Genomic DNA, 60948 nt, shown 5'->3' with positions numbered 1-60948 from the left:
ATCAATAGGTTTGCAGTAATTTTGTACAGCATCTGTTGGAAACAAATATACCTGTGGACTTTGCATTATCTATCCCAATTTATTACCTTTCACTCTTTGACTTTGTAGCTCCTCATATAGATGGGGTGGAATCATTCCCTACTCTGGACTCTGGGTTAGGCATAAGACTTGTTTTGTCCAGTAGGATGAGCTAGAAGTGACAGTGTGCCAGTTCTGAGGCTAGGCCTAAAGAAACTTTCTGTCATTTTTGTGTTTCTGTCATTGCCATGATGAAGGCCTGGGCTAGATGATTGATTTGAGGAGGGAGGAGTGACAATGGAGCAGAGTTATCCCAGTTCAAGTATTCCAGCAGACAAGCCCCAACCAAGCCACAACCAACTTAGCCTGACCTAGATCAGCTAGGACCCTAACTCACCCCTGAGTTGTAAAAATCAAATGATTGTTAGCTTAAGCCACTGAATGGTGTTAGGGCAATATGTTACATAGCAGTAGCTAAGTGAATCAATGCCTTATAAGCTAATAATGGCAACTTGGAAAGTAACATTCCAAATATTTTTTTACATGATCTCATTGTAATGCTTGCTTCTGTTGAGTGAATGGCCCAGGCCATAACATTTTAGGTATTTCACATCTGGTTTGTCCCAATCCTATAGTCTCATCATACACAGTGCAATAACCAGGAACAGAGCAATCAGAACCTTTTCCACTACCCTGCCTTCCCTTCCCAAAGAGCTCACATTGTAGCAGTCTGTAAATCTTTTTTATTAGTTTGTTTATTGAAACTTAACATATAAGTTATATATATATATAGAATTAGACAAAAAATTGACAAAACTTCATTGGCTACAGGCCACAGCTCTAACCTGGGTTATTTTCTAAGTGTTTTTAAGTATAACAAAACAATATTTGTCTCCATACACAAAGTCAGGGTGGAGTCCAGCTTTGGTCAGTAATAATCATTATGGCCTCATTGATTTGAATTGCATGTGTAGGCTAATGCTTATTAGAGTAAACCTTTTTTTTTGGATTTGTCTCCAAATTAGTAAATGACAAACAAATGTATTGACTCTCAACCTACCCTAACAATGGTAGGTTGAGAGTCAATAAAACACGATCTGATTCTGGCTGACCTCTGGCCCCAGAATTCAACAGCATGAACTGAGGGCACTCTCCTCGGACCCCCACCAGGGTGGGCAGAGAAACAGCCACCCCTGCTCCTTTACTGAAAATAAATGTTGTTCCAAGGAGGCTGCAAACTATTATCATAGAAATGAATGCTCCTCATGTGTGAAATCTTCACTCTAATTAAGGGGGAGACTTTTATCATCATTATCACAAGCAGGGGAAAGGGGCACCCAGGATTTCAGGGGGAATTAAAAAGTGTAATTAAGTTTTGTTGTGATGTATTTAGCTTGCAGGTTATATCAAATAGGTTCTGACAAACAGCTGTATATGATGATATTAAATATTCATTATGATTCTATCACAGTATGTTCTACATTCATTGCTGGGAAATTGCTTACTGGCTTTAAACTTGACTGACTTCCTCCCCCAAAGCATTTTCTCAGTCATGCAACTTGTAATAAAAAAACACATTGCTTTATAAGTGAGAGGCTGATTTTAATACAGTAATAACTGCAGTGAGACCTGTCATTAGGAAGCTCAGCAGTGAGTACCACACTAACCCCCAGTGTGATCATTACCCTGGCTCAAAAGTTCCGGCAATGGCAGGTATAGTAAGAAAGTCTGCCAAGAAGAAGGCCAGCTTATTAACTTCATTTCTGAATGTATGCCAAACAATTGCAGTTACTGTGAAAACTCAAAATCTGAGGGTTTTTTTAAATTTTTATTTTACATGATTACTCACACTGTATTCACTTCCATGGAACACCTCAAGGGGCTGGCATTTTCTATAGCTCCATTTTTTTTTTTTTGCTCATTGAACCTTACTTTTCCTGTGATTATAGAATAACAGACTAACCTATCGTTTGCAGATGACAAACTGAATCCTAGGGAGGGTAAAGAAAATGGCTCAAGTTGGCACAACTAGAACCGAGTCCCTGGACTCCTAGCCCAGGCTCGCCCTGCACAGGGGGCTCCACTTTCCCTGACTGACTTACAAGGCCAGATCCTAAAACTCTCACACCATGTGGCTCGTCTACAAGTCTCAAACACTCCAGAAATCTGAGTTATACATGGCTGAACTCTTAGGAAGTCATCATTTCCCTTTCTAAGCAGAGTTGACCACTCATTTCTCTTTGAAGCACAAGAGAATTACACAACTTAAATGCAGCCCCCAAAAGGTCAAATCTGACTGAGAATGAGAATTGGAAGGCAATTAATATATAATAAAAAAACAATTAGGTTCCCAGGCCTAGGACCCATGCAGTGAATGAAATTGACTACTTCACAGGTGTTCTTGATTGGATGAATGCATGCCTTGCATATCAGTGACATAAAACAGGCTACAGGGTGAGCTCTTCCAATAGTGACTAGAATGGCTGTAACAATATGATAACCTCAAGAACAGACAAATTTATCCCAATGAAGCACTTATACTGAACCTGAAACAATGCATGCAGTGGGGTGTCTGCATTTTGCAGTCATTTTTACCAAACTTTTGAGCTGTTCTCTGCATGAGGATGACCCTTTCATCACTTGAGTGGGATGCCATCTTCTGCTCTCAGGACTTTCATTGCTTATTCTTAGAATCCCCTCACTCAGATTGTTTGATATCTTCTAGCAAAGTGGTTTGTGGGCATGTCTTCTGTCTCTCACTGGGTTGTAAACTCCTTAAACAGAGACCAGATCCTTCACCTTTGTCATCCCCACGTGTTTGGCTCATTTGAGTGCCCCCAAATAGGCCTTGAATGAGTTAATGGCAAGAAGACTGGTTGGCTGAATAAATATTTTTTCAATCTGGTGAGGTGCAGATGGGTAGCTAGAAGTATCCTAGCTTTAATCTTTTATCTTTAGTTAGGTTGGGAAAGACATCTCATTTCTTCTCTTTCCTTGGAACAGCCTAAGGCAGGGGTTCCCAGCCACTCTAGGACACAGACTGGTACTGATCCAGGTCTGCTAGGAACTGGGCCGTACAACAGGAGGTGAGCTTGAATGTGATGAGCTTGAATCACCCCAAAACCATACCACCAACCCTGGTCCATGGAAGAATTGTCTTCCATGAAACCAGTCCCTGGTGCCAAAAATATTGGGGACTGCTGGCCTAAGGCATACCCTGGTGACATAGCACAAAAGGTCTTGATTCTTGGCAGTCTGTTGGCACTACCCACAGCTCCAGAGCCCTGATTAGATTCTTGGTATATGCCAAGAAGGACAGCCCACAGGCATGTACTTCAGGATGTAGTGGGTAGTTGGGAGACAGGTGGCATGACCCCAGCCCACTCCAGTATGTCTGCACACAAAGACTCCACAGCATCCAGCCGTTCAATTTGCACCAGTTTTGTGAGCAGCTCTGGGATGCTGTAGCCTGCTGTGCTGATACGATCAAAGAGCTGCAGGCCATCTGTCATGCCTCCAATCTCATCTCTTTTTAGTCCAAAGCTCTCCGCTAGGTGGCGCCATGTTTTCACAACAGCCTTCTCAGAGTTATAGGTGGAGCTGAGCATTCGGCTTGTCTTCTCAAGGCAATCAAAGGGCAGCTCCGTGGGGCTGAGACCTGTGGGCAAGAAGGACCAGTAAGATGTTGCAGATGGCAGTTAACAGAAGCCCAATACGATTAAAATTGTTTTCAAAACGTTTTTTTAAAAAATTGTAAAAACACAGATGCAGAAAACCACGCAAAATAAATATATAGTTTCAGATGAACAACACCCAGGACTTTGGCAGCCACATGAGAAGTCTCTCCATAAACCCAAATTCCACAACTGACTTTTCTCCTCCCAGGAAAATAACTACCATAACCATATTGACTTTTTTATTAATAGTAATCCACTAAAGACCATTTTCAGCAGTCACTGAAGCCTTCACTATAGGCTACCTTTAGTTGAGTAACTGCCTTACTTGGACCTGGGCAGGGGAGGGGGTCAAAGGCATAGAACCACTGTCCTTTTATGGGAATAGTAGTCTCTTTTATGAGAGGTGCTCTCAAAGACAGCCCAAACTTTGTGTTATCTGAGCCAAGTCACTGCCAACTCAGTAGTTCTCAGATTTTGCTATACATTAGACTCACCTAGAAGTACTTAAAAATTGATACATTTCTACTTTTGGAAGATAGACTAGGCATATTTTTCCAAGTAAGTAGAGCTAAAACCACTGGCACTATGGATAAAGCAAACACAAGAGGACACTGGAGTGTGGAGTAAAGATACTGCTCAGGACCTCAGGACTGGAGCAATGATGTAATGATGAGTTCCCTGGGTTTTCTTTTGCCTCATCATCCAAAACATGGAGCTGAAGAATTCAGGAATCCAAATTCCCACAATAGCAAAAATAGCTCCAACAAAAGCTTGTTCTCTCTAATTAAAGCACTATGAAAATAGAAACTTAGTAAGAAGAAAATGTTTAGACAATAATTCTTTATTAAAGCCAAACACCACAGAAAAATTGTGGTATTACCATCACCAAGGTCAACAAAGGCTGAATGAGAAGCCTGGGTATTTACCTTCAGTAGGCTGTAGCATTGCGCCAGGGTGGTGTCAGGCAAGTAGGAAGCCTGGACTTTCTTATTATCAGCTGAAAATAAGCCTCCCATAGTCAATGGAGACCACTTGGAGAAACAGATTCCCACCCTCCAACCAGCAATAAAAGGAAGCCAATGGTTGGATGTCAACGAAGGCTGAGTTGGAACTTGAACATCTACCTGCATCTGCCTATAATAAGGTGGCACCAACCACTTCCTCTGCCACAGAGGCATCACAGGAATCCTGTTACATAGAAGGCTTTAAAAAGATCCAGAGTTTCATAACATGACATAAAACTGTCCAGGTTTCAATAGAAACTCACTCTTTATACCCAGAACCAGGAATATCACAAAACAAATGAAAAAAAGACAATCAATAGATGCCAACACTAACATAAAATATGTTAAAATCATCTGACAAAGATTTTAAAGAAGCCATAATAAAAATGCTTCAGCAGTAATTTCAAATATGCTTGAAATAAATGAAGTTGAAAGCTTGCACTGGCCAGTGAGGCTCAGTTGGTTGGGCATCAGCCTTCAAAGTGAAAGGTCACCAGTTCAATTCCCAGTCAGAGCATGTGACTGGCTTGTGGGTTTGGTCCCTGGTCAGGGTGCATGCTAGAGGCAACCGATTAATGTTTCTCTCCCATGTCAATGTTTCTTTCCCTCTCCTTCTGCCTCCCTTTCCCTCTCTGTAAGAAAAGAAAACAAAAATGAAAGTCTTAGAAAATGATAGAGAATATGAAGAAGAACCAAATAGAAATGTTAGAACTGAAAAATATAATAACCAATATGAAAAACTCATTAGATGTGATCAATGGAACAATAAAGACAGAGGAAAGAATTAGTGAGCAGAACAATAGAACAGAAATCACTGAATCTGAACAATAGAAATAAAATAAACTGAAAAACACAGAGCCCCAGGGACCTGTTAGAGTACAACAAAAGATCTCACATTTGTTTCATGGAGTCCTAGAAGGAGAGGAAAAAGAAAGTGGGGCTGGAAAAAAAAATGGCTGAAAACTTCCCAAACTTGGAAGGAAACAAAAGTATGCAGATTCAAAAAGCTGAGAAAACTCCAAACAGGACGAACCCAAGGCAAATCATATCAAGACACATCATAAATGAAGCTCTGAAAACTAAAGACAAGAAAGTCTTAAATACAGCCAGAGAAAAACAATAGCTTATCTATAGGGAAAAAGCAATCGGAATGACAGTGGATTTCTGATCAGAAATCAGTCAGAGGAAATGGCATAGTGCTTTCCAGTGCTGAAAAAAAGAACTGTCAACCCAGTATCCCATACCCAGTGAAAATATATTTCAGAAATGAAGGGGAACTGAAGACATTCTCAAGAAAGAAAAACTAAGAGAATTTGTCACTAGCAAATCTACCCTAAAAGAGTGACTAAAGGAAGTCTCTAAACAAAAAGGAAATGATAAAAGAATAAATCTTGGAACATGAGAAAAGAACACAGTAAACAAAATTTTGGTAAATATAATAGGCTTTCTCTTCTTTTTAAATTTATGAATTATTATTGTCAGATGATGAAACTGATGTGGTTCTAAGTACATGTAGAGGAAATATATAAGACAACTATAAGCAGGAAGGACATAGGGAGGTAAAGTTTATGTACTTTATTCAAGCTAGTAAAATAATGACACCAGTACACTGAGATGTTATGTATATACGATACCTAGAGAAACTACTACAATAGATGTGGAAAAAGATTCACTCAAAACGCATCAAGTGCATCACTCAAAAAAAATCAAAATGGACTTATAAAGTATATTTAAGTGATCCAAAGAAGAGCAGGAAAAAGAAAGCATAGAAATAAAAAATAGATTAAACACACAGTAAACATAAAATAGCAGCCTTAAACAGTAGCATATCAATAGCTACATTAAGTGTAAAAAGTTTAAATTCCAATTAGAAGACAGGGTTTGGCAGAGTAAATTTTAAAAATGATGCAGTTACATGCTGTGTACAAGAAACTCATGTCAAATATAATGACATGATTGGTTGAAAGTAAAATAATGGGAAAAGATACATTATGTGAACATTAATAAGAGGAAAGCAGAATTGGCTATCACATCAGATAAAGCATACTTCAGAACAAAGAAATAACCAGAGATAGAGATGGATATTATATAATAATAAAAGGCTCTATTCACTAAGAAGGCATAGCAATTCTAAATGTGTATGCATCAAACAACAGAGCTCCAAAATATATGAAAAAAAAACCCTGACAGAACTGAAAGAATAAACATAAACCTGCAATTGTTGGTGGAGACTTCAAACTCTCTCCCTTGGTAGTTGATAGAGCAATTAGAATGAAATCAGCAAGAATATAGAATACAACAACACCATTAACCAAAAGAATGCAATCAACAATTATAGAACACTCCACCCAACAACAACATAATATACATTCTTTTCAAGTGCATGCCTTATACTTCAATGAAAGAATTTAAAAGAATTCAAATTGTATGCATAGGGCATTCTCCTATCACAATGGAATCAAACAACAAAATAACAGAAAGATACTACTATAATAGGAATATCTTCACATGCTTGTAAACTAAACAATACACTTTTTGGGGTTGGGGGGGCAGAGATCAAATTTGGTTCATTACATGTGTTTCCCCATGGAGTTAATACATTTAAAGACATGGTTTATTTTTCAAATAAAGAAATGGAGTTTTCAGAGACCATCATTGGGTTTCTGCCAGCTTCCTTGACTTTCCTTTCTAAGAAAATTGGCTTGTATGTGGGGATGGAAGGAGGAAAGTTGTGGGATCCTCATCTCTCTGGGAGGATCTGGGACCAAAGGCAATTGGTGCTCCCCATGTTAGGAAGAGTCACTGACAGTTGATTCCTGATTTGTATCCTGCCTTCCTTGGTGAGGAGAACCACTGGCACTGGGAGTAACTCCACAGAGGGGACCTCCCACTGCATTCTGGGAGCTATACTATTCTGCTGGCTTCTGTCTTGAATCACTGTTAATACATTAGGTGTGGTATGAGGACTAAATAACATGCTTTTAAATGATCCATGAATCAAAGAAGAAATCTCAAAGGATATCTTTTAAGTAATTGAAAATGAAAATACAACATATCAAAAGTTATAGGACATTACCTAAAGCAATATAAGAGCATATTTCTATCAAAAATACATATGTTACAAAAGAGGGAAATCTCAAATTAGTAATCTAAGTTCCTGTCTCAAACTCCTAGAAAAAGATTAGTAAAATGTACCCAAAGTAAACAAATGGAAAAATATAATAAAGATAAGAGCACTAAACAATGAAGTTGAGAAAAGAAAAACCAGAGGTAAACCTGAAAAGAGCCAGCCAGTTCTTTGAAAAGATCAACAATATGGACCAATCTCTAGTAAGACTGACAAAGAAAAAAAAATAAGACAAATTACCACTATCAAGCAATTAAGAAGGGAATATCACTACATACCCTGCAGACATTAAAAAGATAATAAGGGAATACTATAAGCAACAACTAACACAACTCACCCACTATGAAGTAGATCATTTGAATAGCCTTATCACTGTTAAAGAAATGGAGCCTATCTGTAGTTTTAAAAATCAACAACATCCCCCCACTCCAAGAAAAATCTATAAGCCCACATAGTTCCACTGGAGAATGCCACCAAAGTTCAAAGAATTAACACAAATTCCACATAAAATCTGGAAAATATTAAAGGAGTAAACATTCCCCAGCTTATCCTGCAGAGCTAGTATTAACTTGACACCAAAACCATGTAAACACAGTAAAAAAAAAACCACTACAGATCAATATACTTCATGAATGTAGCTGCAAAATTCTCAACAAAATATTAACCAATAGAATTCAACAACACATTAAAAAAATTATGCTGATAACAAATGGGCTTTATTCCGGGGAAGCAAGGCTGGTTCAGTATTTCAAAAATAATGTAGCCCTGTCTGGTGTGTCTCAGTGGATTGAGCACTGGCCTGCAAACCAAAGGGTCACTGGTTCTATTCCCAGTCAGGTATGTGCCTGGGTTTGCCAGCTAGGTCCCTGGTTAGGGGTGTACGAGAAGCAACTGAATCAATGCTTCTCTTGCTCATTGATGTTTCTCTCCCTCTCTTTCTCTCTCCCTTTCACCTCTCTGAAAATAAAGAAATAAAATCTTTAAAAAAATAATGTAATCTATTCATAAAAGTGATGTAAATCACCTACAAAAAAGCCCTAAGCTAACATTATATTTAATGGTGAAAACTGAATGCTTTCCCTTCAAGATCAGGAACAAGGCAAGGATGTCTGCTCTTATCACTCTTATTCAACATAGTGCTGTTATAACCAGTCCAGTGCGGTAAGATGGCAGCATAGGTAAACACAGCTCACCTCTTCACACAACTACAGGAAAATTACAACAAAAATATAGATCCCTCCAATCCCTCCATCATTCAGAATTGTCAGAAAATAAAGCTGTATGGAAGTCTGACAACTAAGGAATTAAAGTAAGCACCTTCACCCAGGTGGGTAGGAGGCATGGAGGGGTGGAGGCATGGAGATGCAGAACTGGCTGATCCCAAACCCACATGTGGAGGATGTAAAATGGAGGGATATCTCAGGAGTGATGGATCCCAGCCCCACTTCAGACTACCCAGCTCATGTTTCCAGTTCCAGAAATATAGTCTCCATAACTTCTGGCTATAAAAACCAGTGGGGGTTGGGTCAGCAGAAGAAACTACAGGATTCTCAGGCCTCTCCTCTAAAAGGGCCTGGCAGGCCACATGGACTTACTCAGACTCACTCCCTCTGGGCTCCAGCAACAGGGCAGGAGCTTGAAGGGCACCAGTGGCATATGCGGAGGAACTGAAGTATCTGCCATCAGGGCAAGAGCTGGGGGCAACTTCCTCCCAGACAGAACTGTAGACAGTGGCAATTGTACCTATGCTGAGCCCTCCCCCACACAGAGCCACAGAGTGGGGACACCATATCTGAATCTCCATTGACCAGGCTTACATGGTAAGCCCTGCCCTGATTACTACCTAAGGGTCCTCCCCATTCAACTTAGGGGCTCACACAAGCAACCCTCCCACCCTGGTAACAGTGGCCTTTCCATATGAAAGCCTGGGCTAGGCACAAACTTCATTCAGACCTTCCTAATCTGTTCAAACAAGAAATAGCTGAACCCAGCACCTGTACCACTTGCTGAATGGCCCCAAGCCTGGCACTGGCAGTAGCCATCTGCAGATCACTTTATAGCTTTTGCCAAGGAGCCCCAATAGAACACAGACTGAGGCTGAACTTGGGCTACACCACCCAGGAAACCCCAGAGCCTGAACACCCAGCAGCCAGCTATAGACCACATCAGAGCACCATCCAACCACCTCCACAAGCCACAGAGGGTGGTGGTTGCCGGCCAGGGGTCACAGCCAGTCCTACCAGTTGTATAGACAGGGTAAATCTCTCCCATTGACCTGCTGACAGCAATCAAGACTCATCTAGAAGAGGAGGGAGTACTCAACCTACATGGAAGGAGCACCTCAAGTACACAGCTTGGGAGATAGCGGAAGCTGTGCCATAGGACTCTACAGGACACCTACTACATTAGGCCACGCTACCAAGACACGGAGTCAGAGCAACTCTACTTACTACATAGAAACAAACACAGGGAGGCTGTCAAAATGAGAAGACAAAGAAATACGGGCCAAATGAAAGAACAGAAGAAAAGTCCAGAAAAAGAGCTAAACAAAATGGAAATAAGAAATCTATTAGATGCAGACTTCAAAACACTGGTTATGAGGATACTCAAGGAACTCAGTGGGTACTTCAACAGCATAAAAAAGACCCAGGCAGAAATGAAGGATATTCCATGTTTTTGCCGTATAAAATGTGCACCCACATTTTTTGGCCCAAACTTTCAGGATAAAAATCTTTCATTTTAATTTTGAATTCAATTATTTATTTATTTATGTTCAGATACTTGGTTTTTGCATTATAAAGGAATTTCAGCATTTATTTCTCAACATATCATATGAGGAATTTTATGTGACAAATAATTAAAAAACACAGGAAGAGATACAAGGTGTTTCAGGTTCTACCCATGTATAATAAGCATCTTTATTTTTCCCTCAAAAATCTGGGCAAAAAGTGCACATTATACATGGCAAAATATGGTATAGAATGAAATAAAAAACAATTTACAGGGAATCAACAGTGCAGTGGATGAAGCCAAGAATCAAATTAATTGTTGATAACATAAGAGAAAAAAAGACATCCCATCAGTACAATAAAAAGGAAACAGAATGCAAAATATTGGAGATAGTGTAAGGAGCCTTTGGGACAACATCAAATGTTCCAACATTTGCTTGACAGGGGTGCCAGAAGAAGAAAAAGAGCAAGAAATTGGAAACCTATTTGGAAAAAATAATAAAAGAAAACTTCCCTAATTTGGTGAAGGAAATACACATGCAAGTCCAGGAAGCTCAGACAGTCCCAAAGAAGATGGATGTAAAGAGGACCACACCCACACAAATAATAATTAAAATGCCAAAGGTTAAACATAAAGAGAGAATCTTAAAAGCAGCCAAAGAAAAGCAGATAAATTACCTACAAAGAAGTTACCATAAGACTGTTACTTGAGGACTTCCAGCCAAGATGGAGGCATAGGTAGACACACTGTGTCTCCTCGCACAATCAAGATAGAGACAACAACAATTTAGAAATAGAATAACAACCAGGACTGACAGAAAATTGATCTGAATGAAAGTTGTACAATCAAGAAGTTAAAATAGACCCATGTGTTCATCCAGACTGGTAGGAGGGGTGGTGTCGGGCAGCTGGGTGTGGAGAGCAGAGAGCATTGGGGCCAGGCATAAAAGGCATCCAGGGTGTGCAAGACCACAGCGGGTGGACCCTGAGTGCGCAAGAGGCAGCTGGCAGACCCTGGCCAAGGGTGGCAACTGGCAGACCCAGCGAGGCGGCGATTGTGAAGCAAAGCACTGCATGCAACCCAGGATCCCAGCGCTGGGAAACAGAGCCTTGGGGCACTGATTGAAAACACCTGTGGGGGTTGAGGTGCAGGGAGAGATTCCCAGACTCACAGGAGAGGTCCTTGGAGGGTCCCACAGTGTGTACAAGCCCACCCACATGGGGACTGGCACCAGAGGGGACCAGTTTGCTCGGGGGAAGCAGCAGAAGGGACTGAGGTCCCATGGAGAGCAGAGCAAGCACCATTGTTCCCTCTCAGACCCCACTCCCACATACAACGTCACAATCCAGCGACTGGGGTGCCCTGCCCTGGTGAATACCTAAGGCTCCGCCCCCTATACATAACAGATGTGACCAGACCAAGGCGGGGGGGGGGGGGGGGCGGGGAAGATGGCTCAAAAAGAATTGAAAGCTCTGCAACTAGTTTTTTTAAGTGACCAAGAGATAGCCAACCTATCAGATGCATAGTTCAAAACACTGGTGCTCAGGATGCTCACAGAATTGGTTGATTTTGGTAAAAAATTAGATGAAAAAATGAAGGCTATGCTAAGTGAAATAAAGGAAAATGTACAGAGAACTAATAGTTATGGGAAGGATTCAAATCAATGGAGTGGAACAGAAAGGAGAAAGAAACAACCAAACAGAAAAGAATGAAGAAATAAGAATTAAAAAAAATGAGGAGAGGCTTAGGAACCTCCAGGGTATCTTTAAATGACCCAACATCCGAATTATAGGGATACCAGAAGGAGAAGAGGAAGAACAAGAAATTGAAAACTGATTTGAACAAATAATGAAGGAGAACTTCCCCATTCTGGCAAAGGAAATAGACTTCCAGGTAGTCCAGGAAGCTCAGAGAGTCCCAAAGAAGTTGGACCCAAGGAGGAACACACCAAGGCACATCATAATTACATTAGCCAAGGTAAAAATGAAGGAGAGAATCCTAGAAGCAGCAAGAGACAAGGATACTGTAACATACAAAGGAGTTCCCATCAGAATATCAGCTGATTTCCCAAAAGAGACCTTGTAGGCAAGAAGGGGCTGGAAAGAAGTATTCCAAGTCATGACAGGCAAGGACCTACATCACAGATGGCTCTATCCAGCAAAGCTTTCATTTAGCATGGACGGTCAGATAAAGTGCTTTTCAGATAAGGTCAAGTTAAAGGAGTTCATCATCGCCAAGCCCTTATTTTATGAAATGTTAAAGGGACTTACCTAAGAAAAAGAAGATAAAAAAACATTATAGCAAAATAACAGCAAACTCACAATTATTAACAACCATACCTAAAACAAAAACAAAAAGAAACTAAGCAAACACCTAGAACAGGATCAGAACTACAGAAATGGAGATGACATGGAGCGGTATCAACAGGGGAGTGGGAGGAGGAGAGGGGGGAAAAGGTACAGAGAATAAGTAGCATAGATGGTAGGTAGAAAATAGACAGGGGGAGGGCAAGAATAGTATGGGAAATGTAGAAGCTAAAGAACTTATGACACATGGACATGAACTGAATGGGGGGGATGTGGGTGTGAGAGGGTGTGCAGGGTGGAGGGGAGGGAAGGGGGAATGGGACAACTGTAATAGCATAATCAATAAAATATATTTAAAAAATTTTAAAAAAAGACTGTTACCTGATTTCTCAAAAGAAACTTTGCAGGCAAGAGGGATTAGCAAGAAGTATTCAAAGTGATAGAAAACAACAACCTGCAACCTAGATTACCCTATCCACAAAGGTATCATGTATATTCGAAGGGCAGATAGTGTTTCCCAGCTAAGGTGAAGCTGAAGTTCACCATCACCAAACCATTATTATATGAAATGTTAATGGGACTAATTTAACAAAAAGATCAAAACTATGAACATTAAAATGGCACTAAATACATAACTATCAACAACTGAATCTAAGAACACACTAAGCAAATAAGCAAAACAGAAACTGAATCATAGATATGAGAACATTGGGATGGTGGCCAATTGGGAGGGAGGTCTGGGGGAATGAGGGGAAGATGAAGGGATGAAGAAGTACAAATTGGTAGTTACAGAATAGGCAGGGAGATGTTAAGAACAAGTATAGGAAATGGAGTTTTCAAAGAATTTATATGCATGACCCATGGACATGAACAAAGGAGGGAGGATTGCTGGAGGGAATGGGGGGTGCTAGGTGGAAGGGGGCAAAGGGGAAAAATGGGACAATTGTAATAGCATTATCAATTAAAAAAAGAAAATAAAAAAATTAATTCAACTTATCATGGACTTTAATGGAAAATACAAAACTACAAAACTTTCAGAAAAAAATCATGGAAAAATATCACTGGGATCTAGAGCTAGGCAAAGAGATCTTAGCTTTGATATTTAAAAAATCTATAAAAGGAAAATGATAAATATGACTTATCAAAATTAAAACTTTGCTCTGTGAAAGTCCCTATTAAAAGAATGAAAAGACAAGCAACAAAGTGGATAAAGTATTTGCAAATGACCCATCAAAGAACTAGTATCTAGAATACATTAAAAACTCCCAAAGCTCTACCGCAAAAACAAAACAAAACAAAACAAAACAAAAAAACAAAACACAATGCAATTGAAAAATGGGCAAAAGACATGAAGAAACATTTCACTGAAGGGATATACAGATGGCAAATAAGCCCATGAAAAGTTGTTCAAACATTAAGGAAATGCATATTAAAACCATGATGAGATAGCAAATATACACCCATGTGAATGACTGAAAAACAAAACAAATCAAAACAAAACAGTAACACCACCAAATGCCGGCCAAGACATGAAAAAACTGTGTGACTCATCCATCACTGGTGAGAATGCAAATGGTACAGCCATTTTGGAAAATTGTTTGGCAGTTTTTTTAAACACTAATTTTCCTTATGACCAAACAGTTGCCCTCCTGGGTATTTATCCCAGAGAAATGAATATTTATGTTCACATAAAGACCTCTACATGAATATTTACAGCAACTTTATTCATAAGGGCCCTAAACTGAAACAACCAAGATGTTCTTAAATGGATGAATGCATAATTAAACAAATTGTGGTACATCCTTAACACTGACTACTATTTAGGAATAAAACGAAACAAAATGTGATACATGTACCACCCTGGATGAATCTCCAATGAATTATGCTGAGTGAAAAAAAGCCATTTGTAAGAGGTTACAATAGTGCATGATTCCACTCATATAACATTTTTGAAATGACAAAATTCCAGAAATGAAGATCAAATTAGTGGTTGCCAGGTTAAGGAGGGGGTGGGGTGGGTAGGAAGTGGGTGTGGCTACACAGGGGCAACCAGAGGGATCCTGATGGTGATGGAGTGGGCTGTCTTCACTGTATCCATGTAAATGTCCAGGTTGTGCCTTATAGGGATGGTTTGGCAAGATGTTACCATTGGGAGAAACTGGGTCAAGAGTATTACAGGATTTCTCTGTATCACCTCTCAACACTACAATGATCTCAAAATAAAAAGTTTAATTAAAAACACAACAAAACATAAGACATTGATGATTGGGATCCATCCCAGACTAATTACATCAGGATCTTGGGGCAGATGCATAGAGGGAACTAGCGTTAAGACTCTCTGAGTAACTAATGTTCACCCAAGGCTAGGCACTGCTGGTCTAAGGTTCTCGGTGGCACCGTGGGGTTGCCCATGAGAGGGTGGCTGAGTACCCAGGGCTTCAGGCTCTTTACCCTCCCACTCTCACTGGAGGGGCTCCTCTTTCCTAAAATTAATTTGAAAAATCTGTCCCTCAGGTATGGGCTCTTAAAATAAAGACATCTTTGGAATAGGGAAGAGCTTTCTAGGGTGATAGAATACAAATCTCAGACCCTCCTCCACTGGGCAGCTGATGGCACCCAGACATGTAATCTTGATCAGAGTGACCCTAGGGAATGTCACATTTCAGCAGACAGCTGAGTAGAGTTGTTGGCCTCCTGAACTCACCCTTGGTAGTTATTTCTGACCAAGACATCATGCAAACCAGCAAGCCTGCTCTGAGTTGAGTGTGCTGGGCTTGGCTCAAGTGGAGAAATGAGTAGGCGCCAGGCTCTACTCCTGCTGCCTGGGGCAGATGAGACAGTCCATGGAGGCAGCCAGTGAGACAATACCAAGTGGCTGGAGGAAGCTGGGGAGAATTCCCTGACCTCAGTGATGAAGGTTTTATTTCCTGGGTAAATAAGAAGGTATCTCTATGAGGGGACACCTCCTGTCATACACGATGAGCTGCTAGAGGAGAGGGGAAGGGCAGCTATTACTGATAATGATAATTATCAAAGATTTCAAAGATGATAATGCCAATAGAGAGATATCATCTGGAGGGCATGAGGAGACAACAGGCCCCTTCTCTAGAGTACCTGGGTGTCCTGACTCCATGTGTCTTTCCAGAGAGGCCCTGGGGTGAATGTTAGCTCCTTATCTTGTGAGGGAAGGGTGATGGGAAATGCTGGAGAAATGTGTTAACACAGCTTGGACTCAAATTCCATGTCCTTCCACCCTGAAATCAGTTCATCCTGATGAGGAGCATGACAAGTTGGATGGGTGACTTTTTTCAGACCCCTTCCAGGAGCATCAGGACTCTGGCCAGAGCCTCCTTCTCATTGTCAGTGGTCAGAAGAAAGTCCTGGGGAAAAACCTGGGGTGAGTATCTTCCTAAACACTGCTCTTATTCTCACCTTCGACAACTCCACATACGTTGGCATACACATCCAATATCTTTTTCCTTCGACTTTGAATCTATGAAAAAAGTAAAGAGAATGTTAATTTTCAGAAAGGGGGAAATGGTAGCAGACAACAAACTAAGCCCTCCATCTCAGTGTTGGCAGATAACTGTTCTCCTCTGATTTCTAATCAGAAATGTGGAATCAAGTCCTCATATGAACATCTTATCCATAATTCAGAGAGAAAGCCTTTCTCTGGGATTATCCAAGTCAAGCACCTTCAATGCCCATTGGCGGGGCTGCTTAGGTTCCACTGAAGATTTAGACTCACAAGAGGACCAGAGGCCACATCTAACATTTGTCTGTTTGGAAGGATCAATGTTGAGGATCCCAGCTTGCCAGCAGGCAGCCAAGAAATGAATCCCATGATGGACAGGTGCAGAAGTGGCCCAGCTTGAAAGGTCCTAGGCTCTGGAACCAATATCACTCATAAGCACTCCATAGGTCTCCAGGCTTCTGCAAGTGACAAGCCCCACTGCAGAGATCACTGAACTGGGCAGCACAGAGCATGATGTCCCCATGAGAACCCAGGCCAGATCCAGCTTCTCAATCAGGGACACTTTTGCCAAGAATATCATTGCCTAGCAACTTAGTTGACCTGATGCTTGGATTCAGCTGCCAGTGAACCACATGCTAGACATTCAGACACCCTGAGGCAGGGCTTGGCTCACCTTTGCCCACACCCTTACCATGGTATGTTCCAAAGTGGGCTGCTTCAGGTGACAAATCTAGTGGAGCATTTTCACATGAAAAATGTGCATAATATGTCTATATATAGTTAGGTATACATATACTATATACATAAGTATGTAGTTATATTTAATTATTATATGTGTGTTTGGATATAGGCCAGTAAATTTACAAAGGTTTTTTTCTGTCCTATGGCATTGAAAATACTTTTAACTTTTTGTTTTATTTTTCATTGTCTTCTATGAAGCTATGTATGAGAAATAAGTTTTCCATTTTTTAAATATCATGTTTTAAACATGTCACTCCCTCTAGGTTTCCTGGATGGGGCTGTGGGAGGAATACCATACTGTCTGACGGCACAGTAAATCAGAAGGTGGATGGCCGGGCTGCCAGAATCTCACCCCAGCTGACTTTGTGGTGGTGGCAGACTTCTCCCTGGCTAGGTGGACCAGTGACAGCAAGCACAGCTCAGGGGAGCCCTGCTTGTCAGTGGCAGGCTCCTCATCACTGTCCATGCTTCGACTCAGCAGCTGCTCATTCTCAGACGAGGCATCATTCTCACTGTGGAAACAAGAAGGGGCCTCATTCATGGTGTCTGGGAAGTTGCAGCCTGGACACGTCCTTCCATTGAGGGGTACGGTTGGGATACAGAGACTTGTTTCTTAAGCTTTCACTAAGCAGACTGTGGGGCAGGAGGCATGGCACACAAAATCGGAGGGACACAGACTGCTCTCTATTCCTTTCCAGACATGGAAGTTGGATGCAGGGTGGCTCACAGGTGCTGTGCTCATTCTTCTGTCCCACCCAGTTCAAGAAAGTGTTCTTGAATGTGTTATAGCTTTATGTATGTAATTCAGAGAAGTGCAAAGTTCAACCTTGTGTTTTCATGTAGCAAACAAGTTTATATAGCTGGTCTGGATTTTGTGCCAACTCTCCAGAATAAATGAAAACAAAACTGACCAGAGCCTGAGCCTGGGGAACTCCTTTGACTAGGGAGTGGCCTAGCCGGGATGTGTGTGCCATGGGGTGAGGGTGCAGCCAGCACAGAGAGGGGCTTCGGGGAATCACACAGGAGGGCAGGTGGGCTCAGTCACACTGTTGCTCATGGCCCATGCCCATGGCCTGAGGCACATGCGGGTTGAAGCTCAAACTCTCAAAATATTCTCAAATATATGAAAACATTCTTTTTTTATAAGTATCCTTCTTGTTTCCTGTGGTTTGGCTAAAGAATTATCTTTGCTAGTAACTGGATTACAGTAATGAAGCCCACACTGAGCATAATTCTAGAGACAGAAGAATATAAAGAAAACAAAAATGGTGGGTAGGACCCAGGAGGCTTCAGGCCTCTTGGAAGGTGGTGGCCTACTACTGTCCCCACCAGAGAGCAAGCCAGGTGGAAAAGCCCCACTGTCCCCAGACCACTGAGTGGCCTCAGGTCCTTTCCCTAAGACCTGAGAGAAGGCGGACAGGATGAAATCTCAGTGCCTTGTCTTTTAAAAAACAATGGTTGAGTGTTAATTTTTATTTAACATTTGTGTATGAAATAAGCATTATTTTTCCAAGTAGAGTCCCCAAATATTTTCTCAGTTGTTAGAGGAAACTTAAGTCATAGGATGCATCCCTGTGTTTTGAGTTTTCTCCCCTCCTCTTGGGACTGAGAAAAGGCTGGAAGGACAGACAGGTGGAGAGAGGCTGACACAACATAGGATTAGATAGATGAAGGCTGGAGGAGCAATTCATCTCCAAGAGGCACAATGAAGAACCAAGTCCCCACCACAAAGCTGCAAGCCTGGGTTCTATCCTGGTAACAGCAGCTTGGACCTTGCACATACTTGCCAGATGTGCATGAAGTTGCTCAGACCACAAATTCATGAGGTTTTGAAAAATGTTCATGGGTAACAGAGGCACTTATCAGGAATACCGTTTTCTAGGGGACTGCCAAGTTCCACACAATTGCTTTTCTTTCCCAGTATGCAAAGATTTCATGATTTAAATTTGTTTCTGGCCCTTGTATCAGGAATGTGGAGTTTTCCAAATGATATAACATGTTTGGTAGTGCTTTATAAATGCCAAAGCTCTATGCAAACACCTGGATTCATTATCATTCCTAAAAAGCACAGCTTTACAAGAGTTCACATACCCTAGAAACATCACAGGCTGGGAGTGAGGAGAGGAGGGATTTACCCTCTGCTCTTTCTGTAGCCAGTTTGGTGACTTCTCATGGCCTCTGTGTCCCCTTCTGCAACAGGGATATTTGAGTGGATGGGGTCCTGGAACAACCATGGAGTGGACCATTAACATGGGATGGATTTTTGGAATTTAAATAGGACTAAGTCCAAATGACCATATAAGGGGGCAAATAAAAAGTTAATTTCTTTAACCCTAGATGTTAAAGCTGGGGTTGATTCCACATCCCAATGTGTATGTGTGTGTGTGGTAAATATGCTAAAGACTTCATGTGTCAAATCTCTTCCTGAAGAAGCCCTATTTCACTAAGTGTTGCTGGTTGGTCCAGAGCCTATGGAACATACACTGGAGTCAGGGCCTGAACTCAGCCCCCAGTCCTGCCACTCACTGGGCATGCAACCATAGGCACATGACAGCTTCCAAACCTCAACTTCTTACAAAGGTATATAATGTTACATAAGCCCTTATGAGTAACATAAGCCCTATGAGTAACACATTCATGACTAGTGAGTAATCAGCACCAAATGTTTGGTAGCCATCTTTATCACCACTGTCACTGTATTATAGGGACATCAGCTCTAGCTTTAGCACTATGCTGTCAGTATTTGCTTGGGGAGCAGCAGCAGGAATATTACCAAGGCTGCTGGAGAGGAAGATGTCATGCAGAAGCTTTGGAGTCTGCATGAGAAAGGTGGATGTTGAAGAGAAAGGCCTGGAGCATCTGGCCCTGGAGGAAGGGAGGAGGGCCAACCCAGAGTGGCTGGCAGGTGTTGACTACCTGTCCCTAATACTACCTGGTCCCAGCTTCAGGTCAACAGTGAGGCTGTGACCCCATGCTGACTGGGATTGCCTTGCTGGTCCCTGGGGCCTTGTTCTCTTTGGAGCTGTCCCCAGCACAACCTCCAGGCCAGCAGACAGGTTTCTCAGTACACTTCTTGCTTGCCATGGCCAGCTCCCTTTCCTATTCAGGGTTCCCGAGGACCTCCTCACTTTAGCCTGAAACTGGGGGCTGTTGGGATCTGCTTTGGTTTGACCTACCTCTTGGCATTCTTTGCTGGAACTGCTGCTAGCTTCTCAAATTCATCCTTCTCTGAGAAAATCACCACACTGTCTGTAGGTAAATAGGAAGATTGGGAGAGAGAGGAGTTAAGAATTGGCTCCAGCTCAGAGGTGGTCCTTCTGTTGCTCACTTCCTCTTTAGCAGACTTCTCTAGTGGATAAACCACAATACCTAAAGGATTAAACATAACATGGCTGCACTGACACCCCTTCCTATGACTCCTGTGCTAAGTGGCAGAGAGCATAGCCAGTTAGAAGGCCAGGCTGCTGGGGTAGTGGCAGAGGGGCAAAAAGTCTCCACCCTGGAGATGGACACCCACACTTATAGGGACTCTGCAGACCTGGAGCCTCTTTTTTGTCCTCTTCCTTGCTCACTTGGGCTTCCACACTCTTCACTGAGTGGCTGGTGCAGCAGGCTAATTGGAGAAAGAGAAGTGTGTGAGCAGCCAGGTGCACCAACTGGGTAAGTTGATGGAGCTGTTCAAGGGGGAGGGAATATGGGGCAGGCATTGAGGAGCAGTCACCTGGGGCAGAAGGCTTTGTCTTCATGATGTAGAACATGATGATGAGGACAATGGCGATGGCCATGATGAAGATGGTGGACATGGCAATGATCAGAGCTGTGGCCAGGTGTCCTTGGCCTGAGAGCTCTGCTGAAGTTGGGGATAGAAGGTAATGACTTAGGGTTAAAAGAGACCTACAGGAACCCACCTATCAGGTAGGACCCTTTCCCCTTCAAGACCACAGCCCCTTTGGAACACTTTCTGGGGGACCCTCAGAAGCCAAAATGCTTGCTTAGTCTCAGAACCCAGCTCTACAAGTTTGTTTTGGCCACCTCATCAGGACTACCCATGAACTCCCCTTGTTTGTCTCAACCTAGGTAGAACCAGACTTCTCTGGAGTGCCATGGTTTTGATTTGTTCAGTTGTTTCCTGGGCTTGCCCTTGGTTCTACTACTTCGGAAACCTGAAATGCATGCTGAGTGCACCATGGGTATCTGAAGGAAGTCCAAGCCTCACTGAGGACCCAGGCCTTAAACATGCTTAAACAGATGGCACTGAGACAGTGTAAGAGGGAAGGAGGAGTCACTATGGGGTCTTGCTCTTAAAAACCTGTGGACCTTGGGGGTCCTCTTCCATCCTTCCATCCCAAAGGAATTGGGGAGTGGAGTTAAATATAGTTTCACTATAGATAGTAAATAGTAAATATCTATTGGAAATAGATAGTAAAGTCTTGAGATCAGAAAGTTTATATAAAAGCCAGCAACAGAATTGCTGCTGACACCAGGGCTGGCCAAAGGCCATGAAGCTGCAGAAGCTGCTCCTCTCCTGTCTTCACCACTCATGTCCTGAGCACACACCCCTGGCACCCTGGGAATGTGCCTTCATTACTAACATACTTTAATGGGCCCAGGATGCCCATGGAGTGATTGGCTCGACTCCTTTCAGAGACAGTACTAACTTCCAGCAACTGGGGTATTGAGTGTGATTCAATCACATTAGGGCAGTGATCTGAAGTAGAGAAGAGCTTCATGGTCACTTCTAATAATTCCTCTCCAGTCCTCCCCCTTATGTCTAGGTGGTAACTCCAGAATATCAAACCTAGGCAGCCTGCCTACCTTTATGGGCATGCTGGAGAGGAGAGAGGGTGCTGCTGCCAGCAGTGCTGGGGAAGTTGGCAGAGACCCTCGAGGAGGCTCCCGCACCTGCAAGGAGAACAGTCACTGTGCATTTCTCAGGATGGCCTGCAGAGGCTCCACCATCAACACTGGAACACCTGGTGTGGCAGCACAGCCACTGATGTAAAATTCCACATTAGGAATGGACTGAAGGGGGGCCTGAATAATATGTTATATGAGTTATACAAGTAACATATGTTTATTATTTTAAAAAATCAGAACACAAGACAGAAGTAAAAAAATCACTCACAGCCTCTGTCTAAAGTTACCATTTTGGTGTCTTTTTCTCTAGGATTTTTGCTATGATACATTTAAAAAATAGTTGTGAACAAACCATTTAAGAGCAGGCATGAGCTTGGTCTTTTTTCAAAACTGTGATTCATAAAAACTCCTGTTCTATTTAAAAAGTGTTACTTAGCAGTAATAAAATGGGAGCTGGTTTTGTGATCAGACAATTTATAAAATTTTTCAGTTAAAATAAACAAACAAAAATATTCTACCACAGAAAAGACATTCTAATGGTGAACTTTTCTCTAGGCCAAACTTGAGTTTTGCAGTTAATAAAAATGGTCATATTTCAAATAAGTTTCCTCCTGTCTTGAGTTTGTCTCCATCAATTCTGGAGTACCGGGAAAGTGGTTTTGCCCTGAGTGATAAGTGAGTGTCCTCTGTATACTCCACACATGTCAGGCCTCCCAGTAGCCCAGCCAGGAGGTACAGCCCTGATGCTGGACGTAGGACAGCAAGGCTTCTGTGAGAAACAGGGCTATTTTCTGTAACAGAAGGTTCTCAGGAGAAACACAGCCACTTGCTCTGTGAGTGGTATTTCTAAGGCCACCTGTACACATAGCTTGTAGAAACCAATGAGACAATGACCACAGCCAACTGGGCAAGAAAAGTCCTCCTGAAATATCCATACTTCTGTGGCCAGTAGGTAGAGAAGGTCAAAGGAGAGCGCAGGATCAGAAACTTTTGATCCTCATACCTTTGAAAACAAATAGAAACTCTACAAATAAAATTGGATAGCAGAAATATATAAAGAACTCACACAACTCTACTCTAAGAGGACAAGCAACCCAACTGAAAAATGGGCAAGGGACTTGAACAGATACTTCTCCAAGGAGGACATACAGAGGACACACATGAAAAGATGCTCAGTATCACTAGCTATCAGAGAATGCAAATTAAAACCACAATGAGATACCACTTCACACCAGTCAGAATGGCCATCATAAACAAAGCAACAAACAAGTGTTGGAGAGATTGTGGAGAAATGGGAACCCTAGTGCACTGTTAGTGGGATTGCAGACTGGTACAACCACTATGGGAAACAGTATGGAATTTCCTCAGAAAACTAAAATTGAATCTGCCTTTTGATCCAGCAATTCCACTGCTAGGATTATATCCTAAGAACTGTGAAACACCAGTCCAAAGGAACCTATGTACCTCAATGTTCATAGCAGCGCAATTTGCAGTGGCCAAGTGCTGGAGACAACCTAGATGCCCATCAGTAAATGAATGGATCAAAAAACTATGGTACATTTACACAATGGAATTCTGTGCAGCAGAAAGAAAGAAGGAGCTCCTACCCTTTGTGACAGCATGAATGAAACTGGAAAGCATTATGCTAAGTGAAATAAGCCAGGCAGTGAAAGACAAATACCATATGATCTCACCTTTGACAGGAATCTAGTCAACAAAACAAACAAACAAGCAAAATATAGCCAAAGACACTGAGGTTGGGAACAAACTGACAGTGACCAGAGGGGAGAGGGGATGGAATTTCAGAAGTGGGGAAGGGTTTGAAGGAACTAGTATGGAGGATACATGGACAATAACAAGGGAGGGGTGGGGATAGAAGGGAGGGGTGAGCTGGGGTCGGGGCAGAGGGCAGAAAACTGTACTTGAACAACAACAACAAAAAATCGATGGCAGCCCTGGCTGGTGTGGCTCAGTGGTTGAATGTTGGCCTGTGAACCAAAGGGTCACCAGTTCAATTTTCAGTCAGGGCACATGCCTGGGTTGCGAGCCAGGTCCCCAGTAGGGTTCATGTGGGAGGCAACTACCCATTGATGTTTCTCTCCCTCTCTTCCCCTCTCTAAAAAGTAAATAAAATAAAAAAATTGGTTGGTAGTCTGGGAAGGATAAGCTGAAGCCTGACTCCTGGTGTAATTCCACATTTCTGTTAGGTGTCACAGTGCCAGGATCAGCCAGTTGCTCAGGTAAGACAGGAAATTAAACTGTCACAGGTACATAAGAAATGTGATTTGTTGCCTGAGGGGCCAGTAGGAAGGTTTTTAGGAAGCACTGCAAAGTATGACAGTTCACACCCTCCTCAACACTGGACAGGGGCTCACCCTGGGCAGGGTCAGTAAGGCAAGTGTGCATGCTCCTGGTGCCATCCTGCTGCCCTTCTAGCTCATACTCAGAGAAGTTTTCCATGTTATTTCCTCTGTGGGGCTGCTGCTTCAAACATGGGTGTGGGCATCACAAAGACCACCACAGAATGGGTGGGTCAGTCCTTTCCTTCTGCAGGGCATGATGAGTTCTGTGGTTTCCATTGTTTCCTTCTTTTTTCTCAACTGCTATCATTGGAATGACTTCTCAGCTCTCCCACCGAGAGGGAGGGGTGCTGAGAGGTATAAGGGACACTAAGGTAACAGGTCAGCATGGGCTACCCTCTGAATCAACAGAGATCCTAGAAGTGATCTGCTCAGAATAGAGTGAGGCTCATTGATGGCCCCCACCTGTGTCCACAGGGCCTCCCCACTTCTTCTGTAATTGCTGGTGGGTGACAGGGCAGGAAGCTGGGTAATGGGACATCAAAATTGGTGGGTGTTTGGAGAAGGATAATAGCTAAAAGGTGTGGCTCTTCTTTCTTTCTTTCCTATGCCTTCCAGAACCTGTGAATGCACCTCCTCACCCCACTTGTATCTGGAGCTTAGAGAGATGTTTCTTTGTCTTTCTGGGGAATACCTAGCTTTACTCACCCACCAAATGTAGGTGAGATTAAATTAATTTAGCCTTCTCATCTGGCCTTAAAATCAGTATCCTACCAGGGTGGTGTTGGTGAAGGTGTGTGCTCCCCGAAGGAGGGGTTCATGTCTCTCAATAGCTGCTCCCGGTGACAAGACTGATCTGGAGGCTTGCCTTTCACTTCTCACACACCACACAGATTCCTTTTGAAAGTTCCAGAATGATAAGATGGACTTCATATTTTTATCCCTGTTTGCATAGAGCTGGGAAGCAGTCTATCAAACCTTATCTAGTGAAGTGAGAAAAAAGAATATGGGGCATAACTTCAAGAAAATTGAACATTGAAACCACAGCTATTCTACCTGTTTGTTCAGGGGATCAAGGGAGTTTAAGCTATGTAGTCAGGAAAAGACTACCTGTGGGCTCTATTTGTGCATGTTTGTCACCTGTCTCTCTTGTCCATTTCTGCTAGGGCTTGCTGGTTGGGGCTAAGTGACAGAAGTTGGGGTTAGGGACAGAAATACGGCCAGGGGCATGGTCTAGAGTGGGACAGTGAGAATAGCCTAGCAGCATGCTAACTTAAAAAAACGTCTTTGCACCTGACTGGCAGGGCTGGTTACTCATGGACATCACCAGACAGTGGGTGCAGGCTATTGCATCAGTAAAGCTTACCTCACTGCACCTGGCAGGCACTGGCCTGTCCTGGGTCAGGTGGCAAGCTGGACCATGCCTCCACCCTGACTTTCTGGACATTTCCCTCCAAAGTGAACTCCAGCTGATATTAACTGAACAGCCTGGCATGTCAGAGGATACACAGGGAGAGTGGGCAAAGAGGCTGCATCACTAGAGGCCTACCTTTGGTGCGGGTGCCCTCAGGACAGCATGCCATTGCTACCATGACTCTGCATAGCATAGTGTCCTGCTCCAGGTTCTGCTGTGGTTTGATGAGGATTAACTCAGCACTATCAAAACTATTTGGTGTCTGTGAGGTTTCCCTTTGCTTAGACATGGGCTGTGTCTTTCCAGTTCACTTGGCCTCCTTGGAATGGATCACTGAAGAAAACGTTTCTCGGTGTTGTTTCTATTAGGTGGTCAACTACTAACTCATCTTACCTTCCATAATGCTTGGAGCCCAGATTTGAATAAGCAAAGAGGAGGTATTTTATAAATGGGTAAGGGAAGGTTGTTCAAAACAGTAGTCACAGAAAATAAGCAGAAATTTGCACATAAGATCTCTATTAAAACAAAAGAAAATGGAGTCTGAGCATGAGGCAGCACTGACTCTGGATAGAAGGTATAGGCAGGTGGGGACCCTGTGCGGAGTATACTCACCTTTCTCAGGAGGATTCTGAGAACTCTGAGCATGTGGTTTAATGCAGTTAGACCTCTATTCAATGTAATGAAGGGGTTTACTAAGAGACTTTGAGGCTTGTTGGTTGATTTACATTGTTTATAAATGTGCTGGTGTGTATTAGAGGTAGTTGGCATATAGCAAATAGCTTGGGTTTTCAGGAATGATTCATTTGTTGCCTCTTATAGTAGTCAATGAGGGTGCCCGAGTCTGTTGCATTGGCTCAGCCCTCCCTACTGGCGAACCCTGGAACAATGGGCAGAGCTATTAGGACTTGGCTGCTCAAAGTGAGGTCCTGGGGAGCTTGCTAGAAAGGGAGTTTTTGAACTCACCCAGACCTGCTGCAGCAGGACATGTTTCTTAACAGGACTCCTGATGATGTTGTGACAGATCGAAATGCTCGCTTTCTCATACTTTAGTCTAACCTGCATTTCTCCCATGGCCCTCAGGCTAAGAGCTCCTGCTACACATATGCTTATTATTAGAGGAATTCTACTTGAGTTTTTAGAGGAACAGCCTCTTACCAGGGAGTGCCTCTCCTTGGGAGGTGAGAAAATGTGTACAAGTATGGTGACTGCTTATAGAAGATTTGCAGGAGCCTCAGGGCTGACTCAGATTAGCAGGGGTCAAATGACATAGAAATATTAAGAGATTTAGAGATTTCACACTTTTCCTTGTTAGTAACCAGATGCCTTCAGTATCCAATCATCTCTTGTTCCCCCCATTCTCCCTTCCATTCTCTTAAATTCTGGGCTGTCAGAAGATGGATTTGAGGAACCATCTGCTCGAGTGGAAGCCTTCTCAATCAATACTGCTTTCCTTACTCCAAAACCTGATGTTTTGAATGTTGGCCTTTTGCAGTGTCTTTGTATTGGTAACAATGGGTGCACACATTCAAATTTGAGAAACATTGCTTTGGAAACAGCTGGAAACTGGCATTTGGAGAGGCCAACACTTCACATTGGAGTTTCATCACTGTTGGGCACCACACCATAGCATCTAGAGGGAAACAGAGCACTCCTGGTGATAGAGTGGAATTCTCCAGAAGGTGAGTACATCTTGGAGTTGACTCAGGGGTCATAGTCACTGATGCGTGATTACAAAAATGTTGACAATGACAAGGACACAACTTCTGGGTGCCAGACCTATCATTATCTCATGTGTTCCTCTAGTACTTTGTGAAGGAGGAATTCATGCTATCTGTGTCCCAGGTGAACAGACAAGGCACAAGAGGCCACTGTGCAAAGGGGAGTTGCACAGGCCCCAGGAGGTCTGGTTGGTGCTCACTGATGAGGCTGAAGCTTTATCATATACTAAGTGCCATGTGCATACACTACAGCTGGGGCTGCATACACACTCGACAAGTCATCTCCTACTTCTAACAATCTTATTGAGATGAAATCCCCATTTGACAGATAGGGAAATTGATACAAAGTTAGGTAACTATTCCAAGAGAGGAGACTCTAATGAATCTGAAATCTGATGCCACTCCCATACTTTCTCTCTCAACATGCCATTTTTGCCATTGTAACATAGATTCCTTTCTAAGGCTTCCCTCAGGCATGTTCAGGGAAAATAAAAACCAGAAAGCTTTGGTTGCACCAACTGGATATTGCTCTTTGATATAACTGAAAATAACCAAAGGCCTTCTTCTTTCTCTTCCAGGACACAAATAACAACAGCACTAGAAGAATAAAGGCTGTGCTTTTTCACTGTGGCTAAAGCATTGGAAGAAAGCCTCAAAGCTTTCCTGATGGGCAAGTGACAAGCAGGAGAGAAGGCCTGGTTTCAAAACTCCTGAAAGCCCAGCATCCCTGCCACACTCCTGTGGTTTATGGAAGAGTCATCAGTTACATGCTTTGTGCTTTCAATTTTCAAAGTATTTTGTGCATGTATGTGACAACACTATCAGTACACTGAGAGGATATTATTTTCTAAATTATTCAGGAGAGAAAACAGAAACTGAGGGAGGTTTCATTGCTTACATGGCATTTTACATTCTCTGAGTACCATCCAGGCTCTGTCCTAAGCTCCACACAAGTCTATTTGCATGAAGATGACAAGGCCCAAAGGCAGGACAAATGGTGACCAGGGCAGCCCATCCTCTGGCTTCCCTCCCCTAATTGATGGTGCTGGAAATGCAATAACTGTGTGGTGCTTTGCTACTCCTGATAATACATGGATGGGCTGCAGCCTGGCAACCAGCTATGGCTGCGCCTGTGGGTGCAGCTCAATCCAGCCACACAACAGCTGATGAAGTGGGTGTCTTGGCAGGTGAGGAAACTGAAGAATTTAAACTCAGGCCCATAATCCACATTAGGGTTCTCAGTGTAATCCTGGCAACCCCTGGGGTTCTTATGAGAATCTCAGCCCTGTACCTCATAGAAGCCATTATATCTTTAAGGATGGAGAAGCACAGAGAGACGAGCATATGGCCCCAGGCACTGACTCAGGCTATGCAGCCCAGGGCTCACTCCTACACAGCCACACCCTGGCTCATATAGCCATATCATATGTGTGCATCGGCCACACATTTTTCCTGGGGTCTGTGCCCCAGGTTCTCTTTGACTGTGGATTGTGTAATTCATCATGCATTGACTTGGGCAATTAAGAGCATTAGCTTCGTATGACAAGGGGCCATGTAAGTCACATCAAAACAAAACCAAAGCAGGCTTCTCAGGTGGAGGCAAAGGGTTCTTAATCACTGACTATAGGCTCAAGAAGGGGAGAGTCTGATGGGGCCTGGGCAACCAGCCAGCAAACTGTGATCCTAACCAGTGAGGTTTCACCTAGTTCCTGGGTTTGCTGGGACAGGGCTGCTGATGGCAGTCCTGTTGAGTTTGGGTCTCAGTGTCTTCATGGAGGCTGTGTGCTGATTCTTGAGCAAGAACACTGTGCAGGTGAAGTAGAGACCCCAGTGGCGGAGAAGGTAACTTTCATGTCCACACTTGAGACCATGACCCAGGCAGGGTTCCATTTACCATGTTACCCTACACAGCCTATCTGGTTATCTCTCCCATTTCCCAGATGGGCAAACAGAGGCTCCATTTTCTTTGCTGGCTTCCTTCAGGGCTGGGTTCTTAGAACCACTAGGAGGACTTACTGGGTGCTGGTTTCCAGTTAAGCAATTAAGGACTAGGGTTTGGGAGGGGGATGTACTTATTTTCAAAGTCTCCTGGACTAAGGTGCTTTGTAAGCTCCAGGTATTGAGAAGGACACACTGTGTGTGAGCTTTCAAACAAAAGAGTCCCAAGGGGAAGAATTGCTTGTCTTTTGGTTCCATAGGCAAAGAACCTTTTCTAAATAGGTGGTAACTATCTGACATCTTCTCAGTTGAGGATTCATCCCAGAACTATTTGGTATGGAGTTGGTTTAGATTTCCCAGCGGAAGACTTATCAGCAATGGCAACTGACTTTACTACTGTCCTTCTAGCAGCCAGGAGCCCTTGGACTTACTCTAATCAGTGAATTAATCACCATGCCAGGTAGGAATGCTCAGCTTTAAAGACATGAAAATTCATCATTGCCAGGCTCCTCTATTTAAGTAGTTTGGAAGGGAGGGAATAGCCTCTGCTCCATCACCCAGAGCACCTCCCCCTGAACCTAAGGTGAGGAGAGGTAGTGCTTCCCTCTTCTTGCTCTCCTTCTTTTCCTCCTAGGTACTCTCAAGAAGGAGGCCCTTATTCTACTCTCTTAGATAAGATTATGTTGAGAAAATGAGATGGGCAGGGACTCATAGAGACCCAAGAGAGGCAGGGCTCCAGTATGGGCACCTCTTCTGGCCTGGAGTGGGAGTAGAGCAGTCCAGAGACCAGGCTCCTTGTTTTGTCCCAGATGCCCATCCATCCCTCCTTCAATCATGTCTCTTAAGACCACAGATGCAAGAGATAACACAACACATTCTTGGAGCAGAAGTTCCTGGCACTTCCTCATAAACATGTCCATGAAAGTCAAACCAAATTAATAGAAAAGAAATAGCCCAAGGTGAGATTCTAAACTTGTTAGACTCATTGTTGACATATGCTTCCTTGTATGTATTTCATTAATTGGGATCACTTCTTATACTTCTTCTGGCCTCATCTGGGAGGCCATCTATTAGCTTTAAAAATGTATGAGAACTAACAATTGTCTAGAGCTTTGTAGTACTTTGCAAAGTACCTTGGTGTCTGTAATCTCATTGTCTTATCCAAGAATTGCATGCTATGGTTAATTCAGATTTTAATACTCCCAAATGACAAATGAGAAAACTGAGGCTCATAGAGTTTATGAAACTTGTTCAAGGTCACCTGTCCAAGGTGAGTGACCAAAGTCTGTGACTCATGGTTCAGGGACAGCAGGCCTCCTTCACAGACTTGACGTCTGATTGCTTTATGCCTTTGCTGTACTTAATTTGCCTATTTGCCAGGACTGTTTTCTGTCTACCACATGGTATAATGCAAGACATCAACATTGAACAAATACTGTGCTTATAGAAGGATAAAGTGCACTCACATTCCTTGGTGTTCGGAGGTGCAAGGAGGCAGGAATAGCAGACCATGCCGTATATGTTCCTGGGTCTGTTTTCCAATATGTAGTAGCTATAGGAGGGAAAAACAAGAAGCAGGCAGGTGAGTTGGGTGTTACCACAAGCAAGTGCTGAGCACTTGGCATACCCATGACCAAAGCATGACCCAAGTTGGGCCAAGATAAACACCTGAGAATCAGGAGCCCTGCTGGGTCAGCAGCCCATTTTGATTAGTGGGGGGTTTTCAGCTTGTCCTAAAATATAATTTTTCTCCAATATTGAGTCATTTTGTGTATTTAAAAAATCTCCTTCCCTTTTTGATTCCTTTCACTGATGAATTTGTTTAGCATATATATGTAATCATCATTTTCATCAACACCATCCACTTGAAATATCTGCATACCCACCCTGTATATGCCCTGCTTAGCACTTATAATATCTTGCCAGCCAGGGACCCAGGCATCTTTGGAGGAAAATCACCCCCTTAGCAAAAGCCCATCTCAGAGCCTGTAGCTTGGTGGGTTTACAGGCAAATGTGTCTATGTCTGTGACACTGGGACCTCCCTATAGTGAATGGTGCTGGCCATCCAAACATGGCTACAGTAATGTCTATAGAGGTCACAGCAGAGAGCTTTAGAGATAGCCTAAAATACAACAAGGTGATAACTGAAATTTATTTGCTTTCTCCTCAGGAAGCACTGAACAAAAGACAACTATATACATTCATGCTGGGGTTGTATATACTTAAAGAAATGGACAAACCCTTCACAGTAAGACTCTAAAGTCTTTTACCCCCCACTGATGTTCTGTTATGTCTTTCAAGCTTCTTCATGTCAATATGCCAGCCCCATGACCATGCTGACTTTCAGAACACCCTACCCACAGAGCTCTGCCACCACTGGTTGAAGTTCTATGCAGGCTACACCACCTCTTGGACCTCCCCTCCAGGCCTTGCAACTTAGGCTCCTTGCCACCTGCAGGCTTTGGCACTTTTCTTGGTGTGTACTTGTTTTCCATAAACATATATTCAGCGATGATCATGGAGCCATCTATCTCATTGTTAGAAGTCAATTTTTAAATTTTTTTCTTTTTATTTATTTTTTTATTGTTGTTCAATACAGTTGTCTCCATTTTCTCTACACCACTCCCCCCAACCCCAGCCATCCCCACTTCTCACACTTGGCCTTACCCTGCATTGGTTTTGTCCATGTGTCTTTTGTACATGTTCCTGAAAAAATGAGCTGAATGTTCTCCCTTACCACAATTTCAAAAAATGAAAAATCCCTCTCTGCTGTTGAATTTTTTCCATGGTTGTTTTTTAATTTTTTTGTATTAGCTATGCACAACCCTGGCTGATGGCAGCAGTAAGTGGTAGCATGGTGGAGTGTTGGGGAGTCTTCAGACTCTAGCTACCATGAACTGGACCATCACCAGTAATATTATAAGCATGACTACCTGCTCTTCCTCAGAGCCTTTTATCCTCAGATTCTAGCATGTCTTATAAACATTAATTAAGCAATCTCAAAACATCTCTCAGAAGTCCCAACAGCCAGTTTCACAATTAAGCCTTCTGTAAAAAGCCTCTTTCAAGCACATATTCTGTCACCCTCCAGAAGCCATCTGTGTTCAGGAAGCAGGAAGCCACACCAGGGCAGCAGTGCTTCCACTCCCAGGAGGGGGCATATGTCTGCATGTGGCTTCATGAGGGTGACAGGCTCCAAGTCAGTCCTCCTGCATGTTTCTGACATCCAGACCCAGTGTGAACCCCAAGAAGGAATATATCTGCCAAGAAGGACTCCTCGTGGTTAGCTTGGCAAAAATTTATAACCATAGTTTAGCAGCCATTGTAGACAGAGGCCTCTCACTCTGCATTTCAGGGAAAAGCTGAAAATTGAACCTTTGGCTTCTTGCACTGTGCTCCTGCAGGTTGAGTCAACCCTTTCCATTCCAACCAGGAATGGAGATACTGATATTTTATTTTGACTTCTGGGCTGAAACCTGCCCCATCCAATTGAAAATATCCAGCTATTATTTCATTTGCATCTTTACTAACCAATTAGAGCTGCTCCATAACAAAAAATCAGAATACATGAAGCTGGCCAGTCAGCACAGTGTTATTTGGACTTCTCATTTGCATAAAAGTAGACCAACCAGGGACTATGATGGGGACTTTTTCTATAAAAACTGGCTTCCCCTTTAGCTTGATGGAGCACACCTTCAGTTTTCACTAGAGGCTGCTTCTCCTGGTTTTGCAAACTGTTTACCTGAGTAGAGTTTCTCCTTTTATCATACCCCAAGCTGAGGACTACTGTTGGCATTAGATTTGAGAGCAGAGACCTTTTGTTGACACTACTATTATTTGCTCCACTTCTTATATCCACCTCCAACTGCATTTTTCTCTCCCAGATTATGACTGTTCCTGACCTGGGAGTCCCTCAGGGCCAGCCTTGTTCATACCTGCATTACCAGTAGTACCTTGTGCTAGGTACTGAGGAGAGAAGGCTCTAGGCAAGTATTGACTAGAAAAGAAGTTAATGAAACCAAATTTTTCTACATGGAAGTTTAAAGTGTTGAGACTGACAGAAGATCCAGGGAATCTTGTACATTTTGTACATCTTTTTGCCCTTTTCAAAAAGCAGAACCACAGCCAAGTTTATCCTGGTTAACACCCTGGTGCTGAACTCCATTTTGGGTGAAGACCCACAGCTACCTGGGTGGGTGTAGAACATTTGGGCTTAGAACTCAGCACCCAATGGGTCCCTGGGGACACCACTGGGGGCTGTACCCTGGGATCAGTCAGCTAGCTCCCTTTTCTGGGCATGGAAGCACTTTCTTGGGCAGGCTGAGTTGGCATCTCTTTCTGATTCCCACAAGGCTCTGATGGCTGTATCTCCTGTCCTGACTGTGTCTGCACTAAGCTATGAAACATATTAAATAACTTAGTTGAAACACTAATATTGAACGGTCGTAATATTTTTAAAAATGTTGGCTCCTGGAGGCTGTTATGATACCATGAGTGTTAAATATGTCACATATTTCCTAGCATGTATTGCACAGAACATTTTTAAATGTTAAGTTTTTCTCCTTAGGGCTAACCTCAACTCCTCATGGTTTAGTTCACCCCCATAACTCTCATTCCCTGCTAGGCAGGAGTGGAAAGCAATTGTTTAGCTTCTTCTAGCAACTTGAAGCTGGTTGTTTATTTAGGAAGCTGTGCTCTACTAAAGAGTATCAGGTCCCTTTGTCTTGCTATAAACGTCATTTTCTACTCTTTGATCTCCATTTTGTCTTTTCCTTAGATCTTTTTTTCTTTCTGCTTTTCTTCCAGGGTTGATTAAGGTAAGTAACCTAAGACAAGACTCAGTTTAAATGTTGCCTCTGGAATCTTCTATGTTGCCTCTGGAATCTTCTATGTATGTAGATTTTCTTCAAAGATTCCTTTTTCTCAGGGCTCCTAAGTTTGTGTTGGATGCTGCCGAGCTCTTTGATGCTCCAACCGCCCACTACAGTGTCAGGATATAGAAGCTACCTCTGCATTCTCTGCCCCTGTACTCCAACCATCCTCAAATGCCTTGTCTTCAGGGAATGGACAGAGTGTAGCAGCCAGCCTTCAGGAGCTTCTCCAAAGGGTCACATGATGCTCTGAGGAAGGTTATAAAATTTCACCTCTTCTTTCATCCTCTTCCCATATTTTGTTCCCTGGTCCTCCCACATAAGCCTTTCTCAACAGGAAAGCCCCATATGCTGCTCATTGTTCAGCCAGTGTCTTGCCCATGTACTGCTACACAGCAGATATGGCAAAGAATAAGAAGAGAGTGCTTGCCAAACCACAAGGGTGGAGCTGGCCAAGGCAACCTGTGGTGTCAGCAAGACAAGTGGGAGGCAGTCTGCATCTGCAGTCTGGGGACCACAGGGATTTGGGAATAGAAATAACCTTTCATGGAGCTGATAGCACCAACTTGCCAAAACTCCTCATAATCCTTCTTTGTGACATACCATGAGAGCTTTATTTTGTTCTCAAAACCTAGGGTATGTAATAGGAAGTGGGAGGCCATTGAGACCCTACCATGATAAAGCATTGTGCTTATTAGAGCCAGTATGAGGAGGTTGGGGACTGGAGGTAAGGTAGAGGCCTTCTATTTCCATGGCCTTGAGTTTGGGAGTGATGTATTTGAAGTTACATCACAGCACAAGCCAAACTGTAAACTAACTATACATTTTCATGTCAATGGAGTAATGAGAGAGTGCACTGAGATGTGCGCTGAGATGTGTCTCCTGCACAATACCCCTCCGGGCCTCACCTTGTCCTGGGTGTTGAAGACATAATGTGAAAGAAGCAGATCATCATTCTCATGGAGCAGGGAGGGAGTTACTTAAGATTTCAGAGCTGGAAAGACCCTTTTGAGAGTACAGATGCCAGCTTTCCCACTAATTCTACTGATGGTTGTCCTTATGTTTTGAAGCCTTGTAGAGGCAGAGAGCTCATGACCATTCCATTGTTAAACTTCTTTCTGGTAAAAGTGTTGGGACCAAGCAAATTGTCTTCATTGCCACTGAGTAGCCTTTCCAGTAGCCAAGCTAGAACCTGTCTACAGGACAGGTCATTTATTGTGTTTGCCCCATGGCTTGTTCTTTCTGGCTAGAATGTCTCTGTGGGTCTAAATAAGAAGGAAACAGGCTGCTCCAAGTGCATATTCACTGCCCCTTTGAGATCATCTGGAATAAAACATGTCTGAGTCTCACAGACCATTGTGCATGCACACATGGGTCTGAAACGTGGTTGGGTCAAAGCCAGTAATGCTGATAGGCCAGGGTCCATCTTGCACCCTTTCTCTTCCTCCTCCATGGAGCTGCCTTATTGGGAGATCTTATTTGGACCAGTCTATCCCACACCATTAATGGGTAGGTGGCTTCCATATCTGACCTGAGCTTTGTACCTGTTTATCCACCTACGTGTTCGATACATTGGTCTGGATGTCACAACAACCTCAAAGTCCACACATGCCTCCACCATCTTTGCTCCACCTCCCCACCAAAATTCTTCCTTTTGTATTCTAGCAAATCACATCAATATTCACAAAGCTTGCCAAGGTAGACATCTGAGAATCCTCTTCACAATCTCTTTCCCCAAATCCCACATGCACCCTGTCTGCAACTTCAGTCTCTGCTATCTTCCAACAAGTTCTTGAATTTCTCCTCTCCCTCCAACTTCCAATGCTTCAACCTTGCCCTGGTCTTCACAACTTCCCATCTTATCCCTGTTACCCAAGCTCCTGTCTCTTCCTTAATCAACACTTTATCTTCACTGCTGCCAAGAGGGTCATTCTAAGGTACAGCCTGATTATGTACTATATAAGCTTAAATGTCTACGTAGTGACCTGCATCAGCATCAAGCTGAAGACTTGAGTCCTCAGCATCATTTTCTAGAGTCCTCTCCCTCACTAGTTTCTCCTCACCCAGCTGCATGTACCTTCCACCTTCCACTTGGCCACGGGGATTCATAGCTCCATGTCCTCAGACTCCTCCCACATTTGAGCTTTGGCTGGAGCATTTACACTTGGAGAGATCTGTTCCACTTCTTAGCCATCCCAGTGTTACCCTGAGAAGTCTTCTAAGATGCTTTTTAACCCCAGTCACAGAGTAATGGCCCTTTCTTGACTTCTAGAATATTGTGGGTGCCTACCACACTGTGGTCACTGATATTCTTGTATCTCTCATTCCACTGAAAAGAGAGGCACCAGGTCTTTCCTCTTGGTCTCACTAGTACCTACATGGTAGACTCTTAATTCAAAGGTTTACTAAAATAAATGCTGGAGCTGTTATGCTAGGTTGTGAATGTCAGGTCAGATTCTCACACTGACGGCTCCCAAAAATAAGTTGAGATTTTGTGAAAAGGGTTATTTTCTTTCCAAGCTGAGCATAGCAAGGGGAACATGCTTTTTCTCAGCATATCTATAGTCAATCTATGAAACTGCATTTTTTTCATGAATTAATATCTGTACCAATAAAAAAACAATCAAGATAAAGTTCCAGGAATTGTATAAGGTATCAGAGACTGATTTTAGCCATCTAAATTCAAGATCCTACTAAATTTCTCTCATTCAAGTTCAGTGTGCTTAGAGCAGTCCTTTGTACCAGGCAGATGTTTGTACCATTGGGTAAAGATGCATTGATTCTGCTTCTTCTTCTTGTGGAGCCCCTACAATAACCTCAACAACTAAGTTAAAGAGCACCAAGCTAGGAAACTTTTATTTACTCATATTTTCTAAGGGAATAATTTAATGTCCTCCTTGGTTATAGTACCTGTTTTTTTTCATATTGAAAAATAAGATTCTGCAATAAGGTTCCCCTACTTTCTTTATTCATTTGAAAAATATGCTTAAATCATACATTGTGTCAAGGAAATTGACATGGGGTTGTTCCTCAGATATTTGGATATGTAGGTCTGTAGCTCAGGAGGTGCTCTGAAATGAAGACAGAAAGCTAGGGAGATTGAAGGTGGGGGGCAAATCACCAGCAGAGAGATGGTGCTAGAAACCATGGGAATGGATGCTTCACAGTAACAAATTTGAACTAAGGTTAATTTCTGCGAGTTTAGAATATCTTCTTATTTTAGCCCTGGCTGGTGTGGCTCAGTGGATTGAGAGCCGGCCTGTGAACCAAAGGGTAGCATGTTCAATTCCCAATCAGGGCACATGCCTGGGTTGAGGCCCAGGTTGAGTCCCTAGTAGTGGGGGGCATGAGGGGCAACCACACATTGATTTTTCTCTCCCTTTCTCCTTCCATTCCCCTCTCTCTAAAAATAAATAAATAAAATATTAAAATAAAATAAAATATTTTCTTATTTTAAAGTTATTCGCTTTTAACCTATTCTTAAATTGGTGGGACTTTCTGCCTCTTTTGTTCTTCCTGTTTCTTATAGACTAATGCCTGCTGTTCTCATTTGCATATATTCTTATTTTCTTCCTCCTCTCAATTCAATATGGTGAGATGACAGGTACACAAGTAGGTTGTAAAGTACAGTGCCCTATTTGAAATGCTGCTGCTGCCATGACCAACACCATCACCTCCACCACGACTGCCTCCAATATCACTGCCTCCATCATCATCACCAGCACTACCCTCTACCACTTCTATCACACCTTGATCACCCTTTCACCTTCACCATGGCTTTTGGTTTCTGTGTAGCCCTTGCAGGCATTATGTTGTATGGTTACTAGAGGGAGGCAGCAGCAATGGCAGAAACTTGGTGTTTATTGGGTGTTTAGGTTGTACTTTCCTTATCTCAAGCAGAACTTGCTAATATGTCCTGCTTGTATAAGGGAAGATTTTATCTTTATGTCTTTCAGGCTAATTGCATTTGCATTTTGCTTTTTTGAGAAGATTTTTATACATAACAGTATTGTGATGGAATTATAGGTACCATATGACAAATATTACTATCAGTGGCTTTTACCCTTAGTTTTTCCCAGTACACTAAAAATTCTAAAAATAATACTTTTGTACATAATTTTCATTTTTTCTCCAAAGCATTCCCCATGTATTACCTCATTGTGTAGTCAACAAATTTGTTTGATTTAGGTAATCAGGAGATATTATTATGACTGATGTTTACTTAAAGGACATAGAAGCTGATGTTGGGTCAGCTGCCTGTTTGTGAAAGGTGGCAGAACTTACCATCCTTGATGCCAAGTTTCCTTATTCCAAGGATATGCCCTCCTCTCTACCAAGCTGCCCCTTGTAGAATGGGACAGCAGGTATGACACTACACTGCAGGCCTGAGTTACTCATGTTCCCAGGGGTCCTCACCAATTAGATACTAAGGGCTTTCTACAGAATGTGTCCAAGGGTGTGGTTTGGAGCACCATGTGCTTACCCAGGGAGACAAGGCCCACACTCAGCATCATTCTCCATGTCTCCTGGCATCAGCACAGTGGCCCGGAAGAAGCCTTCGCAGTCTTTGTGGCGCCTGCATATCTGGTAGCCTCCTTTGGAAAACTTCTCTGCTGGGCAAGGGATGCAGCCATAGTCCTCATCTTTGGTGCCATAGCCACAGGACTGGCCAAGGAAGAGGACAGAGGACACAGGTGAGTACAGTGGTTGTGCCTGCCATGACCAAACCTGCAGTCTTTGGGCATGTCAGACACATTGGGCACAGCAGCTGCACTGTGCACTGATTCAGCTTAGGGACCACATATAGAGCAACCCAAGGTAGGGTGACAACACCCTGTGAAGGAGAGAGAGCTCACCAGGCCTGGGCAGGCAAGGGGGACTGTAGTCTGTCGGCCAGGAGGGGGGCCTTACCAGGTATGGTTCCTCCCCAGGCCCACACTGGGGACACTCATGGCACAACCCTGTGGTCTGGTTGTAGTACTCATTCTCACCGCAGTTGGAGTATTCTGCTCTGGCAGAGCATATCAGAGATACCTGCCACAAGATAGGGGTGGTTTGTTTGACTTCCATACCTTCTTGAAGATACACATAGTTACTTGGGGTTAATGCCCAGACAGCCCCAAGGTTGGGTGAGGAGGGAGCCTGATGATGGGAGACCCACTCATTCAGCACTTATTTGGTACCTCAACTCCTGGAACTTTAACTAATAAACTGGGCAGGCAACCTTGCCTGCACAGTCTGGCCTCACTGCTGCCTCCCCTTTCTCCATCCATCCAGTCTTCAAGGCATGATCCAAACTATCTTCACCTAAGAAATCTTTGTTTCATTTTTTCCAAAGTCATGAATGAGGCAGCTCCTTCCTCCAACCTCTGGAACAGCAGGTCTCTCAGTCACATGGTACCTCTCTACCTGAGGAGGAGTCCTGTGGTGAAGGCCTGGGTCTTTCTAACCTGTTTGGCTCACAGGTGTGGCTCATCATACAGGCTTGGTTGTGTACATCACAATGCAAATAAGCATTTCAGGACATTTCTATCCATGAAATCCTTTAAAGGGAGCGACCAATCGGGGAAGTTTAATTTGAACACAGGAACTGTTCAGGGCATTGCAGGCATTATCTTTTTGCATCCTCAGAACTCAGTGAAGAAAATGCTATTATTGTTCTCATTTTATAGCCAGGCAAACTGAGGCTTAAGCCAAGGAGCCTGCCCCAGGCAGTGTGGCTGGTGATGGACACAGATTGAATGGGAGCTCCCACTGGAATCTCCATCAGGGCCACCATGGGTACTCTCTGGGCCAAGGGTACAGTGTGGGCAGTGCAGGTGCTGTGACCTACTTACCAAGAGGACAGAGAGCCAGGGCATCTGCTTGTAGTCTCCCACATGGGCCATTCTCTCCCACAGGTTCACCTTAAAGACACACTTCATCAGTAGCAGTATCCTTCAGGACCTGAGGCAGCTCCAGGGCTGACTGGCCAAGACCCTACTCCTGCTCTGGGTCTGGCTGCCTTCTTTGTATTCTCCTGGGTCTGAGGAAACTCTGAGGAAGAAGAGTGAGGAATGGATATGCTCTAAAAGAAAAGGCAGATTTAAACCCAGGCCCCTTGGACTGACTGGCCCCTTTCCCAGTATTACCCCATCCCTAGGAAAGAGCTCCAGAGAGGAGGGACCAGAGCACACTCAAGGCCACAGCCGAAGCTGGACAATGACTAATTGTTTCATCTGCTGGGAGAGTCTGAAGAACTCTGGCATGTGTGCTCTAGGCTAGTGTTGATCCCCTGGATCCAGGGGAGAACTGGAGATAGTGCCTTCTCCCTACCCTACTTCCTGTTCTCCTAGCTCCTCTGTAAGAGAAAGGGTCATCTGTCAAATTGATTGGGAGAATTTATCATTCCAACCACTGAACTTTACAGTTGAGACAACTGAAGCCAGAGATGTTAGTGACTTGCTTAAGGTCACACAGCTAACAGACAGAGGATGGCTACAGCTTAGACATTTAGATACTTTCCCCCAACCACTAAATTAATGCACTGCTTTGAAGGAGAAGGTGTTATTTTTCACCTTTCCACTTTCAGAATGGGAGACATGTTTCCAAGTCAAAGCAATTTTACCTTGGAGCCTGGCTATACAAAGAGAGATAAGGTGCTCATGTGAGTACATAAATTCCCCAGTGGCTAGGCACATGCTTGGTCGCTGTTATCTTGCTTTGACAGAGGGGATGAATTAGTGACAAAACAGCATGCTGAGTTATATGAGGAGCCTTCAGAATCAACCATGGACTCAGACCATGAGTCACCTGTGAATGCTCTTATTCTCAGTGAGCCACTGTTGTCCCTAAATATCACCCCAAAATGACTACAGAGGAACACAAAACAGGAAACTGATAAATGGGAAAGCCAGTCTTTTTGTTTGTTTAAGGAGAAAAAACCTGAACTTTATCTTTACAATACAATATCCTAAAGGCATTAGGGAGAAAAGCAGCCAAAAGATTATTTATTGGAAATTTATTTGAGAAAGAGGGAGGACTGTGCAAGTCAGGAGTTGGGGAAAGGGCAGTAGGAAAATCAGGGGCCTCTTAGGTGGGTGGCTGGGTGGGGCTGGTGTGAGAACAAGTAAACTCCTTGCATGGACATGGTAGATCTTCTTTTCTAATTCACCCTTTCCCCTAGGACTTAGCACCTTGCTCAGTAAGATTTGGCAGAGGGAGGAGAGAATACATATTTAGCAGAAGCAATGTACATAAATGTATAGCAAGAGGCCAGGAAGGGACAAATTTGAAGAGCTTCAAGTCCACCTGCCTCTTAGCTTCAGCCTCCCTTCCAGGGAGCATGTGGCTCTGGGTCCCCTCACCTCCAGTATGCCTGTGCACCCCCTCACTCCTGCCTCCTGCAGAAGCAACAAGCACCCATACTTCCTTAAGAAGAGATCTGGTAAAATCAAGCTTTAGCTATCCTGCTTACTTATTACAACTAACAAAAACCTAGTGGAACACTGTGCAGGGTCAAGACAGGAATGAATCACACAGATTGTCCATGTTTGTATTTGTAAAAGTTTCTGTATACACAGAAGCAGGTATGGAGTGACATCCACTGCATTTTCAACAAAGATTTTTTGGCAGTGATGAGATTGTGGGGGTGAAGAAGGATTGAGGGAAGTTTTGGGGAAAAATTCCCTTTTTGTATAGTTCCTATTATCAGAAAGATTTAGAAGAGTACGTATAAACTTTATGATCAGGAAAAAGGACAATAAAGACATTTTGTGGGGGAAGAAGTGCATCTCTGTTCAGAGCATGGGCAGGGGAAGGATGTCCCAGGGGGTCTGGATCTTTCCCAGGATCTTTCCCCTATTGGTGCCGTTACCTTGGACTATAGTCTCTCACCTAATAAGTAACATCAGGTGGCCTTTGAGAGGAGGTGAGGTTTCAAGAATGTTTTGAAGAGATACAAAATTTGCCCTTTAGCACTTTCCAGCATACTGTCTGGCAATTCAGCACTGCATTTAGGTTTTATCTATTTATTTATTTTTAGACAGAGGGGGAGGGAGAGAAAAAGAGTGAGAGAGAAATATCAATGTGTGGTTGCCTCCCGCATACCCCATACTGGGGACCTGGCCTGCAACCCAGGCATGTGTTCTGATTGAGAATCGACCCAGCAACCTTTGATTCATAGGCCAGCACTTGATCCCCTGAGCCACACCAGCTAGGACACCACATTTACTTTTGAAAGACACTAAATAGATGAAGGTGAGATTTGAGCACCCACCCACAGCATGGTGAAATCCTGCATGCTTTCCTTCTAGTAGTGAGCAAGCTGGGGTAGATAGAGTGAGAAGCTGAGGGAGGCCTCACATGCAGTCTTACTAGGTGGGTAGTGTAGGGTGCAAACAAAGGCCAAAAGGGAACTTAGAGTCCGTGTTCCCTTGCACTCTGAGGGAACTCACTGACAACCTGGCCTTTCCTTTAAGACAGTGTATAGCAGAGACAAGTTTCCACTGAGTCAGGCCAGAGGCTCTCCCAAGGCAAGCTGATGCTTGGAGGACTTCCAAAAACATCACATGGGGTTCTAACTTAATTGACTTCTAATTATAGCTGACTCTGGGACAGTTTCCCTATAAACATGGAGAAGGGCTGGCCGCAGCGTCAACTAGGAGCACTCATTGAAAGGTTTTTTTAAAGATGTTCCCAGACTAACAGAAGGAGACAGGAAAGAAAAACAAATAAATATGGAAGGCCAAACAAAATTTGTAGCTTGGATGCAATGCTATTATTACCAATTCTCCAAGATGGCAAGTCCATCAGAAAAGGAAGCTGAGGGCAGCTTTCTCTTTAGGATTTCATTCCTGAGGTCTGACAGGCCTTCAAAGAATACAGCTATTCCCCTGGAAGGAGTCCAGCAAGCTGATGGGTCATCCCCTTCTGGTTGTTTTGGGTTTGGAAATCCCCAAACCCTTATGCAGGGCAGGGCAGGCAGGGCAGGGCAGTGCAGGCTTGATGCCCACCAGTTGCAGAGATCAGAGTGGGAGGAGCTGAGCAGGTGCTGTGCATCCTGATATGAGTTCTGTACCCTCCCTAACTGTGAGGGTAAAGAGGAAATGGGTGTGGGGGGACCAAAAACTCTCTTCCTATAATCTAATACACAAGGCTACTGCTAACTGTGGAATTGACTGATTGGTTAATGGTCTAGTTCAGTGATCTGGAGCCAGCAGTACGGCCCACATATGAATCCAGCCACCACCTGTAAACACACTGCCATAGCACCTCTTATGGCCTCATGACTGTGGCTGCGGTCATGGCAACACAGAGAGACTATGGCTAAACTCTGACCACCCTGTCCTAGTTGACTGTTTCTCCTTCCTCACACTGACTCTTCTCTGCTTTGTGGCCATTCCTTTCTCAACACCATTTCCACTTAAAATAATAACACAACAATAAAAAAACAACAGCTTATGACTATTGGAACTCTGAGCCCTGCCTAGGCACTGCCCCAACTTGATTCTCACTACCAAATGTTAACTCTACATCAGGCTCAGTGGGGAGAATGGGCTTGAACATATGTCCCTTTTAGAGGGACATATGCCACTGGAATGACTCGTGTGTTTTGTTTCTATGCTATCCTTTGATTTCAGCCAGGGAATCCTGGACCTGCTGTTACTGTTAACTAAACAGGGAACAAAAGTGTATTGATTAAAAGCAAGAGCTGAATGAATCACATTTTGCTTGGGCAAGTTATGTTGCCTCTTGGTGGCTCAGTAAAATGAGCATAACAAGAATGCCCACCTCACATGAGAAAGGGAAACAGGAGGATTTTCCAACTAAAACCTGTCCTCTTCTCTGTTACCACCTTCTCAGTCCCAGTCTAGGCATTTCTGGCATGAGGTTTTCCTGTAACAACATCCTGTAATGGCAAGTCTTTGGCCAACCCCAGGCAGTCTGATCTCTGGATATTGGGCTGGGGATGGTGCTCTGGGAACAGCCATTGGTGTTGGGTTCTAAGTCCTCTGGTGCTGTCAGCAGTACTGTAGGTACCATGAAGATTTGCCTGAGCTAAGCACTGCCAAGGCCCTGTCCTCCCACCACCCCCTGTCCTCCACCCTCCACAGACCTTTCTAACTCTAGAACTGGGAAAGAAAAGCAAAACAGAGTTTTCTTCCAAATGTGTAAGGCTACTGCATTTCCTAACATGTAAAGCTTCTCTCACAAGCTTTGAGAAGTAACAATCAATCAGGAACAAGTTGGAAAAATACTCGGGTCTAAAATATGAAGTTGGGTATCCATCAAGAAATCTTGATTGGCCTCATGTCAACAGCACGGATAAGCATCTGACAAAACTCGTTCTGGGGTAAGGTGGGCAATGGGCACAAAAAAAGACTTGTGGTAGCTCACAGGGGGTGGCCATCAGCAGGCTTGTGGTTTGTTAACCTTAGAAGTCTGGAATTGGGATATAGTAACTGCAGTGTTTTGCTTATATTCATTAAAAAATATGAAGCATCTTCAGTCTAGCCCACTTCTGGGCTGGCATGGGGCTTGCAAGAAGGAGGCCCAGCTCCAAGTGATTGGGAACTGAGGGGAGCCAGATGATCACCTACAGTTTGGGGGCTGGATGTACAAGATACTCAGGTGTGTGGGACAGTGGGGTATGGGCCAGACTGGAGAGCTAAGCATAAGGCCAGACAAAGCTGAGAAATTGTAATGAGTCTTGTGCAGAAGCTGCGTGCTGGAGCAAAGAGGGGCAGGGATCAGCTCTCTACTGCAGTGAAAGAAGGGGACACACACAGAAGAAATAATGTTACAATGTGACCTAACACACATGTATTACCAAGGTAATTGAGATAAAAGTTAAATGAAACAACATTTATACTTACTGTATGAAATGTACTATGACCTATTCTGTCCTTTTATTTTTATTCCATTAAAAATGGTGGTAGTTGCAGCACACAAAATTGATTTCATGACCCATTATTGGGACATGATTTGTAATCTGAAAACCACTGTGCAGGGAAGAAAGCGTGTGGAAACCTGTTAGGAGGCGATAGTGTCAGCAATGACAGAGCACAGAAGCTGGCCAGGTCTCTATAAAGCTGTTGGGTACATCTGAGGCTGCTATTGAACAGAAACAGAGACAGGTAGCTGGTGTTGGAGACAGTGGACATATTCAGGGGTATGGAGAATCTCCAAGAGAAGGAAGCCTGTATGAGATGAGCTCAGGAGAGAGATCTGTGTAAGGGAGAGACCTGTCTGTCACAGTGCCCAAACAACTTAGGTTCTAATGAGCTGCCTGTGAAGCCACAAGACCTATCCTTTCCTTTCATTCTGGATAAAGACCCATTCATTCATGAAACAGAGGCCCTGGTCTAGGCCTAGGGAGGAGAAGAAAGAAACAGAGGTGCCCCTGTCCTCATGCACTTTCCTTTCTTTCGACAGGAGCACACCAGGTTGTCTGCCACTGGATCACAGGCTCTGAGCAGAGCCTTTCCATAACTCATGAGAAAACCAGGATTTAAGCAGATGGAAGTACATCCTTCTGGGCCCATGTGAAGGGAATTGGTGGCCAAAAGATACCACATTCGGCAAAATGCTAACAAATACTTGCAATTTCTCTGTAAGTTTAACATTATTTTATGGTAAAAAGTTAAAGAATGGCACCATACTTTAACATGCAGTAAATTGTATCTAACAACTAACCCAGGGGTAAAGAAAAGACTTGCTTATTTGGAAATAAGCTGTTCCTCCACGGTTCATCTAGAGAAGACAGAAAGTAAGGCTGCTGCTTTCAGTTCCATGTGAAGTATGGTGTGAGCAGAGGGGCCATGGGAACTTGCAGGGCTATGGCACCTCCAGCACCACCCCAGAAGCTCTTAGAGGCACATGCACTCCAGACCCACACCCCAGCCTCCTTCACCACACCTCTGGCATTGGGTACCAAAGATAGAAGGAAGGCCCATGGACTCCACAGACATGCTGTGCTGAACTGCTTCCTAGGGTCTTGCCAACAGCTCACCTGTGGTCTGTCGCTCCCTGAGGCCCGTAGCTGCATTCCCTAATCTCCTCAGCCTCATTTGTCAGCTGTGCTAGCACCCATCCTCCTCACTTACATTTCTTGCTGGATCAGTACTTCCTAGGCACTGTAGCCTGTGTTAATTCATTGAATCATCACCATTGTCCTGCAGGTAGGCACTCCTAAAACTCACGTAAATGAATGAGCCCCAGGTCACCTGGGATGTAGACACAGCTTTTTATTCAAAGGGTAGGAAAAGGTAGCCAGGGACTGTGGAGTCCCTTGGGGGTGGATTTCAGGAAGTTTTCTTAATTGGTGGTCCCGCAACTCCCTCCAGGGGCAGCATGCATTCTTTTCTATAAAAACACGATAATGCAGCTCCTCCCCAATCGAGTAATTGTTGTGACAAAAGGTGACTCTAGTGTGACAGGGCTTGACAGGCTTGAAAGCAGTCTAATAGTAATAGGTGAAAGTATTACTAGCAAACAAGTCACAGTGGCTACCATGTAGCAGCAACTTGAATTGTGGGAGAAGGTTGACTTTTTTAGCTGAGATAACTGGGAGTCACTGCTATCTTCATGAGCAGCTTAGAAAGAACAATAATGTCTTCTTCTTTAAGAGCATGAGACAGTTTTCAACATACTTTGTTTTGCATGGGTTCCTAGGAAGGTCAGTTAGATAGTGAGACTGCCACATTCCAAGAGGCAGCTCAGGACATTCATGTGGCTTCTTTCCCCATCAGAGTGTGGTAGCTTCAAGCATGAATCCTGTTGCTGGCACCCAGACTTGATCACAGCCCATAGCAGCATTCCCAGATGACCACCTGCCTTGCTGAAGGCCTTCTCAGAAGCTCTCTGTGATATTTCTAACTCATAGAGAAGACCTCAGGAAGAGTGGAGGGATCTTGATTGTAGGTGTGTGGGAATTATGGGCAGTAGCCTTGCCATGGGGACTAGATATAACGCTAGATATAACACATGTGATGTGAGAGGAGCCACTGTCAAGAGGAAGTAAGAGGCTATTGCTTGCTCTGTCCTTTGCAGCTACTGCTGAGCCTGTGACTCCAGAAGGGGTGAGAGTAGAAAGGCAGTCAAAATGCTTTTCTTTCACACTAGCCAAGCGAAGACTTGACCTTTTTCTTCCCAAGTCTAGAGTTAGACGGAATATTCAGACAGGGCTGAAATAAAGGTAAAATCAGAGAACAATATCTATGCAGCCTTGCTGCCCAAAGTGGGGTCTGGGGTCCAGCAGCCTCAACATCACATGGGAGCTTGTGAGAAATGCTGACTCAGGCCCTTCTGACCTGCTGCATCAGAGTCTGCATTCTAATCAGGTCCCTTGGTGCTCTGTGCACACAGTAAAGTCTGTAAATTTTAAGCTAGACAACCTCCTTATACCATAGCATCTTACTCACAGACCTGGTTAATCCCCCCTTGCAGACCCATGCAGGGATTTTTTATTCCCTGGGTCTCTCCCTGCTTACATTCTGACCTCTCCCAAGGAACCAATGATGGCTTTAGCATCACCCCATAGAGAACGGTGCACTAGACACTGCGATTCCTTTGCTGTTGTCTGTTGATTCATTCATTCAGCAGTTTGCAGAGCTGCTATTGTCCTATAAGCAGTCCTATAGGCCCTGGGCACAGTGACAGACAGACAAGGTCCCTGCCCTATTAGACCTTTAGATGACACTGAACATATAATTATACAAAATTTAGGCTACTTCCTGCATTTTTAAGGCCCACTCCTTTGGGTCCAGTTTCCTTCTGGGCAGCTTTCCTCCTGGGATGGCCTTCACTCTCCGAGGGGTGGCTGTGCCTCAGCAGACATTTGTAATCATGGCTGCCTCTAGACCTCAGACACGAACAACAGCAGGAATGAGGTCATGCTCTGTGCTCATTATCACCTTGGGAATTTGGAGGGTCACCACATGGGCCTCAGGTGGCTTTATGTTCTTTGGTCCAGCTGGGCCATCCCTTGGCTCCATCTGACCACTCTTGAATGAGGAAATGCTGCTTTTCCCCTAAAGGGTTCTTCTCTCTGGGAAAGCAACTTTAAACTACGGAGCCATACCTTAGGTACTGGCCATCCCCAATCTGCAGGAAGGGGTTGAGGCAAGGAGACTGTGGGAAGACTTTGTAGGAATGAGGCTTTCAGAGTTACCTTTTTAAGTGTGTAGGTAGAGGTCTCTCTGACTTTGGCTATTTCCATCTTCCAGTGTGCTCTGCTGCCAGAGGGTGCTCAGTGGTGCTGCCAGTCGACTGTGCTCCCTCCTCCTTATCTGGTTGCAGTGATTAGGGACAGACGCCCCACCAGCCCCTTAGGAAGCACAGTGCTAGCTTTGGGGTGGCCCATATCACACAACAGGAAACTAGAGAGGTCTGTGGCTGACCCTCCCTGGATTTCAGCACAAGCTCTTTGTGCAAAGAGGTGAGGATCTGGTAGCTGTCTGTGTTCTAGAGAGGCAGCCATATAGCTGCCTCCCAGCTCCCTGCTGTGGGGTGGCTCAAGATATGGCTCCTCCACCTCAGAACATGTGGCTGTTTGGCCAGAAGCCATGAGTGAGGAAAACAGCCTGCATGTGGAGTCCCATCCTCCTCAAGGACCCTGTGTTTATCAACCCTGTAGCACTTTCACATGCTACTGGGGCTATCTCCCTGCTGCCGCTGTTCCCTCATTTACCCTATAAGTAGCACCAAAGCTGAGGGTGCACTGCAGTCACTTTCGCACTGATCTGCAGCCAATGGTAGTTCACTCCACTATAATGTGAGTAATAAGCAGCATGTCAACATCTGCTGGTACTGTGGGTGGTTTTATTGGAATGTCATGAACATAAAATGCAGCTCCCTGGCTTGGTGCTACTGTGTTACAATTGGTGTCATGAACAAGATATTACAGAAAATACCCCTGTTGAGTTGACTGCGTATGACAACATGTCAGGTAGGGGAGCCCCAGGGGGTATCCCAGGAATAGCTGGGGTAATTCTGAGAATAGCAGAGGTAATCCCAGGGTGGTACACCAGTATTGAAAGAATGCCTCCAATGCTTCTGTGGGCCTTGTAGAACTTTTAAAGGGGTCAGAGGACCTATGCAGGGAAAAGGAATATGCTGCCGAAATGAAAGTAAGGCAGTTAGAGGGTGAGTTCAAATTAGAGTGAAAAATGAGGAGATAATATTCTTAGGCTAGTCCTACCCACTTCTTGAAATTTTGCTATTGTTTTAAATTTTGTTCTTGGTTCTATTTTGAAAGGAGTGGCTTAGGTTACATTTTAGACTAATTAGAATTGTATTGCTAATGGTCTAGTTAAGTGGGGTAAGATCTTTACTGTGCAAGCTCTTATGTTGTTAAATCATAAGGATTCTACTCAGAAAAGATTTAAAATGATGGCTTAAAGAGCGGAAAAGATCTCACTCCTCACTCAGACAGTAAAAGTCTGGAAGAAAAGAAAAAAAAAGTCTTTTAAACTCTGAATTCTCTTCCTGGAGGCTCAGGAGCTGCAGTTTGGGAATAAGGCCAGGGCTGGTATCTCTCCCAACTCTTCTTCAGCCTCTGCAAAAGTTGTCAAGGTCACTAGATAATGAAACAGCTTACTTTTGAGCACACTAAAGGAAAGTAGTATCACCAAGAATAAAAATGTGAGTAAATCTGAAAATGGGAAAAAACAGTTTCTGAAATGTATTCATTAATTAATCTAAAAGAATGCTAATTATGACTTCCGGCCAAGTGGAGGCATAGGTGGACGCACTGTACCTCCACGCACAACCAAGATTGAAACAACAATTTAGAGGCAGAATAACACCCAGAACTGACAGAAAATTTATCTGAATGGAAGTCGGACAGCCAAGAAGTTGAAATAGACCCATCTATCCAGACTGGTAGGAGGGGCGGAGACAAGTAGCCGGGCACTGGGCGCAGAGTGGAGAGCCGGGAGAGTTGGGTGCATAAGGCAACCGGGAGTGCATAAGGCATCTGCGGTGCACATGATCGCAGCGGGTGGACCCTGAGTACGCAAGCGGCAGCTGGCAGACCCAGTGAGGCTGCGATTGTGGAACAGGGCAGAGTGTGCAACCCAGGATCGCAGGGAAGGGACTAAGGTCCCTTGAAGAACGGAGCTACCGCCATTGTTCCCTCTCGACCCGGCCCTCACATACAATGTCACAATCTAGCGACTGGGGTGCCCAGCCCTGGTGAACACCTAAGGCTCCGCCCCAGACCATAACAGGAGGAGTGACCAGGAAAAAAAAAAAGAGAGAGAGAGAGAGAGAGAGAGAGAGAGAGAGAGAGAGAGAGAGATGGCTCAAACAGAAGAACAAATCAGTGCCGCAGGACTTATCCTTTTGAGTGACTAAGAGATAGCTAACCTATCAGATGCACAGTTTAAAACACTGGTGATCAGAAAGCTCACAGAATTGGTTGATTTTGCTCTCAAATTAGATGAACAAATGCAGGTTACCATAAAAGAAATGAAGGAAAATGCACAGGGAACCAATAGTGATGGGAAGGAAACTGGAACTCAAAACAATAGAGTGGACCAGAAGGAAGAAAGAAATAATCAAACAGAAAAGAATGGAGAAATAAGAATTCAAAAAAATGAGGAGAAGCTTAGGAACCTCCAGGACATCTTTAAACGTTCCGACATCTGAATTATAGGGGTACCAGAAGGAGAAGAGGTAGAGCAACAGATTGAAAACGTATTTGAACAAATAATAAAGGAGAACTTCCCCATTCTGGCAAAGGAAATAGACTTCCAGGAAGTCCAGGAAGCTCAGAGAGTCCCAAAGAAGTTGGACCCAAGAAGAAACACACCAAGGCACATCATAATTACATTAGCCAAGGTAAAAATGAAGGAGAGAATCCTAGAAGCAGCAAGAGATAAGGGGACAGTCACCTACAAAGGAATTCCCATCAGACTGTCAGCTGATTTCTCAAAAGAGACCTTACAGGCAAGAAGGGGCTGGAAAGAAGTATTCCAAATCATGAAAGACAAGGACCTATATCCCAGATTACTCTTTCCAGCAAAGCTTTCATTGAGAATGGAAGGTCAGATAAAGTGCTTCTCAGCTAAGGTCAAGTTAAAGGAGTTCATCATCACCAAGCCCTTATTTTATGAAATGTTAAAGGGACTTATCTAAGAAAAGAAGATTAAAAAAAAACATGTATAGTAAAATGACAGCAAACTCACAATTATTAACAACCATACCTAAAGCAAAACCAAAACAAACTAAGCAATCAACTAGAACAGGAACAGAACCATAGAAATGGAGATCACATGGAGGGTTAGCAACAGGGGAGCGGGAGGAGGAGAGAGGGGAAAAAGGTAGCAACAGGGGAGGGTTAGCAACAGGGGAGTGGGAGGAGGAGAGAGGGGAAAAAGGTACAGAGAATAAGTAGCATAGATTGTAGGTAGAAAATAGACAGGGGGAGGATAAGAATAGTATGAGAAATGTAAAAGCTAAAGAACTTATAAGTATGACACATGGACATGAACTAAAGTGGGGGAAGTGGGTGGGAGAGGGTATACAGGGTGGAGGGGAGGGAAGGGGGGAAATGGGACAACTGTAATAGTATAATCAATAAAATATATTTAAAAAGAATGCTAATTACTTTTACTTGTCATTAAAAACTAAAAAATTCTAATTAAGTTAGGAAAGAATATAGCTTTAGTAATAAAAGGTGTAAATTATGACAATATATTATGAAGGAAATAGAATTAAAAGTTAATTGTTGTAGTTTCTGGTTGCATTAGCAGGGCAGACTAAAAGATACTAGAAAAATTGCAGAGGGTCTGTGCAAGTTGAAGAAGGATTGTATATAGGGAAGAAGCAAAAAGACAAGTAAGTGAGAAAATCTTGTGCTTTCTCTACCAAAAATCAGTAATTGAAATTATGTATGTAGTCCTTATATGCTCAGTCTTCATCTATATGGCCTTTATGTGATATGTGTTTGTGTATTATGTGTGATGGCAGTAATATTTTATTGGCTTAAAGAAAGTAAACACTTATATAAATTAAGCAGGATCTTGTGCTCTGGAAAAATTATTTGATGTCCAAATCAGTTTTAAGTTTAATTAGTATCTTTTGAAGTTATTACCAGAAAAATGTGTTATTAGACAAAAAGTTTATGTTATACTCATTTGGTTAAGATTTTTTGACACCCTTCCCACATTTCAAAGTTTAAGAGACTTTTTAACTGAGAAATGGCTTTGAATTATTCCAGTGGGCCTCTGGAATACCTCAATGATTTGTCCTTGTAGAAAAAGAGAAGTTTTTGAACTAATTAGGCCTATTTAATATGCTTAAAGTCCATGGGAAGGTTTGTCAAATAAAGAAATAATAAGTATGTTCTACTTGTATACACATTTTTTATCATTAAAGTTCTAGAGATTATATAAGTATCGATATACTTATATTTGTAATTTTAGTTATCTTTTTGAAATTTATGCATTTATATATTTTAAAGATTTTATTTTTCTTTTCTTTTGATTTGATATTTATTGTATTTTTTCCATTACAATTTAGCTCCCTTATATACCCCTCCACCCAGCAATCACCACACTGTTGTCCATGTTCATGAGTCCTTTTTCCTTTTGTTCAATCCTTCTACCCTCTAGTATCACCCCCAACCACCTAGCTGTCATCCTGCTCTCCATCTATGAGTTTGTCCCCATTTTCCTTGTTAGTTCAGTTTATTCATTAAATTCCACATATGAGTGAAATTATATGGTATTTCTTTCTCTGACTGGCTAATTTCACTTAGGATAATGTTCTCTAGGTCCATCCATACTGTTGCAAAGGCTAAAATTTTCTTTTTTTATATGGCCAAGTAGCATTCCATTGTGTAAATGTCCCAAATTTGTTTTATCCATTCATCTACTGATGGACACTTGGGCAGCTTCCATTTCTTGGTGATTGTAGATAATGCTGCAGTGAACACAGGGGTGCTTATGTTCTCTCAAATTAATGTTTTGTGTTCCTTCAGCTATATTCCCAGAAGTGGTGTAGCTAGGTTGAAAGGCAGATCAATTTTTAATTTTTTGAGGTATCTCCATACCACTCTCTACACTGGCTGCAATAGTCTGCATTCCAACCAATAGTGCAAAAGGGTTCCCCTTTCTCCACATCCTCACCAGCACTTGTTTGTTGATTTATTGATGATAGCCATTCTTACAGGTGTGAGATATCTCATTGTGGTTTTAATTTGCATTTCTCTGAGGATTAGTGATGCTTAGCATATTTTCATGTCTATTGGCTATCTGTCTGTCATCTTTGGAGAAGTGTCTATTCAGGTCCTTTGCCCATTTTTTAAATTGAACTATCTACTCAGGTCCTTTGCCCATTTTTTAAATCGAGTTGTTTGTTTTTTTTTGGTGTTGAGTTTTATAAGTTCTTTATAAATTTTAGATAGTAACCCATTATCAGATGTATTGCCAAGTATTCTCCCATTCTGTGGGTTGTATTTTTATTTTCTTTGCTGCACAAACACTTTTTAGTTTGATGAAGTGCCATTTATTTTTTCTTTTGTTTCCTTTGCCTAGGGAGATATATCCATTAAAATGTTGCTCTGAGCAATGCCCAAGATTTTGCTGCCTATGTTTTCTTCTAGGATTTTTATGGGTTGAGGTCTAACATTTAAGTTCTTAATCCATTTTGAATATATTCTTTTGAATAGTGTAAGAAGGCAGTCTAGTTTCATTTTTCTGTACAAATTCATCCAGTTTTCCCAACACTGTTTATTGAATAAACAATCTTTAGTCCATTGTATGGGCTTGCGTCTGTCAAATATGAATTGATTATAAAGGTGTGGTTTTATTTCCTGGCTCTCTATTCTGTTCCATTGACCTATGTGACTGTTTTTATGCCTATACTAAGCTATTTTGATGATTATGGCCTTATATTATAGCTTCATAGTAGGTAGTACAATTACTCCAACTTTGTTCTTCATTTTCAGAATCACTGTTGCTATGCAGGGCCTTTTGTGGTTCAAAGTTTTGAAATATTTGTGCTAGTTCTGTGGGGTGTGTCATTGGAATCTTGATAGGAACTGTGCTGAATCTATAGATTGGTTTGAGTAGTATGGACATTTTAATGATGTTAATTCATCCTATTCATGAACATGGTATGTGCTTCCTCTTATTTGTATCTTCTTCAATTTCTTTCTTCAGTGTCTTGTAATTTTCTGAGTACAGGTCTTTTACATCCTTGGTTGGGTTTATTGCTAGGTATTTTATTCTTTTGGTGAAAATTGTGAATGGGATTGTTTCCTTAATTTCCTTTTCTGTTAACTTACCGACAGGCATGTAAAAATGCAACTGATTTTTGGATATTAATTTTCTATCCTGCTACTTCGCTGAATTCATTTATTAGTTATAGTAGTTTCTTGGTGGAATCTTTAGGGTTCTGTATGTACAGTGTTATGTCATCTGAAAATAATGACAGTTTAACTTTTCCTTTCCAATTTGGATGACTTTTATTTCTGATTGCTGTGGCTAGGATTTCCAGTACTCTGTTAAACAAGAGAGGTAAAAATGGACATCCTTGTCTTGTTCCAGATCTTAAGGGGAATGCTTGTAGTTTTTGCCCATTGAGTATAATGCTGACAGTGGGTTTGTCATATATGGCCTTTATGAACTTTAGGTATATTCCCTCTAATCTCACTTTGCTGAGTGCTTTTTTTTTTTTTAATCATGAATGGGTGCTAGATTCATTCAAATGCTTTTTTTTATCTATTAATACAATCATGTGGTTTTTTTATCATTCATTTTATTTATGTGGAGAACCACAATTATTGGTTTGTGAATGTTGTACCAAACTTGCATTCCCAGAATAAATCCTACTTCATCATGGTGTATGCTCTTTCTGATGCATTGCTGTATTCAGTTTGCTAATATTTTGTTGGGGATTTTAGTGTCTGTGTTTATCAGGGACGTTGGCATATAATTTTTTTTTTTGTAGAATCTTTATCTGGTTTTAGAATTACAATAATGCTGACCTTGTAAAATGAACTTTGGAGTCTCCCTCCAAAGTTCATTTGGAGGAGGCTCCTCTTGAATTTTTTGAAATAGTTTGAGAAGGAGAGGAGTTAGTTGTTCTCAGAATGTTTGGTAAAATTCAACTGTGAAGCCATCCAGGCCAGGGGTTTTGATTTGGGGGAGTTTATTGATTACTGCTACAATTTCTCTAGGTATAATCTGTCTATTCACATTTTCTTGATTCTTCCTGATTTAGTTTTGGAAGATTGTATATTTCTAGGAATTTATCCATTTTGCCCAGGTTGTCTGGTTTGTTGGCATATAGTTGTTTGTAATATTTTCTTACAATGCTTTGTATTTCTTTGGTGTCAGTTGTTCTGTCTCTTCTTACATTTCTGATTTTATTTATTTGGGTCATCTTTTTCTTGATGAGTCTGGTTAAAGATTTGTCAATCTTATTTATTTTTTTTCCAAAGAACGAGCTCTTGGATTCATTGATTTTTTTTGAAAGATTTTATTTATTTATTTTTAGAGAGAGGGGAAGGAAGGGAGAAAGAGAGGGACCGAAACATCAGTGTGTGGTTGCCTCTTGCACACCCCCTCCTGGGGACCTGGTCTGCAACCCAGGCACGTGTCCTGACTGGGTATTGAACTGGTGACCCTTTGGTTCACAGGCTGGCACTCAATCCATTGAGTCACACCAGCTTTTGTTGATCTTTTGTATTTATTTGTTTAGACTTTATTTCATTATTTCTGCTTTGATCCTTATTATTTCCACCCTACTACTCACTTTGCTTTGTTCAGTGTTCTTTTTCTAGTTTCTTTAAGTGTCAAGTTAGATTGTTTATTTAAGCTTTTTCTTGTTTTTTTTTTTTTGAGATACCTGTAATGCTATGAATTTCCCTTTTAGTATTGCTTTCCAAGTGTTCCACAGATTTTAGAATGTTGTGTCATTATTTTCATTTGTTTCAAGGTATCTTTTGATTTCTTCCTTGATCTCATTGTTGATTCACTCATTGTTAAATGACACATTATTTAGCTTCCATGTGTTTGTGTGTTTTTCAGTGTTCTTGTGATTGATTTCTAGTTTCATAGCATTGTGGTTAGAGATGATGCTTGATATGATTTCCACCTTCTTAACTGTATTGAGGGTTGTTTTGTGTCCTAACATATGGTCTACCTTAGCAAACATTCCATGTGAACTTGTAAAGTATGTATATTCTGCTTCATTGGGGTGAAATGCTTAAATCCATTTTGTCTAGTGTGTTGTTTAAGGTTGTTGTCTCCCCTTTGATTATCTGTCTGGAAAAGCTATTCACTGAAGTCAGTGGGGTGTTAAAATCCCCAACTATGACTGTATTTCTGTATATTTCTCCCTTTGTGTCCATCAATATTTTATTCACATATTTAGGTGCTCCTATGTTACAGGCATAAATGTTTACTAGGGTTATATCCTCTTGTTGGATTATTTTCTTTATCATTGTGTAGTGTCCATCTTTGTCTCATACTATAGCCTTGGTTTTAAAGTCTATTTTGTCAGATATAAGTACTCCTATCCAGCCTTTTTTCCCTTTCTATTTGTATGAAATATCTTTTTCTATCCTTTTACTTTTAGTCTGTGTGTATCTTTTGATCTGAGATGGGTCTCTTGGAGGCAGCATATATATGGGTTTTTTTTTTTCTTACTCTTTCAGCTATCCTATGTCTTTTGGTTGGAGTATTTAAGCCATTTACATTTAAGGTGATTTTTGATACATATATATTAGTACCACTTTGTTGTTAGACTATTTTCCTCTTTCTCCTTCTCCTCCTTCTTCTCCTTCTTCTTTTCATCCTCCTCCTCCTCCTTCTTCCTCCACACAAGCACTTAACATTTGTTGCAGTACTGGTCAGGTGTTAACAAACTCCTTTAGCCTTTTCTTCTCTGAGAAGCTTCTTATTTCTTCTATGATTTTAAATGATAGTCTTGCTGGGTATGATAGCCTTGGTTGTAAGTCCTTGCTTCATCATCTTGAATATTTCACACTACTCCCTTGTGGCCTGAAATGTTTCTGTTAAGTAATCAGATGACAGTCTACTTGGTGCTCCCGTGTACGTTAACTACCTGCCTTTTTCTTGCACCTTTTAGGATTCTCTCCCTGTCTTTAAGCCTTGATACTTTAACTATAATGTGTCTTGGTATAGGGCTCTTTGGGTCCAACTTGTTTGGGACTCTCTGAGCTTCCTGGATGTGTGTGTTTTTCCTTCACCAGATTAGGGAAGGTTTTGGTCATAATGTTTTCACATAGTTCTCAATCCCTTGCTTGCTCTCTTCTCCTTCTGGTATTCTCATGATGTGGATTTTGTGATGTTTCATGTTGTCCGAAATGTTTCTTAAGCTTTTCTCATTATATATTTTTTTACTTCTTGTTTCTTTTTGCTGCTCTGCTTGGGTGTTTTTTTTCTACCTTGTCTTTCAAATTAGATCTTCTGATTCATGGAACCTACTGTGTATTCCTTCCAGTATATTTTTTATTTCAGATATTGCATTCTTTATTTCTGACTAGTCCTTTTTATGGTTTCTATGCCTTTTTAAAAAAGATTTTGTTTATTTATTTTTAGAGAGAAGGGAAGGGACAGAAACATCAATGTGTGGTTGCCTCTTGTGTGACTACCACTGGGGACTTGGGCTGTGACCCAGGCATTTGCCCTAAGAATCAAATCAACAACCCTTTTGTTCACAGGCCGGCACTCAGTCCACTGAGCCATACCAGCCAGGGCTGGTTTCTATGTCTTTTTTACGCTGTTGAGTCTCCTTATATTCATTAGTTTAAACTCCCTGTCTCATAAGTTGCTTGCCTCCATTTCATTTAGCTCCTTTTCTGGAGAATTCTCTTCTTCTTTCATTTGGGGTCTGTTTCTTTGTCTTTCCATTTTGGCTGCTTCTTTGTATTTGTTTCTATGTATTAGGTAGATCTGCAAAGACTCTTGTGTAGGCCTTTGCCAGACACTGCTTGTGACTGGCCTCAGTTAACCTGTTTGGAGCTATCAGTAATCCACAGCATGTGGCTTCCTCTGCTAGGCTTGTTTCGTGCAGAAAAAAATCAGGCTATAAACTAAGGCTGGAGTTTATCAGTACTGGGCCCTGGTGAGCATCAGCTGAAGTCTCATAGGCCTATCAGAGATCTACCTTTGTAGTTTAACTGATTATATAGCTTCAAGCTGTGATCAGCAGCCTGCCTTAAACTCCACAGGGAGGGGCTGAGTAATTCTTGCTGGCAAGGGTATTGCTTCCCTTCAGGGTGCTGCTATCATGGTAGAATGAGTGGCCAGATGGGAAATAAAGGCAGGGTGGAGGAGAGATACATGCCCCACCCACTGACTCAGCATTCCTTGAAATCCTGTGTATCTTTTCCATCATCTAGGAAAGAAAACCTTTGAAACCTGGCTTTCATCCCAAGGCCTGAAAGGCCCAAAGGGGCCCATAGTGCCTAAAGGAAGAAGCCCAGTAATACCTTGGAGTATTCATGCCTTATCCTAGAAAGCTAGCACCCCCTTTACCTGTCAATCAATATGTGACTTCTTCACCCTCTCCCATCCTGCCAACTACACAAGTCCTCAGAACAAAGGCTATTGCACTCTTGCTCTTGCACCCTTGCACTTGCCACCCTGGCATTTGGCCATCCTTGCTTTTGTCACCCTTACCCTGCTTTGCCCTGAACCTATGCCTTTTACCTCCACCTTAGCTAGGCCTGTTCTCTTCCATGAGAATGGATCACCAATAAACTCTGCTTGCACACTAATAGACTTGCTGGTATGTAATTCTTTAATGCATTGGTGAAAAGAACTGAGTTTCTGGGAGTTTCTCCTGCAACAATGCCACTTGGAGAGGAAAGCTCTGACTGAGGAAGATGGCTCTTTGCAGTATGGGGAATGATTCAGCACAGGGATCCTGGTGGCTGTTCCTTCAGTTCTTTCCTCAGAGCCACTAGCCTCAGACTTGCCTCATGTGTCTCTAGTCCACTCTGTCCTCTCTCTGCTGGAGCCCAGAGTAACTGGCTACAAATGAAATTTTGTGTGTTGGCCTTTTAAGAGGCTCACTGAGTCTCCAGGCATCTCTTCTTGGTAGACAGAAACCCTACTGCTTTTCACTGCTGGATGTTATCTGGGTACTTTCCCAGCTCTGGTGCTGTAGGCTGGGGAGCCCACCTTGGGGTTTAGACCCCACACTTCTCAGGGGAAATGCCCCAGCTGCTGAAATATGCCTCTTGAACTTCAGCTACCTCCCATGGGAGCCCAGCCAGCCCTCTTGTACCTCCTCTGCACTCCCTACCAGTCTCATTGTGGTGAAGTGGTTTCTTCTGTCTGTCCATGGTTATAAGGCTTCTCTCCAGCTAGCATTCAGTTGGTTATTCAGGATGATTTCTCTACAATTTAGTTGTAATTTCAGATTGGTCCTGGGAGGAGGTTAGTGTAGTTTTCACTTACTCCTATGCCATCTTGGATCTGCTTATTTATTCCTAGGTGTTATCTTAAAATGTTACAGGAAAGCAAATTTGTTTGTCAATTGCATTATTATCCAATCTGTAACCATGTCACTTTAAGTTTTGTCATTTATAAACAGTCATTGTTTTACTCTTATGCATTTGCAAAATTATATTATATCTTTGATGGGTTTCACAGAGAGGACTTTAACTTGTTTTGAATTATATACTTCTGAGAATGGATTTTGGAAATAAGCTAAGACTACTGGAGCTCTGTAAAATGACTGGGTTTATAGAGCTACCTGAAGATGATCAGGATGGACAGAAGTTGATTATGGGACATAACAAACTGAAAGTAATTGTAACTTTTATAATTTTTTGTTGAAAAGTATTGTTAATTTTTAATCAGTTGTTTTTCAGACATAAGAGAACTTTCTGTTTCTTAAAGCAATTGGGAAAAGTCTACTTTCATAAGCAATATTAAGGCATTTGTATTTTTCTCCCTACTTAACCCTTCTGTAATTTGGAAACTCTTAATGAGTGAGTATTATTCTTTCCATGGCAATATTTTTATTTGCATAAACCCAATAGAAATGTGATTGCTTCATACCAGATAACATAGAGCCAGTTTCCAGTTGTGGTTTGTTAATTAAGTCTTTGTCTGGAATATCATGATTGAGTTATGCCTGAACTCTGTATGTCACCAGAAAACCTAAAGGATTGTGATTAAATTTCAAAGCTATAAAAGCTCATTTCAGAAATGGCCTGGAACCTTGCTTGGTCATGTAGTTCATGGCAGTCTTTCCAGGTAAGGAATGAAGGTTGTTTTCCTGAAAGATGGCAAGAAAAGAACATCAAGACATTCTTGAGAATTTGAGAAACTCATCCAAATCTGCAAGTATTGCAGACAAAGCCTTATGGCAGCTGTGTGGTTTGGCTTCCCAACCCTGAGTAACTAATTAAAGCTCAACCTAGGAACTCCTTGTAACGTTCCAGAAAGGTAGGTTTAAGAAAGCATACATGATCAACTGCCATTCCTGTTGTGTTTATGGAAATAGTCAGGCCAAACTAAACCTGGACTTAATGCAGTAGATGAATTGGTCTTGATTTGTTTCTTTGATAAAAGAGGGTGATTTTAGGGGAAAATTTGTATTTTAATAGACTCTATAATGCAGTTATAAATTAGACTCTAATTCAGTGAATCATCTGTAAAATTTTATTTTTCAAATATGAATGAGACTGATGCAGTGTGAACCATACAGAATTTACCTGAGCATCCAATGATATCACCAGAGATATTTAAACTACAAATAAAAACAATTTATAAGATTGTCACTGCTTAATTTCATCC

At 42.6% G+C, this 60948-nt stretch overlaps 1 protein-coding gene across 1 annotated transcript; it reads right to left on the bottom strand.

Moving 5' to 3' along the window:
• Positions 1-3152: 3152 nt before the first annotated feature.
• On the bottom strand, positions 3153-40096 carry EDAR (ectodysplasin A receptor). The gene is made up of 11 exons (XM_045835235.1): positions 40015-40096; positions 39089-39211; positions 38661-38842; positions 30772-30857; positions 21894-21980; positions 20800-20925; positions 20617-20691; positions 20255-20327; positions 17431-17590; positions 16295-16355; positions 3153-3676 (listed from the first exon to the last, which is right to left on the bottom strand). Exons 1-11 carry the CDS (start codon positions 40063-40065, stop codon positions 3354-3356), a joined length of 1347 nt encoding a protein of 448 aa, XP_045691191.1. The 5' UTR covers positions 40066-40096; the 3' UTR covers positions 3153-3353.
• Positions 40097-60948: the final 20852 nt, after the last annotated feature.

Source organism: Phyllostomus hastatus, unplaced genomic scaffold (assembly GCF_019186645.2).
Source record: "Phyllostomus hastatus isolate PE091 unplaced genomic scaffold, TTU_PhHast_1.1 phas_contig_2, whole genome shotgun sequence".
NCBI lineage: Eukaryota > Metazoa > Chordata > Mammalia > Chiroptera > Phyllostomidae > Phyllostomus > Phyllostomus hastatus.
Note: the sequence above shows the minus strand (reverse complement) of the source record. Positions and strands in the feature narration are given on the sequence as shown.

Coding starts and splice junctions, on each gene's coding strand:
- EDAR (XM_045835235.1), bottom strand. CDS start 40,065: ATGGCCCATGTGGGAGACTACAAGCAGATGCCCTGGCTCTCTGTCCTC. Junction 38,843..39,088: donor CTGGGGAGGAACCATACCTG/GTAAGGCCCCCC, acceptor TTCCTTGGCCAG/TCCTGTGGCTATGGCACCAA. Junction 30,858..38,660: donor TGTGGGCCTTGTCTCCCTGG/GTAAGCACATGG, acceptor TCCCTCCTATAG/CTACTACATATTGGAAAACA.